This window comes from Tamandua tetradactyla, chromosome 21 (genome assembly GCF_023851605.1).
Source record: "Tamandua tetradactyla isolate mTamTet1 chromosome 21, mTamTet1.pri, whole genome shotgun sequence".
In the NCBI taxonomy this organism is placed as follows: Eukaryota; Metazoa; Chordata; class Mammalia; order Pilosa; family Myrmecophagidae; genus Tamandua; species Tamandua tetradactyla.
The window spans coordinates 31,531,702-31,603,790 of record NC_135347.1 but is presented as its reverse complement, the minus strand read 5'-3'; positions in this window follow the sequence as shown (position 1 = coordinate 31,603,790).

Here is a 72,089-nt window from a genome sequence, read left to right as displayed (position 1 = left end):
CCTTTCTATACTCTGAAGACTTGACAGATTTGTGAAGACTGTGCTTATCTGTCTTAGCTCCAGGGAGTTGACTTTCAGCTCAAACCACCTGATTGATGGTGGGGAGCCAGGTGATTAGTTTCATTTCTGCTGTTAGCCAGATTTTCCCTTTTCAGTTAACAGATACTTGGCTTTTGTGCCCAATCTGTAGATTTTATATTCCTCTTTTTTGTGTGTGTGGTTCTTTCCTTTTTAAGGAAAAAATTTCTTTTTAAGGAAAGAAATGAAATCATTTTGTGTTTTTATTTATAGTATCTCCTATGACATCCTCCACTCTCTTGAATATTTCTTTACTAGAGTCCATTGATATTCTGAATTAATAAGATACAGAGATTTTCACATTTACTTTTGGTATAACAACCAAAAAACCTAAAGATGCTACTTTTAAATTTTATTCTGTGACTTTCTATGTAACAAATTATTTACGATAAGGAATATATATATATATATATATATATTTACGATTTACATTCTCACTCTGTCATAAATTTAGTACCTTTTGTAAATTTTAGAAGTAAAATATCAAAATTATCTAATTTTTCTTGTCAAAAATTTAAATAATGAGACAGTTAGCTGAAAATTCATTTCTAAATGTATCAGTAACTTCATTTTTCTTCAGAGACAACTGATTTATGGAAAAATATGGAATGGAATTTCAGTATGTCTTGCTTTATTTCATGGAGATTTTCAATTAAATGACTGCTTTTGCTGTCAATTATCATGGGAAGATAAGCTAACTCTACTTAATTAAACAGTCACTTTTGAAATTTCTGGATCTAACTTTAACCCAGTTTAATGTTAATTTAGCCTCTTTTCAAAGGGAAGTCAATAATTTACCTAAGAATTTCTGTTCATTACTGTGAATTAGTGAACCCATTTGGCAATGTCAAAAGGAGATATGAGATATTTTGAAACGGGAAAGCAATATTCTGAATGGAGTATGATAATCACAAACTTATCTCTATTCACTTCTTACTGCCATGAAAAGATACAAATACTTTTGTCTAGCAGCCTTTTTTCAATTCTGTTTTTATACCTGCCAGTGCAGCAAATTATAAATTGACTATACAGAAGTACTAAATTCAGTTCTATCATATGGACTTACTGATTTTAATCATCACATTTCAAATACTTTCTGTGGTCTCCTCTCATTTATTCACTCCATCTAGAACTTTATTAAGTATCTGGTTTATATGCTAGGTATGCCAAAATGTTTTTAAAAGAACAATGGTCCTTGATATCAAGGACTAGGAGAATAAAGGATGAGACAAACATATAAAGTAGGAAATTATAATACAAACTAGAAAATCTTGAAAAAGAAATAGGAGTAAGTAATTGGGTCATCATAGAAGAGGTGTTGACAAACTGTGCTTCAATCATCTGGGAAGGCCATTTATTGTCTGGGACCTAAGGAGTACAGGTAGGAGTCTGTTATGGATTGTCTTATGTGTCGACTTGTCTAGGCTATCATACCCAGTTATTTAATCAAAGCCAGGTGGTCCTGTGAAGGTATTTTGTAGATGTGGTTAACATTTGTATCAGTTGACTTTGAGTAAAGTAGATTTTCCCCAAAATGTGAGTGGGCCTCAACCAGTGAATTGAAGGACTTATAAGCAAAACCTGAGGTTTGCTGGAGAAGAAATTCTGCCCCAAGACTACAGCATAAAATCCTGCCTGATTTCCAGTCTGCTGGACTGTCCTACAGATTTCTGATTTGCCAGCCACCGAAATCACTTGAAGCTAAATCTTTAAAAGAAATCTCTTTATAAATATATGGACATATGCTCACATAATTAATTTGTCTTCTCAGGAGGGTCCTGAATGATACAGACTTCTTTGGGCAAAAATGTGGGTTGTTGATGGATGGGTTGGGGATGGGGTAAAAATGACAAAAAGATGCAAATAGTATAGATATTTCCTTCAGGTTAAGAATAATGACAGGAATCAAATAGTCATCACTTTTGTATTTAATCTTTACAGCCATATTTAATATAAAGCTCTCTTTCTTTTTTATATTCTCCTACCCTCTTGTTTTTGACTCCTAATGATAGTTTATCATATACCTGATGACACACAAGTACAGTTTTAATGCCTTTTTAGTTATGCTACACAATTTCCAATTCTTTAAAACTATAGTAAATAAGGAATACATTAAGAAGTTAGTATTCTCATGATCATTTTGAGGTAAATTTGACAATAATGGCCCTTGCAAAGAGAGCCTGATTGTCTTCCAAGAGTTAGCAAGAGAATAGAAATATCTAGATGAAGGTGTTTCCAGGGATTTTTACTCCTCAAACATAACAGTATCCTCAAAGATTGGCCGAACTAATTGATTTGATTTTGAAGGGGGATGTATTACTTTAAAAGATAACTATTCAGGTGTCTTTGCCCATTCTGAACACAGTCTCACAAATATCTGAAGTCTTTGTGGGGTAATGGACTGAGGTGAGTTTCCTTATCTAGCATTAAGTCCATGAGGAGTTAGAGGATGGACTCTGGTACTGATTCTGGCACTTCCTAGCAACGTGGTTTGGGTAGTTTGTTTAACTTCTTGGAGGAACAGCTGTTTCCTTGCTTGTAAAATGGAGATTATGTCATCTAGAGATGTGAAAATGAAATAATGTATATGGAAAGGAGCTACATAAACTACAAGGTACTTTATCAACCCCCTCAACCTCACAAGGTCTTCCCTGTATGATGTGTAAGGCACCATTCCAGATGATACAAAGGAACCACATGACCCATGGTGTTAGTCAGCAATGCCAGGGCTGGACCATGGACCCTATCTGATCTCTCTGAATTAAAGATCATTTCTGCTATAGCATGTGGGTTTTTTTCCTTGTGCTGTAGAAATGAACTTTAATGTTGCTGTGCTAGCAATTTTGCCACTACAAATGACCATTAGTAAAAGTATATTTGTGGCCCACCTGCTTTCATAAAGTAGGAGCTGTAAATATAGAAGGAAATAAATGATTTCCCATTAATCTGTGCCTAAAATGCATTTCTTTTAAAATTCTTAGATATATCTGTCATTACATGCTTAATACTATGTTAATTCACGCTAATGACTTGAGGATTCTCAGGAGATAAATAAATTTTACAAATCGAGTAGTGTTGGACATTAAAAAATAACATTATAAAACCAGAAATGTGAATCCCAAGAATATACCTGCTTTATTTATTTTGACAAGGGCAGTTTACTTTCTGTACCTCATAATAAAGTACAACTGTGGAAATAGTAAATACTGTAGACTGGAAAATAGTAAAGTAGTTTTATTGAAGCAATAAAGCCTGAATGGGAGGCACCATCACCATTAAATTGTTACTAAATATTGAGTTAAAGATGCAGGGTTATTGTGTATTTTATTTTCTGTATCACAGCCGATTCAGAATTGTGGAATTCTAAGGGAACATAAAGGATGTGATAACTGCTCTTCTTTCCCCTAGTAATCTTTAGTAGGAAAACATTTTGCTGAATATCTAAACAATTCCAAGAGGACATATTTTTTCAGTTGGTTGGAATATTTAGTTAATAAAACCAAAGTTATGAATGAGTTCAGAAGAGAGCTCTGTAGTGAGAAGATAGAGGTGGTCTTCACTGACAACACTTTTGCAAATACAAGCTTTGGGCACAAGAAGCAGTGGTGTCAATGGGTAGATTCAGGGAGGCACGTATATACAAAGTGTATACACCACAGAGGTGGACCCCTTCCTTGTTGGTTTTGCCTGCTCATGAAATTCATGTCCACTCACTCAGCGCTACTGTGGTCATGAGATTCTCAAAGTCCAAGACCATAGCTTGTGCCTCCTCTGGGTTCTCTAAGGGGCCATGATAAGTAAAAACTCATAGTACCTGTTCTTAAGTATAAAAACTTGACCAATTTCATTTATTTTAGCAATGGAAGAGAAGAACCATATTTATTCTTTCATTGAACCTGTAAATTTTGGTATAAGATAAAGCTAGTGAGTGGATTATAGTGAGAAAGGGAGGAAAAATAACAATGCTAATGGTAAAAATATATGGGAATAACATTCTTGGTTATATTTTTAAGTAAGCACAATTAAGTTTAAAAGACTTAGTAAAACCCCTCACCATTTCTTGGAAAGCAAAATAATTCCTACTGACTATTGTATCCTTTATTTCTGATGATTGCTAACTTTTTTCACTAGTGTCATGGAACTTGGAGCCATATGCAAATACTTTCTATGCTCCGTTTATACATTTTAGCCTTGTTTAAATTCAAATTAAGCTGAAAACCGATTACCATTTTTCACTGCGTGAAAAACCAGTATGCATAAATAGGACTATTATTAATTATTCAAAATTTTCAGTAGGCCATGACCCATATGAAGCAAACAAAAGTAGCAAATGAAACTGTTTTTATTTAAGGAAAGCCTATGATATATTTTGAAGTCAAACTTTCTCCTTTTATTCAATTTTCTTTGTTGATATGGTGTACAATGAAATAGTGAAACAAAAGTACTGTCAATTTTAAATGCTAGTAGTTTTTAAAATATCAAATTGTATTTAACTTCTTTTAATTGAATAGAATGTGCTTATCAACTGCTAGTTTTAGTTTCAGTCTATAAATAAAGAACTTTCTAACATTATAAATATACTGAGAAAGCATGAAACAGTGAAATTACATATTTCCTTGGTTTCTTGCTTCCCCTTTATTCTTCTACTCTTATATCTGGGCTGCCCTAGCTCATTATGTGTAATGAATTCGAAAGAGGAGGTAAAGTGGTGGTCTGTGAACATTGACGAACTCAGAGGGGAAACTTGAACCTTGTTTATAGAGTCAGAAGTTATGTAATATGGTCAAAATTAGAAACACAAAAATCCATGTGAGAGCAGAGTTCCAAGGCCAACTCAGGGTAACGGTCTGGAGGTACATAGCATTCCTGTGGATAGTGGTGTTTAATATCCCACAGGTTCAGACACTTCTAGGAAGATGGCAGAGTGGAGTGGACTGACTTCATCCCTGCTCCATGGGACAAGATTGGGGCTGGGTAAAGAATAACTGGGGCTGCAGTCCCAGGGGTGAGTGATTGAAGAGGATCTTCAGTTTTTTGGGGGGAGGAGAGAGATGGTGGGATTGGGATGGGAAAGCAGGGTGTGTCTGATTGGCCATGACCCCAACATGGGCAGACAACAGCACATAGGAAAGTTGTAGCTCTGAGGGAAGTGACTGTCCCTCTGCTCCAGCCTGCCCCAGCTGCTGGGTGGGGAGACCTGCCCAAATGGCTCCACAGCCATCTGCACTGGCAGGGAGCCCAGAGGCAAGTCTGGCCATCCCCTATGAAGAGCCATAACAGCCAGCACTGGGGCCAGTGGCCTGACTGGGCACCAGGTGCTGCAGGTCAGCTGTTCTCCTGGACCCTGTGGTCAGCTACATCATCCTACTACCATATGCCAGGACCAACCTACCCCACCCTGCCAATGCCACACGTACCATCTTCTCAGCTGGCTGCTGCAGTTGCAGATGGACAGGCCTGAGGGGAGGAAGTGCCTCAGTAGTATCACCTGCTGGGAAAAAGTGGTAAATGCAGTCTGGCAAATTCCTTATCTGCCTAGGTTTTTAAAAGTATATTTTACCTATTTGTTATTATTATTATATTTTAATTTATATGATTTTATATGTCTCCTTTTTATTGATTTTTCATTTCTTATTTTTTATTTATTTGTTTTAAATTTTCTCTCCCTTCTGTAGGCACCAGTCTGAGTTCATTCGCAGTATATCTTGAGGTATCTCCTTCTGACTTTGGGACCTACAACTGTTGAGTTGGCATTTCCATATTTTTAAACTTTATTTTACTATTCTTATATATTTTGTGGGGGTAGATGGGCTGGGAATCAAGCCTCCCATGTGGCAGGCAAGCTGCTGGTCTGCCACTGAACTACTGATGCACCCATGTCTAATTTTTAAAAGACCCTCAAATAGAATTTTATCTCTGACATGAGATACAGGTTTTTATTTGGTGGGGAATTACTGACAAACCAAGTACAAAAGGTAAGCTTCAACAAAGAACCAAGTAAATAGAAAACTTTCGATGAGTGAAGGAAGCCAATTTGCAAAATAACCTTATTAAGATAATAAAATGCCTAAACACAACAGAAAATCACATAAGATGCGACAATCTGAGCAGAAAGGGCCCAGACAAGTGACAAAATCAAAACACTGAAAGGGACACAGAATATGCAAAACTACTCAAGGATAATTATAAAAAAAGAAAAGATATCAGGAAGATACTAGAAGAGTAGAAAAAAGAATTTGAAAGATTAAATAGAAGATGGTAGATCTTACAGAGATTAAAGATACAGTAGACCAAGTTAGAAATATACTAGAGACACATGATAGCACATTTGAGGAAGCTGAAGGAAAAAACAATGAGCTAGAAGGCAAAACAATTAAATTAGAATGCACAAAGAAACAAATGGCAAGAAAAAAAGAAAAATGGAACTGGATATTAGGGAAATGATGAACAATAAAAGGCAGATAATAGAAGAATCATTGCTGTTCCAGAGGGGGAAAAGAAGAATAAAGGACTGGGAAGGTTTATTAAAGTTAAAATCAGAGAAAACTTTCCAACCCTTATAAAAGACATAAATATGCCGACCGAAGAGGCCAAACAAATGCCAAATAGAATAAATCCAAATAGGCCTACTCCAAGACACCTGCTTCTCACACTCAGCCTTTGTCTTGTGGCAGTTCCTCTCTTTGCTTCTCCAGGGCTGGCTTTCATCTCTTGGCTTCCGTTGGCTCTCTCCAGTTCCTGGCTTGCTTTAACAACTCATGGTGGTGTCTCGGTGTCTACTGGGCTCCAAACATCTCCAAATATCCATATCTCTATTCTCCACATGTCTGCATCTGTGTCAGTTCTGCTGTGAAGTTTTTGTCAGCTCTGAGGCTCCTGTCATTTCTCTAGGCTCTGGCATTTCTCCAAAATGTTTCCATTTTTAAAGACTCTGATAATCTAATCAAGACCCACCTGAAATGGGTAGAGTCATTTTCATCTAATCAGAAGTTTATACCCACAACTGGGCACATCACATCCCTATGGAGGTAATGAAATCAAAAGATTGCACATTTTTATTAAATCAGGATTAAAAGAAATGGCTGCCTCCACAAGACTGAATCAGGATTAAAACATGATTTTTCTGGGGTATGTAATATTTTCAAACTGGCACAGCATTCAACAAAATTCAGCATCATTTCCTGCTAAAAACACTTCAAAAAGTAGAAATTAGAGGAAACTTCCTCAATATCATAAAGGGCATATATGAACAACTCATAGCCACCATCATATTTAACAGTGAGAGATTGGAAGTATTCCCCCTAAGATCAGGAATGAGACAAGGATGCCTATTGTCACCACTGTTATTCAGCACATTGTACTAGAAGTCCTAGCTGGAGTGATTAGACAGGAGAAATAAATAAAAGGCATCCTAATTGGAAAGGAAGAAGTAAAACTTTTGATATTTGCAGATGACATGATCCTATACTTAAAGAACCCTGAAAAACTACAATAAAGCTACTTCAGCTAGTAAACAAATTCAGCAAAGTGGCAGGATTCAAGATTAATGTACAAAAATTAGAAGTGTTTCTTTAGATAATTAATGACATATCTGAGGAGACAATTAAGGAAAAAATTCCATTCAAAATACCAACTTTTGGTATCCAGGTATAAGGCAACTTAAGGTATCTAAGAATAAGCCTAATAGGGATGTCAAGGACTTCTACACAGAAAACTACATAATATTGCTGAAGGAAATTTAAAAATGACCTAAATAGATAGAAAGATATTCCATGCTCACAGATAGGAAGGTTGAATGTCATTAGGATGTCAATTCTACTCCAATTGATCCACAGATTCAATGCATACCAATTAAAATCCCAACAACGTTAGGATTTGAAGACTTGGAAAAGCTAATTATCAAATTTATTTGGAAGGGAAAGAGACCTGAATAGCCAAAGATATCCTAAAAAAAAAAAAAAGAGTCGTGTTGGGGGGCTAACACTCCCTGACTTTGAAGCTTACTGTAAAGACACTGTGGTCAAAGCAACAAGGTTCTGGCACAATGGTAGCAGTATCAATCAACGGAGTCAAGTTGAAAGCGTGGAGATAGACCATCAATTATATAGAAATTGATCTTCAATAAGGCCCCGAAATTCACTGAACTGGGGCAGAATAGTCTTTTCAATAAATGAGCATGGGAGAATTGAATATCAATAGCCAAGTGAATGAAAGAGGACCCTAACTTACACGATATAAAAATTAACTCAAATGGATTAAAGGCCTAAATTTAAGTGCCAGTACAATAAAACTTCTTAAAGAAAATGAGGGAAACCTGTTCAAGATCTAGTAATAGGAGATAGCGTCTCAAACTTCACACCTAAAGCACAAGCAATGAAAGAAAAATAAATAAATGGGAATCCTTAAGATCAAGAGCTTCTGTTTCAATAGGACTTTGTCAAAAGGTGAAGATGCCACCAACTCAATGGGAGAAAATATTTGGAAACCACATATTGGATAAAGGCTTGGTATTATGCAGGTCATCAACAAAAGGACAAAAATCTCAATTATCTAATGGGCAGAAGATATGAATAGACACTTTTCAAAAGAGCAAATATAAATGGCTAAAACATACATGAAGAGATGCTCATTTTTATTAGCCATATAGGAGATGTAGATCAAGATGACATGAGATATCACCTAACACCTATAAAAATGTTTGCTATTAAACGAACAGAAAACTGCAGATGTTGGAGAGGATGTGGAGAAACCGAAACACTTATTCACTATTGGTGGATATGTGTAATGGTGCAGCTGCTGTGAAAAACAGTTTGTCAGTTCCTCAGAAAACTAAATATTGACTTGACCTAGGAACTAGAAATATCAATGCTCAGTATACACCCAGAAGAACTGAAAGCAGTAACACAAAAAGACATTTGCATACCAGTGTTCATAGTGGCACACTATTCACAATTGCCAAAAGATGGAAATAATCCAAGTGCCACCAACCTATGAGTGGATAAGCAAAATGTGGTATACACATGCAATGGAATATCAGTAAGATGAAATGAGGTCCCAAAGAATATGACAGCATGGATGAACCTTGAGGAGATAAGGCTGAGTGAAATAAGTCAGATAGAAAAGGACAGATACTGTATGACTTTGCTATTATGATTCTGATAAAGGTAATCTCAGAGGTTACACTGTAGAATACAGCAGACCTAGAGGTATCCAAAAGCTGGAGATGGGGAAATGCTACCCAAAATCAGGCTGAACTAAAATTCAAGGAAAAAGCTAGAGGTGATGGTAATTAATTGGTTGGGTTATACGTAGAATTGCCATACTGAAGATGAATGTGATTGAAAGGAGATGTATAGTGGCATGTATCCTACTGATTAAATCTACAATTATAAATAAGTCCTCACATGCACTATTTCAAACCTTTGATATTGGACAAAGAATAAATAGTTAAAGGTTATAGGGGGAAAATGCATGCTAAGGCCAATAGTTAACAGGAAGACATCAACAGTGCCACAGCACTACCAGGCATAACTAATTGGGGGGAAGGGCCAAGTCATAAGGGGTAATATTTTTTAAACTTTTAAATTGCATAATACAACATATGTACAAAGCAACAAAAGAAAAAAAGCAATAGCTTTCAAAGCAATATTCAACAAGTAGTTACAGGACAGATCCCAGTTTGTCTTGGGGTATGATACCATCATCTCAGAATTTTCCTTCTAGCTGCTCTAGAACATTGGAGGTTAAAAGGAATGAATATATTTTTTTATCATCACAATTGACTTTTTTTTCTTTTGTGAAAAATGACATATATACAAGACAATAAATTTCAAAGCACAGTGCAACAACTAGTTGTAGAACAGATTTCAGAGTTTGGTATGGGTTACAATGCCACAGTTTTAGGTTTTTACTTCTAGCTGCTCTAAGATACTGGAGACTAAAAGAAATATCACTATAATGATTCAGCAATCATACTCGCTTGCTAAATCCTACATTCTCTGTTTAGCTCCACCATCACTTTTGATCTTTCTCTTACTTTCAGGGGTACTTGGGCCATGCCCATTCTAACTTTTTCATGTTGGAGGGGGCTGTCAATAATATGGGGTAGGGAGATGGAACTAGCTGATGTTCTGGAGAAGCTGGAACCTTTAGGTTTCAGGACTTATCTGGTACAGGGACTCATCTGGAGGTTGTATGTTTCTGGAAAGTTACCCTAATGCATGGAACCTTTGTGGAATCAATGAGGGGTAATTTTGATTTGATATTTGGTGATGCTGCGCTTGTCAGTCCTTTGTCACTATGGACCAATGAAAATTGCCTGAAATTGAGAGTGCTGCTGATTATACAACCAAGTGAAGATACTGTAAGACATGGTTTATTTATTTTGGACTGCTCCATGATGCCCAATACATGGACGGAGCCAAAGTGTACAATGACTGAAAAACAGAGTGGCAAACTGTGATACATTTGTATGATAAATATGGTGCAGCTACAAAAAGTAAGGATGTCAAGAGGTACACAATGAGCTGAATAAATCCTGGGGACAATATGTTCTGCAAAATAAGCCAGAAGCAACAACAACAACAAAAACACAAATATGTTAAGGTCTCTTTCAGAAAAATACTCATAAGAAAATTGAAGCCTAGATTATAAGCCCTTATAACATCCACACTTAGTCTGAAGTTGTTAGTGACTTTCTAGGTAATGCTATATGTGTATTAGCTGGCATTTTCCTGGAACTTTTAGTAACTCTGTGATACCTAAGACGCAGAAATGGGGTGCTGAAACCCTGAAAGATATCATTGTTGTATATAATAATACTTAAAGTAATGGAAAAGGTGATCGGACCTCAATTAGAGATAAAAATGAAGCCAATATGGCTGGTGCAGGGTAAAAGATGATAGCATATGTACTGTAGACCTTCACCTACTGTATCAGACCAAAGGCTGTATTTATTATGTCTATAACCTAAATGTTCTGTAACACACAATCTAAATCAACCTCTCTGGAAAGCTCATTTAAACAACCCAAATTCCTACAGTCCAGAAAGTAAACGAGATCTTGTTTTACTATGTAACTTAGTGTAATACCTGGATACATCTCAGACTATGGTGGGCTGATAATTTAAAAAGTATCATTAGAGTTCCTTGGGGGTCCAATGAAAAAATATGGGACTATTAAACTTTCCCAACTGGGAAATCCTGGGTACGCTCTTTAAACTTTGGAGACTCCCAAGAAAACAGGCCAAGTCCTTGATTTTGTGGCTTGTCCTCATTGAACTTATTTCTGTAGTGGAGAAGCTCAGACTACCTATAATGAGACCCAAGAGTTGCTTCCAGGAAACCTCTTTTGTTGTTCAGATGTGGCCTCTCTCTCTTTCTAAGCCCAACTCTGCAAGGAAAATCATTATCCTCTCCCCTACTTGGGACACAGCATTCAGGGGTGAAAGTCTTCCTGACAATGTAGGGCATGACTTCTGGGATGAGTCTGGCCTTGGCACTGTGGAATTGACAACACCTTCCTGACCAAAAAGCAGAAAAGAAGTGTAGTGAAATAAGGTGTCAGTGGTTAAGATAGATCAGAAAGAGTCAGGAGGCTATTCTGGAGGCTACTCTTATGCAAGCTTCAGTTAGATAGCGTTAATTACCATGGTTTTCTAAACCCAAACAACATCACTCCTGTTAACTCTTAACACCTAGGCTTGAACTGAGACTCTATAAAATTTTCATGGACTACATTTGCTTTCCTGGGACTTTAAATTTCCAGAGGGTTCCTAGACCAGATAAATCCTGACACCCAGAGGGACCAGCCTCTCCAAAATTATCAGTGAATTACATTCCCCTATCCTTTAGTGTCAACACTCCTTCTCAACATAAAAAAGTCAGAATGAGCATTGCCTAAAGTTCTCTACAGATTGGGAGAAGGATCAAAGGAGAAGAAGGAGTTATAATGGAGAAAATAGGGTTTAACAAATGAGTTTGACTGCTGATAGTTCATCTAGATAGATAGTTCTTCTAGCTTCTAGTGTTTAGACCAGCTAGAAGGAAAACTATGAAATAGTGGAATGGTAACCCATAACAAACATGAAATCTGTTCTGGAACTACTTGTGGAGGTACACTTTGAAAATCACTGCTTTTTCTTTATTTTCTTTGTGTACCTATATATTTCACAATAAAAATGTTTAAAAATATCATTTGTATATAAAATACAAAATGAGGTACACAAAATTTCTTGGATGATTGGTTATTTATATCTTTCTTTTGATTATCTGTACTTTCCCATTTTTCTAAAATGAACATATTTTGCTTTTGTAATATACCAAGCTTTAAAAAAATATTCCACAGTTTCAGTTCTTTGTTTTATAAGGTTCACTCCGAGTCAGACTTTACACCCTGCCAATGTCCGATTTCAGATTATCCATCCTTTACTAGTGCAAAGTGGAATATCAGAGAGGCCTGGATTCAAATTTTAACTTCTCAATTTACTAGCTATGTACCATCTCATACACAAATTAATCTTTTTAAACTTTAGTTTCGACATTAGATGGATTTAATAATTGTACCTTCCTCTTGGAGATATGGTGAGATTAGACAATATAATCCAGGTAATGCTTTAAACTCAAATGCTGACATATTATAAGTGCTCAATGAAATTTTACATAACAGATGACTCTGTGTATTAATCTATTCCATCACTCACCCTGTCAGCCATCCTGGATGAGGCCTTATTGTTGTGTAGCCAGCTTGGATGTTAGGTATGAGGGATAGAAATCTGGGCAGAACCAATCATTTTGCTAGTACATAGTTAGTAGAGGAGACTGATGTGTAAACATCTAGTTATAATAATGATATGGGTGCAAGGAAATATACATGAAATGACAAAGTGGTCAGTGGAATAAAACAAATGAACAAACAATACAGAAAGCTTTGGAACACCAGTATTTAACCTGAGTCTAAAATGTAGATGAGGAGTAAATCAAATGACCAAGGGTTTGGGGTAGCCTGAACAATCCTGGCAAATAACACAATGTCAGAAGCCAGTGATGTCAAAACCAGCATGGAACTTGGAGAATACTAAGTCCTTTTCACATGGTCAAAAGAAGTCCAAAAATTGACAAATTTTGTTTAACAAAATTTAAGTAAATAAAGAAATCAGCTTTTGCTGATATGAAAATACTTGTTCATTCTGCTGTGATGGATTACACTAAAGAAGATACAATTGGTACAATTATTTTAGCTTCTTTTATGTACTAAAAAATATTAGAAGTGCTTTCCTGTGTGGGAAGTATGCCTTTAAGTAAATATTTGGTGAGTATCCTCTCTCTTACGCATAACAATAAAGAATGAATTGCTGCAAGTCATGGTTCTATCCCTAATTATAAAATTCATAAAATGAATTATTTTATTAACAATGTATTATGGAGTGTCACTCCGGAATGTACATAAATCATGATTATTTTGCTTTTAATTTTAGTCTAAATTCCACTCTGAGATGATGGGTTCATAAATCTATTCATCACCGTACAAAGTTGTACTTTATGTTTGCCTTTTCAAATCCCAAGGGGATACCTCCTAATTCTAATTTTACCAAGGTTGTAATTTAATAAACAGGAAACAAAAATTATTACTGCTGTGAATCTATAGGCTTAATTTTATCCTTTCATCTTTCATCCTTTTTTAACTTAATGGTCCCTAGTTACTTTATGTCATAATTAAGATAACTCCCTGGAGTTTCTGATAAGAGAAATAGTTTGGGCATTGGGAGGGTTATATTTTCTATTTTGTTCCAGAGATTTTCTAATGATACCTATGATTTGATGGTAATGATTGGCAAAGTAACATTTAATTTTAAAATAGTACCCTTGGGGTGAGGTTGGGGGAAATTTTTCTAAACACACTCTGATTTGAGATCTTGTGGGGTTAATTTCTGTATTTTCAAGGGCCATATATGTAGGAGGAGGTGAAGGGGCCAAAGAGGTCTTCTTCTATCACTTTTAAATAAAACCAGGCATACATACCTGTTTAAAGTTCGTGCAATTATTTTGCATGTTTATATAATTTAATCACATGTATTTTTATGAAATTTCATCCTTTGAGATGACTTTTATTTGAATGTTTCTCCAATAGCTTTGGAAATATGTTGATGATAAATGTTTAATAAATATTCATTTTAAAATATCTATTTTTTTGTTTTACTTCAATTTTGTGCCACCTTTCACTAATTTTTTATTTTACAAAATTAAAATGTCCCAAATGAATTCAAGGCATTTAAAGACTATTTAGCTATCTTCTTCCATTAAAAAGTATGTAGGAGATGAAGTATTTTCTTCACTAATCTCTTTTTATAATGAAGGCTTAAAATTGCTCTCTTTTAAAGTTATACAAGTTCATCTTAAAAGTATACAGCCAAAAGTCTACTCTAGTTTTTATACTTATTAAAATTTTAGAATTGGATAGTCTAGAATGCAATATTGATGGCCATTACCTAAAGTTTTAGTTACGTGCTATGCTGGTACTTATCCTTGAATAACAAAGTGCAAATTATTCAGCCTCTTGGTTTTCTGTTTATTTTTTGAAATGCATTCTAGCCTGTGTATTTCAAGGTATTTTATAAAGTAACCACCACATTGACTCTATTAGGGAAGATGTACTCTAAGCCATGTTCCAATTATGGTCTCTTGAACAGTAGCAGCAGTATCACCTGAGATTGTGTTTAAAAAGCAGAAATTTAGGTGCCAAACTACTTAATTAAATTCTGCTTTTTAATAAGATCCCTAGGTAAGTCATGTGTGCATTAAAGTTTGAGAAGCACTGTTCTAACTGCAATATTATTAATAAACAATACTGTAATAGTAAGTAGTTGAAATTCTTGTTGCAATACAAAGGTCTTTTGCCGGTTTCTTGCTGATACACCAAAAATTCTAAGAACGTTTAGATAAATCCTTTGGCATATGCAACAATTTATAAAATCTATGGAAGGAGAATATTTTGAAACATTAAACTATGTCTATTTTTCTGTTTTTTCGCATGGGCAGTCACCGGAAATCAAACCCGGGTCTCCGACATGGCAGGTGAGAACTCTGCATGCTGAGCCACCATGGCCCGCTCAAGCTATGTCTATTTTATCTCTTTTTTTCTTCATGTGTTTTCTCCTTTCTCATTACTCCACTTCAAATAATAAGTAGACATCATATTCATTGCCTGAAGGAATGTGATGTGGTACAAAGGACAGGTTGTATGACCAGTTATGGTGTTCCAAAGGCTAAACTCTTAGGTCAGAGTTCTTAAAATAAAGGTCTACAGACTAACTGCAGCCCACAGGTGTGTTGGAGAAAAGTGTTTGTTTATTTTATTTTTCAAATTCAGATATGTGAGGTCAAAGGGACTTTACATGCTTCCAGTGCTGTGGGAAGAGGATTGAGGACTCCTAAGAAGGCCAAGGATGAATTTCTACATAAAACTAATTGGATGGAAGTCAAAGTAAAGATTACATTAAAATATTTAAAAAAATCAAGAGCTAGCACTTAATATGCACTATGTATGATTCTAAGAACTTATGTGAAATCATTTAATCCCATCAAAACTTTATTATAGATATTATAACCATTACAAGAGGAGGAAACCAAGACACAGAAATGCTAAATTATTTGCCCAAAGTCACATAATGAACAAGTGGTAGACTTGAGTTTTCTGCTGTTGTTGCTGTTGTTTATTAAAGAATTTCTGAGTTTATAGAACAATCATGCATAAAATAAAGGGTTCCTATTTACCACCCTATGATTGACACCTTACATTAGTGTGATATATTTGTTACAATTGATGAAAGCACATTTTAATAATTATACTATTAAGTATAGTCATGGTTCACCTTAGGGTCCACTGTGTTGTATGATCCTGTGGATTTTTTTGTTTTAAATGTCATCTTAGTAATATTTATACAACCTAAAATTTTCCATTTTAAGCAATTTGAATGCACAATTCAATAGTTAATTGCATTCATAATGTGGTGTTATCATAACAACCATCCATTACCAACACTTTACCACCATACCAAATAGAAACTCTATATAATTTAATATACCTTAAAGTGGAAATGCCAGGTCATATGGTAATACTACACTTACCTTTCTGAAGAACTGTCACACTGTCTTTCACAGTGACAATGCCACTTTACTTTGTACCAAAAATATATGTTCCTATTTCTATACATTTTTTTCCATCACTTGCAATTTTCCATTTTTTTCTAACAGTAGCATCTAGTAGATATGAGATGGTACAATATCTTGTAGTTTTGATTTGCATTTAATAATGGCTAATGATATTGACCCCATTTTCATGTAAGTTTAGCCATCTGTTTGTCTTCTTGGGAGAAATATCCTTACAAGTCTTCTGTTCATTTCTAAATTGGTTTGTTTGGCTCTTTGCTGTTAAGTAGTAGAATTTCTCTCTATATTCTGGATATTAGTTCTTTATCAGATATGTGGTTTCCAAATATATTTTCCCACTGTGTAGTCTGTCATATTACTTTCATGATAGTCTGTTGTACAAATTTTGAAAGTTTGTTTCAGTTCTCATCTATTCACTTTTTCTTTCGCTGCTTGTGCTTTGCATGTAAAGTTTAAGAAACAAGTGCCTAACACAAGGTCTTGAGGATGCTTCCATACATTTTCTTCTAGGAGTTTTACAGTTCTGGTTCTTATATTTAGGTCTCTAATTCATTTTGAGTTGATTTGTGTATGTGGGTGAAGTAAGGATTCAGTTTCATCAATTTGCCTATGGAGATCCAATTTTCTCTGTACCATTTATTGAAGAGACTATTCTTTCCAAATGAGTGGTCATCACCCCTTTTCAAAAATTAGTTGGCCAAAAATGTGAGGGTCAATTTCTAAACTGATAATTTAATTTCACTGGTATATGCCTGCCCTTGTGCAAGTACCATGTTTTTTTATTGCTGTGGCTTTTGTAACAGGGTTCCTTTAAATGAAATTGTAGTGAGATATATTCACATACTATATAATCATACAGTCATTCAAAGTGTACATTCATTGGTTCACAATGTCATCATATAGTTATACATTCATCACCACAATCAATATTTGAACATTTTCATTACTCAAAAAATAATAATAAAAAGAATACTCCAAACATACCAAAACCTTATCTCCCCCGATTATTTATTTCATGTATTTATTTTTTCACTCATCTGTCAGAGAGTGTCAGTCACAAAGTTTTCACAGTCACACGGTCACACCGTGAAAGCTATGTAGTCATTTTCAAGAATCAAGGCTACTGGATTAAAGTTAAACTGTTTCAGGTATTTCCCTCTAGCTATTCTGGTACACTAAAAACTAAAAAGGGTTATCTAAATAATGCATAAGAATCCTCTTGACCCTATTTGAGATCTCTCAACCACTGAAATTTTATTTCATTTCTCTTCCCCCTTTTCATCTGGAAGTCTTCCTCAATTCCATGATGCCAGGTTCAGGCTCATTCGTGGGAGACATGTCTCACATTTCCAGGGAGATTTACAATCCTGCAAGTCCTGTCCTACATAGTATGTGTGTGTGTGTGTGGGGGGGGGGGGGGCAGGGCGCAGGCACAGAGGACAGTGAGTTTACCTGCAGAGTTAGCTTAGAGAGAGAGGCCACATCTGAGCAACAAAAGAGGTTCTCAGGGGGTGACTCTTAGGCATCATTATAAGTAGATTTAGGGAATACATTTCATAAGGACAAGCTCCAAGATTGAGGGCTTGGTCTATTAAATTGTTAGTGTCTGATGCTTGCAAGACTTTCAGGAATTTCTAAGGTGGAGAAGTTTAGTATTTCCACATTTTCCCCCAGCCTCTCAAGGGGGCTTTGCAAACACATTTTTATTTTCTGCCCAGATTACTCTGGAATGTATTGGGGCATTGCACTAACTTGTGCAATCAACAAGATCTCTCTCCCTATTCTGGGTTCCAAGTAATTATAATGTTCCAATAAACTGACCATACAAGTTAAATTAGATAGTGTGATATCAAAAATATAAATTTTCCCTCAAATAAACATCTCATCTTTTGGTCTCACAGATAAATTGAAGTTTTAAAATAAAGTCAATATGATCCTTTTCCTTTTAGTCTGTTCTACCTTAGTTCTATCTAGATCTGTTTCATTCGTATCTGAAATTGAAGTCTGATCTCTTTTTCAGCTTTTTTTAATAAAGTACTTTTATGGGGTAATGCTGACTTTCATAGTTGCAGAATTCTAGCTCTGAGTCCCAGGTGTCACACAGATACCCGAAATTCCAGGGGATGACCAGGTTATACACAAAGAGCTCAGTATCTCAGAATTTGAAACAGCCATTACAACTCAGGAATAGATGTGACTGCTGAAAGAGCTTACAATCTAGGAACCTTTACAATAAACCTTTCCCTGATAACCTATGCTCTTAAATTCAGCTCTCAGATATAGTTAGTCCATATTAATAAGGCATTATAATATTTTTCTTGTTAATTCTGGCTTATTTCACCCAACATAATGTCTTCAAGTTTCATTCATCCAGCTGCATGCCTCACAACTTCATTCCTTCTTGCAGCTGCTCAATATCCGATTGTATGTGTATACCACAGTTTGCTCTTCTGTTCATCAGGTGATGTACCCTTAGGCCACCTCTATTCATTGCAAATCATGAAAACTGTTGTCATAAAATACCAGTGTGAAAATGTCCATTCATGTCGCTGCTTTCAGCTCTTCCAAGTATATACTCAATAACAGGGTTGCAGGATCAAATGCAACCCTATACTAAGCTTCTCTTGGAAGCACCACACTGTCATCCAGAGGGACAGCACTTCCTACTTCCCCATCAACAATGAATAGACACCTCTCTCCCTATATTTTCTTCTTCCCTAACAACAGTGAATAGGTACATCTTTCTCTCTCCACATTTTCTCCAACACTTACATCTTTTTTTAAAATTTATTTTATACACATACCAATATGTGTATAAAATACACATATTTTACTTAGAATGGTCAATTCTAAGTAAACAATTAATGGTTCCTGGAATAATGATATAATTATACCCTCACCACCACAATCTATATGAGGACATTTCTATTTCTTCCCAGAAAGAAAAAGAGGAATAAAGGAAGAATAAAAAATAAAATAAAATAAAGAGGATAAACAACAAGAACACCCAGAATCCCATTTCCCTGCCTTATATCCTCCTCTTATTGATATTTAGCTTTGGTATATTGCCTTCATTATATTTAATGGAAGCATATTACAATGTTGCTGTTAACTATAGACCTAGATTGTATTGATTGTATTTTTTCATATACCATCCCATTTTCAGCACTTTGCAATGTTGAATTTTATTTGTTCTACCTTATGAAGAAACATTGTTATATTTATACATTTTATCACTATTATTGTCCAGTCTAGGTTTCACTAGGTTGTACATTCTCAGTCTTCTAGTTTGCTGATCCTTTCTTCTGCCTCTTCAAATTTGTTGTTGTAAGTCTCCATTGTGTTTTTCATCTCTTCTATTGTATCTTTTATTTCCAGAAGTTCTGAAATTTGTTTTTTTCAAGTTTTTGAGTTCTTCTTTATGATCGTCCAGTGTCTTCTTTTTCTCCTTCATCTCTTTGCTGTGTCTTCCCTTAACTTGATTTTTTAATATGTTTGTTTGAACATCTTTAATGAGCTGTTTCAACTCCAATATCTCATTTGAAGTGTTTGTTCCTTTGACTGAGCCATTTCTTCGTTTTTCCTCATATGATATACTTTTTTGATGGTGTCTATGCATCTGATTTCCTTTGTTAGTTTATTCTGGAGATCATTTTCACTCTTTTACCTACAGTTTTCTTGTTAGTTTGCTTTGTTCTCTATCTGTCCTTTGGTATTAATCTCTACTTATTCTAGATCTCTAGTATAGCTTTTGTTTAACTAATCAGAATTTTTCAGCTCTTGTTTTTCTGGTTTTTGCCCTGCCTATATAGGTCTCCCCAGATATGATGTACTGCAATCAGAATTTCTCAGACAAGGTGGGCACTGATCTCAGAAGGAGGACATAATCAGTATCAAGTTTTCCTGAGGATGACACCCAGAAGGTTGTCAGACTTTCTTGTGAAGCCTCTAAATTCTGTGTCTTTCCTCTTCTGTCCAGAAGATGGCACTTATCAGTTTACAACTCCCCACTGGCTTAAAGTGATGCAGTGTCTTTAATTCTCAGAAGACCTTGCCCCTGCTAGGGGCATGGTTGAAAGAGAGGCTGAGGTAGAAGGTGGGCTCAAGTTGTTTTTGTTTTCCAGTGCCTGGGGTCTGAATTCTCTGAAAGAGAGCCACCACTTGAGCTGGGCCTGCTCCCCCTTTTCTTGAAGGAAGATACACCCTTTAGGGAATGATTTCCTTCACTTGACTAGTTATTTTGTCTATCAGACCCATCTTAACTTTGCCCTTGCCTGGGTCAGTGCTGACAATTGAAAATGCCCGAGGCTTTCTCTAAGCTACTTTGAATAGTTTAAAGGAAAAAAAAAGAAATCCCTTTTCAGAGCCAGTCTCCAGCCCCCAAGATTCACGTGGCATTGATACCTTGCTTTACATGCCCCTTTTCTTGGGAAACAGCCCTTTTCCAGTACTCTAATCTCTGCTAACTCCAACAGCCTCTGTTTATTTTTCCTTTATCAGTCCTGACTCTTCTCTGACAAATGAGACCATAGGGTTCCTTTCCTGCTTGTTTTGGATTTATCAGCACTCAGCGCTTATATATAGCAGTCCAAATGTGTTAATTAAAACGGCAATTGGAGCTTGGTTGAACTATATTCCCCTTCTCCTAGGACAGATTGCTTCTTTTTCCTATGAGGAAGTGTATTCAAAACAGCTTGCTATGCCAGTGGGGAAGTGGTGTGATCTCTGTGCTGTGATCTCAGCTCTTCCACCCATTCCCTACTGGTGTATGATGATCGTCTGATCATGGATGTCCCCCAAACAATTGTTCCAGACAACCTGGCTTTTAGTGTCTCTAGAGGACAGACTAAATTTCATGTCTTTCTAAGCCAACATCTTGCCCTACTTCTGTCTGTAATAAGTTTTAACATCAGAACTGTGAGTACTCCAACTTCATTCTTATTTTTCTGATGATTTTGGCTATTCTGGACCTCATAACTTCCTGTGCAAATTTGATGGTTAGAAAAGAAAAGGTTGTTGGAATTTTGATTGGAATTGCCTTGAATCTGTAAATCATCTTGGGTATGTTTGATATGTTAAGAATATTTAGGCTTCCAATCCATGAGCACAGAATATCCTTCCATTAAGTCCTCTATGATTTATTTTAAGAACGTTTTCTAGTTTTCTGTGTATACATCTTTGGTAAGATTTATTCCTAGATATTTGTTTCTTTTAGTTCCTATTGTAAGTAGAGTTTTCTCCCCTTGATTTCTTCTTCCAACTGTTTATTACTAGTGTGAAGAAACACTACTGAGTTGGGTGTATTGATCTTGTACCGCACCCATTGCTGAATGCATTTATTAGCTCTAGGAGCTTTGCTGTGGATTTTGCAGGATTTTATTTACATGGGGTCATATCATCTGTAATTACAGAAAATTTTACTTTTTACTTTCCAATTTGGATATCATTTATTTCATTTTCTTGTGTAATTGTTCTGGCTAGAGCTTCCAGTACAATGTTGAATAATAATGGTGATTGTAGACATTCTTGTCATGTACTTTCAACGTTAAATATGATGTTTTCTTAAATGCCCTTTATCCTCTGCTGAAGAAGTTTCCATGTTACTAGTTTTATAAATGTTTTTATCAAGACAAGACGCTGGATTTTGTCAAATGCCCTTTCTACATCATTTGAAATGATCACGTTTTTCTCCCCATCGTTCTGTTAGTGTATATTACATTAAATGATTTTCTTATGCTGAGCCACCTTTGCATATATGGGATTAATCCCACTTGTCAATGGTATATAATTCTTTTAATATGCTATCAGATTTAGTTTGTTCATGTTTTGTTGAGGATTGCTACATTTATATTCATGAGATATTTTTCTGTAATTTCTTTTCTTGTGGTATCTTTTTCTGGCTTAGGTATGAGTGTGGTATTAGCCTAATAGAATGAATTAGTGGATGTTCCCTTCTCTCCAATTTTATAGGAGAGTTTGAGCCCTCGTCAAGTTCCCAGGCTTAGCCTGCCAACTTCCAGAAGACAGATTGGCACTGTCATACATGCACCCCAGTAGGCACACGGGATCCACTCTGCTTCCTCTGAAACAGCATCAGCGACCCACAATGAAAATGCTGTATTGTCTTAATTCAGTACTTACCTGGTTAGTGTGGTCTGTGCACTTTTTCTTGTAGTTTTGAGGAGTGTTTTCAACACTGGAAAGTGCTTAAGATTCATCTTGCTTTTGCCTGAGGGTGTAGGAACAATGGCCGCCAGTTCAATAGTTTTTTGGTAGAGTACTGATTCCTGGAGCTTCCTACTCCAACAACTTCCAACAATCCTTTATCTATATGTATTTGAATCTTGCCTCTAACTGTGTTTTCATTCTTCACTTGTGAATAGAAGCACATTTTTGTAAAACCAACATCTGGGATTGCAGAACACGAGAGGAGGAAATAGGTTCAAGAAAGTAATGAAAGTAGCAAGCTCACTAAATTTAAACCCAATTGATACTTAGAATATAATAAAAAGAAATAAAAATTATTTGCCATCCTCTACAAGGTTTGCCTAAAATTGCACTTTATCATCCTTTTCCCTGCTTGTTCGTTCTTTGAAAGAGCCAGTAATTTTTTTTTTTAATAGTCAGAGCTTGATCCAGACTCATGGTGTTGCACCTGATGTTTACTATACATTCAAGATTCTTCATTTATTAAAGAAATGATTTTTGAATACCTATAATATGTGTTCTGGGTTCTAGGCATTCATTGATGAGCAGAACAAAGATCCTTGCTCCAAGGAATTGACAATCTAGAGGAGGTGCTGGCACAAGAAATAGACAATGAACTAAAAAGCTACAAATAAGTACAAATAATACTAAAAGCATGCAAATAAGTAAATCATATTGTATATTGGAAGAAATGTACTTTAGGAAAAAAATCTTATCAGGGTAAGAAGATCTGAAGCATCGGGCTTTGGGAAGAGAGTTGATATATTTAAGTTATAGATCAGGGTAGGCCCTTTTGAGTTGGTGAAATTTGAAGAAAACAGGGGATTAACCATGCAGATATCTGGGAAAGAGTGTTCTAGATAGAGGGAACAGACTTACAGAGGTCCTAACATGACAGCATTGAAGACTATTGTAAGGGGTTTTAAAGGTTGTCTGTAGCTTTCGCTATGAGAGAAATGGGGCCATTTTAGGCTACCTCTCTTCCCAAAGCTTCACAGCATTTGCTCTTAGACAGAGAGAAGGAATGAAGGATAGAAGGAAGGAAGGAAGGAAGAAAGGGAAACATTTTTAAACATTTTCTTGTTTTATTGTATTCCGTTTCTCCGTTTTTGTTACATGGGCTGGGGCCGGGAATCGAACCGAGGTCCTCCGGCATAGCAGGCAAGCACTTTGCCCGCTGAGCCACCGCGGCCCGCCCAGATCATTCATTCTTAACCCTGATTTCACCTCTCCTAAAAGATCTCTCCTGATCACCCAATCTAATTGCGTTCACATCCTCATCGCTTTATTCACTTTCTTTGATTTGTTTTCCTTTTATTGCTAACTGAAATTATTTCATTTGCCTCTTTTGTTTTTTTATAGATTTTCTTCACTGTAATGCAAATTCCCTGGGAGGAGTCATGGATTTTGTTTTGTTCTTTACTGTATCTCCATGGGCTAGAGAATTTTTGACATTTATAGACACTTAGTAATTATTTGCTTAATGGATGATTGCATTTAAGTAGAAAATAATCAACCTGCATGCATGTTTTTTTCAGAGATATTCAACAGCTCAGAACCAGCCTTGAAGGAGTATGATGATAGGGTCTGACCAATTTTGGATTTTGTGCATGGGGAAAGTGAAGTGCATAAGAGCTGAGGATGTTTTAAAAAAAATGATTTTAATGATTAATATTGGGATTTAAATTAGCCATGATGATTAGTAAAGATAAGAGCAGAGTGGTAAATACTGAAATATATAAGATAGTCAATGGATTAGTATTGAGGAGGTTTTACACTGATGTAAAAGGACTATGAGACGAGCATAGAGATGATATTTAGAGAGTGAAATTTTTGAATTTGAGAAATCGTAAGTGGCCCAGTGTGCAGGTCTGAAGTTATTATAAATCCTAAAAAGCCAAGTTTTCTTTTCTAATCCATTTTGTGTGGGCAGACCTATTGTTTAATGTGGAAACTTTGGTTTGTTTCCATGGAGATGTGACATACCCAATTGTGGTTTGGACCTTTTGATTAGATGGAGATCTGACTCAGATGGGTCTTGATTAGTTTACTGAAATCCTTTAAAAGGGGAAACATTTTGGACAAACCTCAGATGTAGACACTTGGAGAACAGTTGCTTCAGAGTTGACAGAGATGCAGACATTTGTAAATGCTTAGAGAGAGCAGATGCTTAGACAAGGATGTTTGGAGATGTGAAACCTAGCAGGTGTCGCCATGTGCCTTTCCATGAGATGCTAAGCAGAGTTTTTCTCCGGAGAAGCTAAGAGAAGGTCCACAGATGTGGGGAAACCACTGGCATCAGAAGTTGGAAGCAATGGAACCGGAAACAAAGGCCAGCAGACACCAGTCACATGCATCAGCCTTTCTTGAGTCAAGATATCTTTCTCTTTATGTCCTAGTTTGAACATTTTTATGGCCTAAGGACTGTAAACTGGTAACTTAATAAATTTCCACTGTAAAATCTATTCCATTCCTGGAATATTGCATTCCAGCACTATTTAACAAACTAAAACAACCAGTAACAGGTACATGTAGTACTCAGGAATGGATAGCTGAAGCTGTCTTTTGCAAGAATTTGAAGGCTGAATGAGTCATTCCTCAGTGCTGAAGCAGTAGAAATGGAGAGGAAGACAGTGAATCAGTGCCTAAATTCTGCACAACCTGAGAGCCATTGACCACATCCAAGGCATTTTTTGCACTGCCTCGATTTATGACTTCAAAATTACTCCCTCATTAACTGTAATGACTCTATAAATGATCTCCCTGCCTTTAGTCTCTGTCTCCTTCCAATCTACCCATCATAGCCAGTGTTTTACTGTTCTAAAATGCAACTGTGATATAACATTAACCCATAATTGAAAAGTCTTTAGTAAGTCCTTATAGCTCTAAAACAATCTCGACTTCTTTGTCTTGTGAAGAAGGACTTTGCCTATTTTTTCAGCATTCTCTCTTACAATTGTAGATAACTTAGGTGCAGATAATGACTGTTAATGCTATGTAACATGACTTCGGACATGCAATTTCTTCTGTTTTGAATTCATTTTTCCCCATTTTTCTATTCAATAAATCCTGTTCATCCTTAAGAAATCAGTGCTTACAACCCCTTCTGTGTAGTGTTCCTTGATTTCTGCAAAGTTAACCTCTCTGTTCTTTTTTCTATATCTGTTCCTGAGTAATTTTTCTTTTATTTTATGTGTCACACATATTGCCATAATTTGCCTTTCTCCCTATGAGGCTATAATCTTGAGAGAATGGAAAGACTGAATTTCAATTCTAGTGTCGACACATCATATTCTCTCAATAAGTATTTCTTTATTGAATGAATGAGTGAATAAATGGATAACTAAGTTAACAAACTAGTTAAGAGAGTTAAGTCATTGCTAAAGATGATTTTTTTAAATTTTCAGTATAACCCAGAGATCGTAGATATGCAGCCTGCTATTTACAAGAAATTTATTGTTTCTTACTATTCAAGAATAATAGAATTTTGACCTTTCCTTGGAACATACTATAGTGGAATGCAAATAAATGGTATTACCACAAACTATCTTGTATTTCCCTGTTTTTGCTCATTTCTTTCAACCAAAGTTTCCAAAAACTTTACCACTAAAATGTTTGGTTGGAATATATCAGTTTCATAAAATAGAAGTAAAAAAATTTGATTAAGCACAAAGTATGATGCTAATAATAAACTATTTATAACTGTTTAATAATTGGTGCATTAGTTTCCTGGCTGCTGGAATGAGATGAAACAGAAATGGAACGGCTTTTATAAAGAGGAACTTAATAAGTTACAAGTTTACAGTTCTAAGGAAGTGAAGGTGTCCAAATTAAGGCACCAACAAGTGGTTACCTTCACTCAAGAAAGGCTGAATTATGACAGGAGGTTTCTTAAATGTGCCAGAAAAATACTGACTACTGGTAGATGAATACACAAGCAAAAAAACCTTTTTATAGCAAGAAAAATCCATATGCTTTAAACAATGTCAAAGTACTCAGGCAAATAGGCATGTTTTGAATATGATAGCTGATAGTATTATCTATAAAATAATAATATGGCATACTTAAGCCATATTACTGGAGAGAAATTCCATATTTTAAAAAATACGTGTAAAGGTAGTGGCATTCAGAACAATTAAAGTGAGATTTCTCAGGAGATGTCTGTTTTGCTTATCAAAAGCTAACCATACTGTCTCTGTCTTAAATTTTTCCCCCTATTTTACTCAGCTTGCTTTTCAGGCTTTCTGTCAGTTATTATGGACTGAGCAATCTAAAAAGAAAAAACACTTGGCTTTTTTTTAAATGTGTGTCTAGCTGAAAATAAAGCTGGTTTACTCTTTTCCCAGCTACAACTATTAGACTTTACTTTTTTCTAAAGAGAAAAAAGGTTGCTCTGCTCTCTTGGGAAAAATTGTTTTTGAAGTGCAATATTGAAAGCTGAGACTTTGTGCAAAAAGTGCTGTAACACTTTCTTCAAGCTTATCGCTCTGTGATTCAAGAACCAGAAAAACAGACATTCATAATTTCCTAAAAAGAATTTTGCTTAATATATATTTTTAAATTTTGAGAATGGTTAAAAATGATGAAAACAGATTCAACTACAAGTATAACATATTTCTTATTCATAAAAGATAGAGCATCTGGAAGGCTCAGTTTAGTCGGTTAGAGTCAATAAAAATTTAATTGGAAGAAAACAGGAGTTAAGGAAACATAGTATAAGAAGAATCCAGAAATAGAATTCCAAGACCATGAGTAAATGCTGATTATTTTTCAAGTGCGATGTCCTTGATAGGTAATAAAAATGATCATCTTTTGTTTTTTCCTTACTATGTGTATATTTTCACATAAAATGCCGTGTCTTAGTTTCCCAAGTCTGCCATAAATTTAAAAAACAAAAACAAAAAAAACAGGATTTTATTGTGTGATTCAAAGTCAAGAATTTCAAAATCTAGGTGTCAGTAGGTTCAAGTTTTCTCTGAAGCTTTCTGGTGTGGTTTATTGGCAGTCAGTCTCTACCTACCTCTGTCATGTGATCTGTCTGTGTCCTGTCCCCTTCTCTGGTTTCTGTTCCCTGACTGTATCTGACTGTCCTCTGTTTCTAAGGACTTCGATCACATTCGGTCAAAGACTCTCCTGATTCCATTTGGCCTCATCCAAGTAGCACCTTTGAAGATCTCATTTACACATGAGAGTGTACTCATAGGACCAGGTCAGGACTCAATCAATGTCGTTGTGGGGGATATGTTTCAATCTACCACATATAGTCTTTTCATGTAACAATTCATTACACTCTACCTTATAAAAATGTAAATAAAGAAAGAAATAATAATAATAATAATGTTGACAACTAATGCTATTGTGATGCTTGAAAGCAAGAGAGATCAGAGGGACCAGTGACAGCCTGTCTAATAATAATGTTGACAACTAATGCTATTGTGATGCTTGAAAGCAAGAGAGATCAGAGGGACCAGTGACAGCCTGTCAAAATTACCAAGGCCTGGCCTGGAAGGGAGCCCCAGGGCTGCTTGCTATGTTGCATTTTAGTACAGATATACCTTTGTTGATGGGGCTGAATAATTTATTTCACCTGATCCCTAGGAGGGCCAGAGAAAGATATTCTGTGTAATAGATGCTATGCCAATCTATCCATCTTCTATAGCTGATCATTTAAAATAAAATATTCACCTTGTTAAATATCATTTGTGAATATATTCTACAGAATTTATCAAGTTCATTTATAACTAATACTACAGTGTCACTAAAATGCTAGAATTAATATTTTTAAATGACAGTGCTACACATGGTAGTGTAATATTTGCATTTACTTTGAATTACTTAGAAATCCACTTTTGGCAAATGACTTTGCCTTTATGAATGTAGTTACATGTAGCAAATTGAGCAAGTGTGTGATAAATGTTGATTCATTTTTTATCTTTTAAAAATACTACTTTTGTTAGAAAGCGATGTGATAAACATTATTAGTGTTTGCTGCACCTGTATCTATTTCCTTTGGGGAGCCCTCTTTGTTTCCCACTCTTTAGTCTATTAATCACATCCTCCAAGGATATGATGGGCTTATAGCCTGAGATGCTCTCATCTAAAGGGAGCAATCTAAAGAGAGTCTATGAATTTCTGGTACTGTAATTTCCCTAGTTACTTCTTCCCATGGGTTGATGTTTCAGTTCTTTGGTGATTCTGTGCATTCTAAAGTCTTAAAAAATTCTATTTTCAACCAGAGCTGGTCAGAATTGGTTTATATTGCTTATTATTAAGAACTTTTATCTGACACAGACAGGGATCATATCTCACCCTTTTTGAAATTCCAAGTGTGTTAATACTCAATTAGGCAGATAGGATTTCAATGCATATTTTTAGGAGCAATGTTGTCAAATGTTAATTTACTTTCAAAAGCATTTTAATGTCTTCCATTGCCAAAATAATGTTCAATATTTCACACACTTCATGGTGTAATTATAGCAAATTAATTTATTAGAGGGGATCTCTGTTCCTATAAGACACTACTGCTCCCCCAAGATCCTTGCTTCTTCTTCTGGGGACTCTCCTGCACTGTAAGTACACCCTGCTGCCATCGTCAGCTGAGCACTGCCACCACTTCACTAACACACATGGAAATCCTCATGAAACCCAACTAGAATGATATATAGTGAATTAGCAATGAATACCTTTCTCTCTTCCTCTTTAAACAAACATTGTTGGGAATGTAATAAACCAGCATAGGCCTGCCAACTAGAGTGAGCATACAGTTACTCTATTTGAATGACTGCAGTATGATCAAAGCCAGGATACTTTTGAGAGAAAGGAGCAGTCAACATGTATTAACCAGACCGTCCTGAGCAAACTAGGACACATGGCCACCCTATAAGTATTCTAAAAGACTTATAGTGATAAACTCTTATTTATACTCACATCACCCTTTCTCTCTAAAGCCCTTACATAAATTTACAGTGCTAGGCTAGGAACAAATTTGAGAGACAAACACTAAGATATACTCAGAAATTACTCCTCCTCTTTATCAATTAAAGTTAAACTGATGGTGTCTAACTTCCTGTTTTAGGACAAGTCCTAAAAGAAGTTAGGACATCCTTGAATGCAAAAAACTGGAAAAAGTTTTTTAAAAAAAGAAAGGCTTCTGTGACCAAGTCCTATTAACCTTTCAGGTTTTTAAGTGTTTGTCCTTTTTCACCCTCAATTTCATGTGCAAATACATACAATTAAGCCTGCTCAACTAATTTACTTCATAAGCCCACAAATATCAAATTCTTAGCTTAGGCTTATGTAGTTCTTTCTCTTTCTATATATCTCATAAGAATAAACTCCATTGTCAGAACATTTAAATTCACTTTTTAAGCACTTAACATTAAATAAATAAGAGTTATTTCCAAGTTGATTTTACATGTATAGGTATTATTAAATTGAAAGCAAATGTAAGGTGTTTTGACTGAGTATTTAATAAACTGACATCCTTGCATGCAAAATACTGGAAAAAGTTTTTAAATAAAAGAAAGGCTTCTGTGACCAAGTCCCATTAACCTTTCAAGTTTTTATATGTTTGTCTGATTCTTGGTGCTCTTTTTATAAGAAGCTCAGACTATGCAAACCTCTTTTACCGTTCATTCTTTCAATGCTCCCAGTTTTTAAATATTCCTATAGTTAGAAAATTAATGAGGAACTGGATATCCAAAGGAGGCTACTGATGATGGAGGGGGAAGTCATGGCTTGGGGAAGGATGAGAAGTTGTCTAAGTCATAGAGTTGACAAAGAACTTTGTTGCAAGACTTCCACCAGCACTTGGTACCTGGGGTGACTGGTTCCCAATTTATAGGGCCATTGTCATATACTGGCTCATGTTCCCAGGAAGGTTACACACAGATATTTTATATCTTTACAACTAATTAGACTTTCTGTACTAAAACAAGAGACCTTTTATACTGAAGGGACATTTTTGCACAAATACCTACAGTTGGCCATCATGAATTTTATAGAAGTATAAATAATAAAAAAACCTACTTTAAGATATAAACTTTAAAATTTTCCAGATGTATCAAATATCCCTGCTAGCTTTACCTCCAATACGTTTTAAGTGAGGGTTTAGAAAATGAACATCTTGCAGATGAAAAGCAGGTTTTACGTCTCACGGCTCTACCATGGACACTGTTTTTCTCTCATATAAAAATCAGTTGAGTGTGAACTGTCTTCCTGAGGTGTTTGACTGCCAAGGCAGGAATTGTTTATGGGCCAGGTTGTATAATCTCAATATCGATCCCCACCTCTTAAGGTGTCTTCAGAGTCTTTGTCAAAACATGTGCACATGAATCAGAGGGGTCAGAAATTGCTTTCTGAGAGCAGATCTGTATTTTGAGTGGAGATAAAACAAACACAAAGGGACTGTGGCCTAACTTCCCTCCTTCTTTACTTTTACTAGTGCAATTTATTATAGCTTTTAGATGCCTTCCTGCCTTGGTGAACAGTCAGGTAAACATCTTTTTATACATTGACCCTAGGGCACTGAGAATAAATTGGAGAGAGAAGGGAAGCTACACAAACCTGCTGTCCAGGGTAGAATCTCTGGTTTGCTTGTTGTAGACATGACTTGATTCCGATCAGCTGAAGCACTGACAGCAAACTGCAGTAAAGCAGTTCCTGAGTCGGATTCTTAAATTCTGGCATCCTTTGGCCAAAGTAAATAAACTTTTATGGAAACATATTGCTTCCTTTCTCTTCTAATTTCTATTAGGCCTACCCATTAATTTGTTCAAACTCCTCTCCCAGAGAAGTGGGGATTTAAGGCATTGGAATCAGCAAAGCAGACATTTAAGAGCCAACTAAGGCACGGGAGTTATGAGACTGGCAATTGAGATTCAGGTCGGGCAGCCAAGGGAAGTTCAGAAGGCAGCATCTGAGAATTGAAAGTGCAGTGGATAATTCATTTGAAGTGTCGTTTTAAAAAGGCATGCCAGGGAAACTGAAAATAGATCTCAACATAAGGGAATGGAATTCAGAGACACAATAACTGAGAAAATTGGAGGTAGAGATTGGCCAGGTCCCCTCAATCGCTGGAAGTTCTCTCTCTCTCTCTCTCTCTTTCTCTCTCTCTGCAAATTTGCTTTTAGTTGTGGGTGGAGCTGATACCAGGGGTTTGGACAATCCTGCTTAGGGTGGATTAAGTCTCGGGTTTAAGGTTTAATTAGTAGATCATAATATATAAGGAGTATGCTATAGCTAGCAGTTAGATTACCATGACTGTTAATCCCTCCAAAACAAACCGTTCCTGGTAGATCACATACTGGATCTGACCCTAATAGTTCTGTGAATTCTGAACCTTTCTTAAACCATACTCCAGTTCCAACACAGAACATTAGGGCAGGGGTCTGGGGTCCAGAACAAAAGTCATTGGACTCAGCATAATAAAGAAAAATAAAAATGAACTCCCATGTGGATTCACATGAATGGTTCCGAATAGAGACAAAAATTTACCAAATATATTGATGAGTTGCACGAATATAAGGGCTTTAAATACTGTCTTCCAGTTTATAGGCTGGCAAGTCCAAAACCTAGAGCAGACCAGCAGGCTGGAAACATAGATAGTAGTTTATGTTGTAGTCTTGAGTCAGAATTTCTTCTCTAAGAAACTTTCGGTTTTTCTTTAAAGACCTTCAACTGATTAGATAAGGCCCACCAGCATTAACAGTGATAATATTAAGGTAATATCCATTACTCCAAATCAACTGCAGATGTTAAACATAGCTACAAAGTACATTCACAGCAATATCTAGACTAGAGTTTAACCAAACATTTGGAGCCATAGTCTGGCCAAAGCACCCTTTTATAGGCTCATTTCTCCTTGTTCTCCACATTGGGTAAAATGGGGAGGGCAGGGAGATAGTGAGTATGGGAACCACAGTTTCTCTGAAAGGCACTGAGAATAGAAACATGCAATATTGATTCTGTCATGGCATTGTCTGTAAAATAACCACACTATCAATCAAATATATATATTTGAGATATACATATGTATATACAGCCTGCCTATAAAGAGCTACCCCTTGAGAAAGCAGCCTTCTGAAAGAGGGACTATTTAACTCATATTCTGTCTTTGGGAAATATAAACTTGACTATATCTTTAGTTAAGGATATAAGTTCCACCAACTCTGGTATTTTTCCATGAATGCTTAGATGGATTCTTTTACTGCAGGATTGATAACAGGTATTTGGCTCATACTATAAGAAGTAGTAATAAGAGCTTATAGAAGGTTGATTTGGCCAGGTAAAAACGTAAGAGAGAATCTTCCCCCAGGAACCGATCTGATACACTGAGATATGAAAGACTATTAGGAAAAGGAGAATATTCCGCGCAGAGAGAAAAGAAAATGCAAAGGACACATGGAGGTTGGAAGGAGCAAAGTATCTGAGGGGAAATGAAAGGAGTCTGGGTGGTTGAAGTGGAGACCAAAGGGAGAACGCGGTGTGAAGTGAGGCAGGGAATGTCCATGACAGTGGGCAAAATCATTCTGGACCCTGTAGTCTGTGACAACGAATCGTGTCTTATTCTAAGAATTTTAAGTATCCATCAAAAGAGTTCAAAAGCAGGGAAAGGAAATGATCAGATGCTGTTTTGAAAAGATGGTTAGCTTCAGGACAGAGAACCGTTAGGGGGTGGAGGGGAAACTTTTAGTTTTTTTCTATTTGAAGAAATACGTTAGTTTTTAGATTAGCTTCTGCTCGAAGTTCACCTTCAGTACATTTTTTTTTTGCAGCGGATTGTTTTAAAAATGTTTCTCCTTCAGTGCTAGCTGCAAAATGTGATATCCTAACTATTCATTAGAAGGACGCATTCCCTGTTGTTCTGACACTGAGGTTTTCTAACCTGAGTGTTATTACCTACATCTGTGCTGCCTGCAGTCAGCATTTTGAGCTCATTGCCACGGCCAGAACAAAACGCAGCAGGGCTTTCTCCCTGCTGATTCCTGAGGGATTATAAAATAAGCATTGTGGCCAAAGGTATCCTGGACTATTCCACTGACATGTGGACAAATCTTCCTGGTTGTTTAAACCAGATACTACCAATTCCCTCTTTAAAAGCATGTTGTGTTTTGAACATTAATTTGTAAACCTGTTCCTTGAAGCCTGGAACCGATTTTCTGTTGGAAGCAAGCTTTTCAAACTGAAATCACGATGTGCATACCAACTTGGCTCACACAACTTAAAGAAAAGAAGGAAAATGCAGAAAAAATGTTCTTGAATACTCTGTGTCAGTGCCACTATCTAAGAGGCTGGTATTTTCTCATAGATGAAAAACTAATTTATTATTTCATAAATTAATCCTATGTGTAATTATTGTATAGAATAATATCTTTCATGTTTCATCTAAAAATCTGGGAGCACATCTTTCCTTCTTAGCTGTAACAATAAGGGAAGTTACTAAATTTTTATTTTTAAAAGAAGGGTTGGGGAGTTTCCTTACTGTTAGTTACTAGAGGTGTGATAACTAGGAAGCTGGACTTAGGCAGAATAGGCATAGATTGAGAGATAGGGAAATATTTTCAGATCAGATCCATTATCATCATCTCACAACTACCATCTCCACCATCACCTCCAATAACAATTAAAAACAACTTCTCAAGCTACCATTATAACTCTTTTTATCATTGCAATTACAACCCATAGTGATAACTAGTGATACCATTGTAGCTGTCTTTACAGCTGTCACAAAAACTGCCGTCACTGCCTCACTATTATCTAACCATTTTCCAATGTCATCACCACTTCTTCCACTATTTAATATCACCATCATCATCCTCATAACACTTCATATAGCTAAGCCAACTCATTGATTTTCTTTACAAATGTGTGGACTTAATTCACAAAGGAATTTGATCAGAGTTTTAAAGTTTACTGCTGTCCATCCCTAGAAGCTTAGATTAGAGAGAGAAACCAAAAGCAGATGAGAAATCATATCTGTTCTTTAGAAAAAATTACTTAACCATTAGAATAGATAAAGACGTACATGACTGTGGAGATTGCATGAATGGCAGGAGAACAGGCTACCTCAGAAGAGATTAAAGACCAAGTAAGTTAAGACCACTAATAAGAGATAAGTTTTAATTAGAGGGACTGGGAAATAAATTAATAGAGAGCTTGGAGTTAATTGAAGGAGGAGAAAAGATGTAGAATATCATTCTAGATTAAAAGCTTTTTACTGCCACTATAGATAAATCATTATTCACCAAAAATTGGAGAAAAAAAAACACCTAGAAAGATTTGCCATTTTGTTTTTACCTATTGGGAACACATGAAATAATCTAGATAATGATCATGGGCCAAAACAAAATGTAAAAATGAATGAGACTAGAAAGAAGAAAAACTTTGTCATGGATAATCATATCTGATACTTCCTTATTGCTGATTCATATCTATATTGATCAAATCCGTATTTGCCTGTTTATTGACCCTATCCTCTATCCTTAGCTGTTAGGGAGGAGAGAAAAGCTCTTGGGAAATTTTGAATAGACTCCTTGGCTTTGCCATTTCTATTTGAAATGAAGCTTCAGCAGCTTACCCTTGATTGGAAAACAAAGCAAAACCTGAGAGTCTCCAAGATAAGCCCCTATTAGGTAGAGTGCATTGTGGCCCAGTTCCTTTATCAAGTTATAGGGAAAAAACACACAAACCTTAGATCAAATCCACAATTTGTGATGGCTTAAACCCTAACCGCTAAGTCCATCAGGAAAAACATCATCTACATCTCACAAAATTAGGTCTTGGAACTGAAACTGAGAAGGAAATTATCAAATAGGGTACAGAGAAGTTAGCAAAGGAATAAAGGTGTATCTATCCAAAACATGCTTGGACAAACAAAAGTCAGGACAGAGCTTCTCTGCCCCAAATGAGTAAGATGAAAAGAAACTGCATGGTAATTTTACAAAAATACCTCAGCAGAAATGTAAGCAACCAAACAAAAGCAATCAAAGCCACAATACAAATAAAGTCAGGAATAGACATAAAGCCAAGACTTAAAGTCCCAACTATAAATGTGAATGGGCCAAACTCCATTTGAAATTAAAGCCTTGTAGGTACAGAAAAAGCATCTAGTCATACACTATTTACAAGTGATACACAAAAACCATATAACACAAAAAAGTTGAAAATAAACGAATGGACAAAAGTATGTAGGGATATCCAAATAAAGGAGGAAAGAAAATTTTATATCACAGAAAAAGATAATTTAATTTGAAAAGTATTAATAAAAACAGAAATTATGATTCAAGTTGAAACCCTTCAAAAAGATAGCTTAGGAGCATTGACACTTAACATAGCAAGCAAGTAAGTAAATTCATATACAAAGAGACCTCTGAGGAAAAATGAAAATGCCTGATTCAGTTTAATTCTTTCTCTTATAGGCACTGGAGGATGAAGTCTGAGATCTTATGAGCATGAATCCTGGAGATGTCAGGGAAACAGCCTGTTCCTGCCCTGAAGCACTAATGTCAAGGAAATCCTTAGATCAGGTTATGTTGGCCTGGGGACGCAAAATACACCAGACGGAACACTCGTTAGCTTTTTTTAAACTTTGTTCTGTTTTGGCATTTAATATTTTTTATGCTAATTGCAGATATTGTTGTTTCACAACATCATAAAATGCCTTTTATGACTCTGAGATTAATGAGATTTCCTTGGAAACAAGTCTGGGATATAGATATAGCCAAGGCTACAAGTAAAATATCCCAGTATTGCCTGTGGGAGACGCTTATCTATCAGTGTTCTCACATGGCACTTCGATCTCATGCCTGCAAATGTGTACTTGCTGGTAGGGAAAAAAATTCAGCATTTCTTGGATCCATGGCTTTATCTCTTCTGTCACTTTTGGAAAAGCAATAACCATTATCTATTTAAATATTATACTTCTCCATTCTCTCTTCTCACTCATTCTGGTACGCCACTTACATATATGTTAAATCTTTTCATCATGTCTTGTTTACCTCTTAAAGTCTTTTATGTAAAAATTTCCATCCCTACCCTGTGTCCTTCCATGCTTCAATCTGGATGTTTTCTTTCCAACTAATTTTCAGGATCACTAATTCATTCTTTAGCGGCATCTCATCTGCTCTTAAATCCGTTTGTTAAATTCTTAAATTCATCTCAATTTCCATTCGATTATTTTTAGAATATAGATTTTAGTCCTCGGCCTAACATTCTCCATCTTATTTGTATTTCTGTATATGTTAGTTATAATTATTTTAAATCTATATCTGAAAATTATTTTATCTATCCTCAAATGAATGTGTTTTTATTATCTTTTTTCTTTTGTCTTTGGGTAATTCTTGTCCTTTTTCACGCCTGGTTAATTGTTACTGAACGATGGACACTGTGGATAAAAAACTATAGAGTTAATTGAAGGCTTATGAAGATATTATTCTCTGGAAATAATTTACTTTGGCTTCTGTCGAGTTCTTAGGGATACTTCCCACCTCAAAAAAATAAAGCAACATGAGAAACCTGCCATTGTCCTCTACCCAAGTGGTAGGTTCCAGAATGTAATTTTTGTCTCCCCAACCCCACAATATTTTCAAGAGTTCTCAATTTCTCAGACTCCTAGGCATCCTTAGATTAATTTAGTCAGAGGTGTCAGTCCCTAATGGTTCCAATTATTTTTACCTGTGATTCAGTAACCTCTTCTCACTTCTCTTTAACAAATTAAATTCAATCATTTTCTTGGAACTTTGGAGTTTCATCAGAAAGTTTTAGGCATGTGTCTTAAACAAAAAACTAGTTTTATCCTATGAGAAACGTTACTGTAAGCACAGTTCTTTCCATAGAAAAGACCACCTTCTAGAAGGCCCATAGGGCATTCTTGATGTTATTCTGTGACCTTATTTCTCTAAGCAGAACTGAAAAGTCTGGTTAATGCCCTGAGAACTAAATGCAAAGAGGAGATTGCTGAGCTCAGCTAGGGTAAGCATAATCTCCAGCTTTCAATCACCGCCTCATTGTATTTTTATTCTTTTTATTCTTAAAATGATGTACTTTGTGAGCATTTTTATAGAAGGAAAATGGACAAATGTCTCATTCCTTTGCACTCACTTCTGGCTGATCATGGGCAAAAAAACTTTCATGTCATTTTGGAAGGTGCTTTAGACATAAACTTAAAAGATAATATAGGCCTCAACAAGGCAAACATATGGCAAGCAAAATGAAGGCAGTATTTAAAAGGATTGTTTTTCATTTTATAAGCAATTTCATTAATTACCTAGGAAATGAGTTTTCTGCTTAGATTTTTAACATGGTCAATGTTAATTTGCATATGATCTAAGATAGAGGAGATATTATATTTATAGGTACAGTGCTTAATACTAATTAGTGCACAAGTTTCTCTTTGAACTGCAGTAGATGTTAGACTTATTATACTATACATGCTTGTCCCACCACAGGAGACAACCTTAGTACCAATTGCATTTTTTTTAAGGTTCTAACCATATCACTCTGACAATAACAGCTCTGGAAGGTATGGTTTTACACACTTGTTGCAGCACAGCATCATTGGTCCTCTGGAAAATAGGACAGTGGGCTCCAAGGCTCTATTGGCCAGTGTCATAGTACTCTCTGGCACTATGCAACAGAGCTAATCTGGAAGCAGTGACCACTGCAGAACTAAAGCACTGAGTTTTTTCCAGTAGGCAGAGCTACAGGTGTCTATAGTATCAGGAATTTTCAGTAACAATGGGTTCTCATCTACTTCTGGAGCATATCCAAGTGATGTGTCTGATGCTTATGTAGTTTTAGGGACCACAGAAATGTGTCTAGCCAGCTGTTCAAATGGGAAGATGATACGCACAGTACTAGGAGCCTGATTTAAACATACAAGCACTTTAGTTAAAACAGAGGTTCAAATTTTTTTGACATTTTTACTAGGAAACATAAAACTATGACTAGCAGCATTATATTGTTGTCTAATATTATGCAGATTCGAAATTAACAGAAAGTTAGAAAATCTTTTTAAATTTTTGTAACATTTCCCAAATATTTCTTATGCAACTTATAACATATCAAATGAACTTAATCATTTTTAGCATTTCATTTCTACGAGGTAAAAAACAAATTTTTGCAACTTTTTGGAATTAAATAATATCCTTCAAGGTTTGACTTTGAGAAAGCAAAATGCTAAAAATTGTCAGGTTTGAGACAATATTTGGTTCCTCATTTAATGAAAGGTGAGGAAAAGACTTCACTTTTAAAAAGTGAGACTTGTTTTTCATAACCAAGGACATAATAAAATCAACAGAAAGTACAAGAAGCTATTCTGTTAAAAAACAGACTTTCTGTTTTTTTAACACTGATTTCTTAAAATAAAAAGAAAACTCTTTCAAAACTTTTTACGAAAAACAAACCAATACTCCAAGAAAACTTAGTCACTTTAACAGATAGAAAATCAAATTTTAGTTTTGCATCAGTATATTATTTGCTAATAAAGTGTATTGGTTTGTTAAAGCTGCCAGAATGCAAAATGCCAGAAACAGAATGACCTTTTAAAAAGGAATTTATTAAGTTGCAAGTTTACAGTTCTAAGGCTGTAAAAATGTCCAAACTGAGGCATCCAGATAAAGATATCTTGGCTTAAAGAAGGCTGATGTGGGAAGGCATGTAGCTGGCATCTGCTGGTCCTTGTTCCCAGTTCATTGCTTCAGCTTCTGATGACAGCGGTTTTCTCTTCAAGCATCAGTGCGTCTTTATTCAGCTCTCCGGGGCACAACTCTGTGTTCTGGCTTGCTTAGCATCTCCTTGGAAGGTCCATGGTGGCATCTTCTGGGCTCTGTCTGTGTCTAGGCAACTGCTCTCTCTCTGTCAGCACTCCAGGTATCCACCAACATCCATGTTTCTGTCAACTCTGAAGCAATTGTTCTCCAAGCATATGCATCTGAGGCATCTCCAAAATGTTTCCCCTTTTAAAGGACTCTAGTAAACTAATCAAGACCCACCTTGAATGGGTGGAGTCACTTCTCCATCTAATCAAAAGGCCAAGCCCACAATTGAGTGTGCCACATTTCCATGGAAGCAATCTAATCAAAAGTTTCTGCCCTACAATATTGAATCAGGATTAAAAGAAAAGGCTGCCCCCACAAGATTGGATCAGGATTAAAACATGAGATACATAATAGTTTTAAACTGGCACATTCCACTCTCTGGAACCCCAAAAAGACATATTCCTTTCATATACAAAATACATTAATTCCATTGCAGTATCTCAAAGTCTTAAACAATTTCAGTAAAAATACAAATACAATATGAAGTCAAAAACAGTACAAAAGTTCATCAAGGTCAGTTACAGGCATGGTTTGTTCTAAGGCAAAAAATTCTACTCTGTCTGTGGACCTGTAAAACTCAGCACAAGTTATCTGCTGCCAATATACAAAGGAGAAACAGTCACAAGGTATACATTTCCATTGCCAGGGGGAAAAATCGAAAGACAAGCAAGGATCACCAGACCCAAACAGTTCTGAAAACCTGCAGGACAAACTCCATTGAATTTTAAAGTCTGAGCGTCATTTATCCTTGGGGCTTTAGACAGCAGCAGCCCGGTACTTTCCAAGGGCCTACACAGAGGTCTTGCTCTCTCTGCAAATGCTGGGATGAGTTACAACACTGGGGTACATTGAGTGGAACATCCTTCTCTCAGCTCCACTCTTTCTAAGCCTCAGGCAGCATCTGGCATCTCTGCCATCTCTGGGACACATGCTCAATCTTTCCAAAACCATAGGTGACTGCCAGGCTCCCCCCACAATTTCTGGTTTATTCACTTCACGCTTTCTGAGACCTGAGGCAGCAAAACTGTTCTTGGGTGAGGCAGAAGGCCTGTCCACTACCTTCAGGCAAACTCACCCTGTCTAAGTGCATGGGTGGGTCAGCTCTCCTGGCCCAAGGTTTCTTGTCTTCCAACCTCCGCTTCCATGGTTCTGCCTCTGAAGTTTTTATTCCTTCAATTTATCTCTTTTCTGTCTCTTTTAGTCCAGACTGGCAGTGGTTCCATTTATACAGATTCTGTAGCACTCTTGTTGGTTTTCTATCTAATATGCAGGGATCATGCCCATCAGACAAAAGGACTCTGAGTATTTGTGGGCCCTCCATGCATCTCTAAACATCCATGTCCCTGTCAGCTGTAGCACCTGTTCTCCAAGTGTCTGCATTTGCATTTCCAAAAGTCTGTTTCTGCATCTGCATCTGAGGTTTCTCCGAAGTGTTTCCCCTTTTAAAGGGCACTTATAAACTAATTAAGATGCACCTTGAATGGGTGGCATCACATCTCCACCTAAGCAAAAGGCCATATCCACAACTGAGTGTGTTACTTCTTCATGAAAGTAATCTAATAAAAAATCTCTGCTCTACGATATTGAATCCTGATCCAATCTCCAACTAGATTGGGTCAGGATTAAAACATGATTTTTGTGTGGCACATAATAGTTTCAAACTGGCACATAAAGCTTTTAAAAATTTTATAGTTAGACCCATCAAATCTTTCCTAATTTAACCATAATTTCCTTTTTCATGAACTTTCTGGGTCTATTATATCCATTTCAAGTTTTGTTCTACTTTGTCCTCATTATGTAACAACCATTTACTTTATCTCAGGACAAAACTACCCTCTTTTTCCTTTTATTAAAAACACATCCTTTTTTTCCTTCATATTTAAGGTACCAAAATGATTTTTGAAACTGTCTTCAAGCAAATATCTTACAACATACAATTGCCATTAAAATCAAACTTGTCAGAACAATGTCTAATACTCAATATTCTCTAATCAATATATTTTTGAAACAGTAAGTTACAATGTTTTAACAAGAATTTTCTCTTTTTTCAAAGTTTCATGATCATTATATAATGTTTAAAAAAATCTTATATCTCAACTCATTTGTGATTTCGTGTACAAAACAAATCTAATTGCAAGAGGGTATTAACATTTAAAGTCTCATTCTTAGGCTACTTTTCACTACTGTCCAATATCTACCATGGCCAAGCAGCATTACAAGAGAAAAATCAATTTTTAAGGGGGTCCCTCCAAATTTAGACCCATTATTCAAAATACACCCGAAGGACGCCAGCAGGTCCTGAGAGCTTCCTATGGACAGGCTACCCTAACAAAAATAATAAAGACAAAATATCAAGACAGGAGTTTTTCCGAAGTCAACAGATTTTCCAACTTAAAAGCAAACAAAACCCACAAACAACGACAAGCAAACAAGGAGTTCCTTAAAGTTAACAATTTCTCCAACCTAAAAATAAAGAAAACCTGTGAAGACAAAACACACAAACAGGGAGCTCCCCAATACCAAATGGATTCCCTAATCCAAAAACACAAAATACAAAACCTATAGGGAGCCACAAATGTGGAGTCATAGGTAGTGAGGCTCAAACCCACTGGACCCACATTTATAAAACTAGATCAATTCAATAGACTCTTCCCAGGAGCAGACTGGCAAAATGAAAATAAACACAACGCAAACAGACTGATAAGGTGAAAGTCAACAAGATGTGAAGAGAAAATATCATACACCCACCTAGCACAGGGAAAGTCTTAACTTTAAAATCACTACCACACAAATGCGCCTAGTGTCTGCTCAGGACAGAAGCCTTGCCCAGAACCTCCAGCCTCAGTTCTCTAGGGAGATTCCTGGGTAGCCGCTAGACATGGAGCTGGTGGATCCAGGGAGTCCCATGGCTGGTGGGCACAGATCAGGCCTGCATATCAGAGGAGCATCAGAGTCCTGGTGGATTCACCAAACTGTTACCACAACCATGGGTCTTTCCAGAGAAGGGCCCACCTGACCTGATGCTACAGAGGAGAAACATGTATCTCAGCAGGAAGGAGATTTATTGCAAGTACACCTTGCAAGGAACTAGAGGAACCTTCCTCAAATCAGCTCAAAGTGGGAATGTGAGTGAGGGTTTTTATAGGTAAAGGGGAGAGGGTAAGAGTAAAAATCTAAGTAATGTCCACATAATTCATTCTCGTTAGATCCGCTTTGATGTTGGATCTTTTGTGAGGAGAACACAAGCAATTTCTTAATCCTGTGCTGTCTCAACTATATTTTATTGTTCCAACTTCAGTGATTAACTTTAGATATTGATGTGCAAGCTATTGCATAGAGAGTCTTCATGAATCTCTTCAAACTTTTGTCTTTTGAGAAGGAAGTCACTGACTCACTGGCCACAGGGTGTTCTTGATGCTATTCTGTTATTCCTAAAGCAGAACCAATATGATTGTTCCTTTCTAAAAATGGCCTAATTGGAATACAAATTTGAATTTTAAAATTTTCTTTTACTATTTCTATTATCTCTATTTCTTTTGAATTCATCATAGTCCCTTTTCTATTGTGCTGTTAGATCTTTACCCACAAATATTTGATAGCTCTTGGTTATTTGCCTGTGTTTCAAATAAGGACTGGAATGATGAGTGTCCTCCACATGTCTGTGTCTCAGCATCTGCTTTCTCTGTTGGCACTCCAAGCACCATCAAATATCTGTATCTCGTCAGCTCTGAAGGAATTGTTTTCTCCAAAATGTCTCCCCTTTTAAAGGACCCCAGCAAACTAATCAAGATCCATCTTGAATGGGTGGAGTCACATCTCCATCTAATCAAAAGGTCATACCTACAATTGAGCAGGTCAATCTCCATGGAAACAATCTAATCAAAGGTTTCCACCCTACAATATTGAATCAGGATTAAAGGGCAGAACTTTTATGGGGTAGTCAACACTTTCAAACCGACACATGGTCTACAGAAAAGTCATGCAGAAAGTACAAAGATACCTCATCAGTCCCCTTTCCTCCACCCCACATGGCTTTTCCTATTATTAACATTTTTCATTAGGGTGGTATCTTTGCTACATTGATGAAAAAATATTATTAAAATTATGCTACTATATTTAGTCCATAGTTTGCACTTGGGTTCACTCTTTGCATTATGAAGTTCTATGGCATTTAAAAAAATATTTTAGGTTCTAAAATGCAATTACTAGAGATATTGGCAATGGATTTTAAAAAGAATCTTCTCATTTATAGCACATTATTAGATCTTTACTTTTAAATTTATATATATATATATCTCCACACATAAGAAATAGGATTCATCTACATTTCAGGAAAATACATTTTTATCTTTTTATGGGACCGCTAATATGGTCACAATACACTACCCATTTTCTTTTCCAATAAAAAACCAAGCATTTCATTACAGTTCTTATTGAAATCTGTATGAAGCCCACTGTGTTTCTCAAGTCTGTGTTTTCTCCTTTCATGTTTTGAATCAATCAATTTATTTTCCAGACAACTCTTTCTCACAATTTCTGTCAATTTACACATCTATAAAAGAGGATATGTCAGTTTCCATCTAGCAAACTTTATCTTCATTTTGAGCAGTTTTGAGAAAAGGAAAACTATGTATGTACTACCAATTAAAAATTTACTCTTTTCTGAAATTTGGATAAATTTTAATTAAATTTTGCTGGAGGGTAAAATGGGATGATAAAAGGAGAGGAAATGACATTTTCCACATTTTTTGAAATTATTTTAGGCACATAAACCCTTCACACCTCTCCCTAAAGTGCTTCTGAAGAAATTAACATCTAAATAGTGACAATTCATGCTTCATCATATAGAAGTGTTAATGTTGATTATGTCACAAACATAAGTTTATTTCCTGCTTATGATATAACAGAATTGTCTTCTTCTTAGGTTGAGGATTTGTAAAAGTATTCGTAACTTAAAATCATATATTATTCACAGCTTAACCATAGACTCTCAGCTTAATCATTGTAGGAATAACCACATCATTCTTCTTTGCTATTTCCTATTTATTTGTGTCAAATTTGAAGGTGATGGATACATTGAAGTTCACATACCCGTATACATGTAGGAATGAACTGGCTATTCCAGAAGTATATTTTAAAATATTTCTCCAACAATAATCTCAGTGTGTCCTATAGAATATTAGAATAACAAAATTATCATTTAAAAATTGGCTCTATTGTCAAACAAATATGGAAAATATACTACATCTCCCTCTTATAGATTTAAAATGTTCAAAAAAAGTAAGTTCTGTGCTAAAACAAATAAGAAAACCTTTAGAATTTTATTATCTGATCATAACCCCTTTTTTTGTTTGTTTGTTTTCTTTGCATGGGCAGGCACCAGGAATTGAACCTGGGTCTCCAGCATGGTAGGTGAGAACTCTGCTTGCTGAGCCACCATGGCTCGCCCAACCATCTTTTAGCAAGTAATTATTAACATCTTATTTTTCTAATGTTCTGTGGAATGTTGTTTTCATATATGCTGTTTAGATCATTTTTGCCCCATTCAAGATACTTATCATGACATGGTACTCATAATTTGGAGCAAAGGAATGGTTTTCTAGAAGTGTCTAGTAATGCAGGAATCTACTCTGACCATAATTTCCTATCTGAATTTTGGGTATATATATATTATCTGTCAACAGTATCAGATTACATGATTTGCATTCTTTGATAATAAACAAACACAAACAAAACAGCATTTGGGGCAAGAAATAAAGGAACTTAAGAGTTTAATCTTATTTGGAAACATACGAATTCCAAAATAATCTTTCAAATTAAATTCACTGAATTTCTCTCGTATTTATAGTAAACTCATATAAGACCTTCTGATTTTTTTTTGTGGGAAGCAGCATGATTATTCAAAGTTCAAAGACTATTTTTACATAGATTGATTAAAATAAAAAAAATTATAACCTCGATTACAAGCAGACTGATACTCTGAGAATTTTGTTTATTCTTTGTAAAAAAAGTAACCCCAAATGCAGAATATTATTTGATGAAAAAGCTCTTAAAATCTTATTGTAAAAATCTTATAATTAAATCCTGTAACATTGACCACATAAAATAAAATTCTTTTTCTGCAAGCTTCCTATAAGTTTCTATATCCATTCAAGTTTGTCCTGTGTTTGGTTCTTTTTCATTTTGCAACAACTATCCTTTTACTTTAGGATGAAACTACTGTCTTTTTTTCCCTAGTAAGAAACACTGTTTATATAGCTTACATTATATAAATGTAAGAAACGCTTTACATTACATTATATAAATGTAAGAAATATGAGAAACACTTAACATTTATGTTATATAAATGTAAGAAATATAAGAAACACTGTCTATATAGCTTACATTAAGTTACCAAGAGGTTCTTAAAACTGCCTCAAGCAAATATCCTGTAAAACATCATCATTGTCAAAACAAACTTTATCAAAATAATGATTCAACTGAATTAATGCAAATTTTACAATCCATTTTGGTTAGCTTTTTTTCTTGAGGTATTAGCTAAAATTTTTATTGGAGAAGCTGAGGGTTTACAGAAAAATCATGCCTAACATGCAGGGTTCTCACCTATTACCCCCCCTTTTTTTTATTAGAGAAGTTGTGGGTTTACAGAACAATCATGCATAAAATGCAGGATTCCCATACGCCGTCTCACCAACAAGAACTTGCATTGGTGTGGAATGTTTGTTGCAATTGATGATAGCACATTTTTATAATTGTACTATTAATTAAGTCCAAGATTTAATTTAGCATTCACAGTTTGTATAATGTAGTTCCACAGATTTTTTTTTAAAAAATTATTCTATTACTGTATATACAATCTTACATTTCCCCTTTTAATCGTATTCATACATATATTTCAGAGCTGTTAATTGCATTCACAGTGTGGTGCCACCGTCACCACCATCTATTACTTAAACATTTGCATCATTCCAAATAAGAACCAGGTACATTTTAAGCTTTGGCTTCCTATTTCCCATCCCTACCCCATCACTGAGATTCTAGAGTCTAATGAGTTTTATTATTCTAATTGTTTCAAATCATTGATATCGTAATATATTTGTTCTTTTGTGTTTGGCTTATTTCGCTCAACATGATGTCTTCAAGGCTCATCATTGCTGTCACATATAACAGGACCTTATTCCTTTTTACAGCTGAATGATTTTCCATTATCTGTATATACCACATTTTATTTATCCAGTAATTGGTTAATGGAAACTTGTGTTGCTTCCATCTTTCAGCAATTTTAAGTAATACTATTATGAACATTGGTGTGGAAATACCTGTTAAAGTCCTTGTTTCAGTTCTTTTGGTTATATACCAAATAGTGAGACTGTGAGGTCATGCCATAATTATTTATTTAGCTTTCTGAGGAACTGACGAACTGTTTTCTACGGTGCCTGCAACATTTTACATTAAACCAGCAATGAATGAGTGTTCTTATTTTCTTTGAATCCTCTCTAACATGTTATTTTCTGTTTTTTTTTTTTTTAAATAGCAGCCATTCTACTGGATGTGAAATGGTATCTCATTGTGGTTTCAATTTGCATTGCCTTGATGGCTAACAATGTTGAGCATCCTTTCATGCGCTTTCTAGTCCTTTGTATATCTTCTCTAAAAAGATGCCTGTTTAAATCTTTTGTTAAAAATTGGATTGTTTTTCTTTTTGTTGTTGAGTTGCAAGATTTCTATATATATTCAAGATATTAAACCTTTATCAGATATGTGGTTACAAATATTTTCTCCCATTGTGTAGAGTTGTGTCATTTTATGTACATGATAAAGTCCTTGGATATACAAAATTTTTTACCTTGATGAGGTCCCATTTGTCAATTTTTTTCTTTTGTTGTTTGTGCTTTGGGTGTAAAATCTTAGAAACTGTTACCTATCACAAGGTCCTGAAGATGCTTCCCTACATTTTCTTCTAGGAATTTGATAGTTATTGCTTTTAAAGTCTTTGTCCATTTTGAGTGGATTTTTGCATATCGTGTGAGGTGAGGGTCCTTCTCTTTTTTGCTTTTACAAATGGAGATCCAGTTTTCCAATCATCGTTTATTGAAGGGCAATTGAGTGTTCTTTGCCACTTTGCTAAATGTCAGAGGGCCATGAATGAAAGGGCTGGCTTCTCACTGTCAATTCTTTCCCACAGCTGATGTGTCTTTTCTTGTGTCAGGACCATGTAGTTTTGAATACTGCGGCTTATTTGTGTCTTCTCTTTTTTTTCTTTGACAGTTTAGCTAAGGGTTTTTGTTTTAATGATAATTTTAAAGAACCAACCATTGGTTTTGTTGATGCTTTATGTAATATATATATATATATATATATATATATATATATATATATATTTCACCCCCACTTCTTTTTAATGTAAGCATCTAGGGTTATAGATTTCACTCTCAAGACTTCCTTCATTGCATTACATAAATTTTGATAGGCTATGTTCTCATTTTCATTCGTTGTAAGATATTTATTGATTTCCTTTGTGATCTCCTTTGACCCATTGACGGTTTAAGAGTGTGCTATTTGACTTCCATATATTTGTGGATTTCCTAGCTCTCTGCCCATTATTTATTTCCAGTTTCATTCTATTGTGGTCAGAGAAGATGCTCTGCATAATTTCAATCTTTTAAAATATATTGAGACATTTTGTGATCCAACTTGTGGTCTATCCTAGGGAACAATCCGTGTGCAATTGAGAAGAATGTGTACCTACTGCTTTGGGGTGCAATGTTCTGTCTATGTGTGTTAGGTCTTTCATTTATCATATTATTCAAGTTCTCTGCTTCCTTATTGATCTTCTATCTACATGTCTGATCTATTAATAACAGTGGTAGCTTGAAATCTCTAACTATTATTATAGAGGTGCCTGTCTCTCCTTTCAGTTTTGCCAGTGTTTACCTCATGTATTTGGGGGTATGGTAGTTAGATGCATAAATATTTATGATGATAATTTCTTCTGGGTGGATTGAAAAATTTATTTATATTTAGTATCCTTCTTGTCTCTTTTAACAAGTTTAAAGCTTAATTTATAGTTTTTCTGATGTTAGTATAGCTACAGCAGCATAACTTTGTTGACCTTTACATGGTGTGCCGGTTTGAATCTGTGGTGGACCCCAGAAAAGCCATGCCCTTTAATCCTCATTCAATATTGCTGGGTGGGAACATTTTGATTGCTTCCATGGAGATGTGACCCACCCAGTTGTGGTGGTAACTTTTGATTAGATGATTTCCATGGAGATGTGTCTCCACCCATTGAAAGCTGAGTTGCTTACTGGAATCCTTTAAAGGAGGAAATATTTTGGAGAGAGTTCCTTTTTTTAGAGCCATGAGAAAACCAGCAGACACCACCATGTTCATCATATACCTTTCCAGCTGAGAGAAAAATGTTGAACATCATCAGCCTTCTTGAATCAAGGTATCATTCCCTGGATGCCTTAGATTGGTCATTTCTATAAATTTGTTTTAATTGGGGCATTTTCTTGACCTTAGAACTATAAACTAACAACTTATTGAATTCCCTTTTTAAAAATCCATTTGGTTTCTGGCATATTGCATTCAGCAGCTAGCAATTAGAACACATGGATTATCTTTTTACATCATTTCACTTTCAACCTATTCGTATCTAAAGTGAGTTTCTTGTGAGCAACATATAGTTGGATCATGTTTTTTTAATCCATTTTTCCAATCTATGTGTTTTGATTGGGGAATTTAATCCATTAACATTCAGGGTTATAACTCTATTGGCAATAATTTCTTCAGCCATTTTGTTCTTTTGTTGTTGTTTTAGTTTCCTAATTTTGCTGGAATTCAATATATCAGAAATGAAATGACTTTTATAAAGGAGATTTACGCTACAAATTTACAGTTCTATGGCCACAAAATGTCCAAACTAAGGCATCCAGAGAAAGATACCTTGACTCTGAAGAAAGACTGATGCCTGTCACATGGGAAGTCATATGGCTGGCATCTGCATCCTCTCCTGGTTTCTGTTTGCAGATGGCTCTCTCAGTGCCTGTGGATTTTTCTGGCTTCTGGGTTGCTTAGCCCTCATGGGAAGGCACAGGACAATGTCTTCTAGGCTCTGCATCTCCAAATATCTGTGTCTAGGCATCTTATCTCTGTGTTGGCACTCCAAGCATCTCCTTCAGCACCCCAAGCATCTCCAAAGTCTGCATCTATGTTGTTTCTGGTGCCTGTCAAGCTTCTATTGGCTTTCTCAGCTCTTGGCATCTTCTGGGGCTTCTGCATTTTCAAAAATCTGTAACTATGTCTCTTCAGGTCTGTTTCTTTTTTCATGAGCTCTCTTAAGGACTCCAGTAAAGTCATTAAGACCTCCCTTGAATGGGTGGAGTCACCTCTCCATCTAATAAAAAGGTCCAAACCACAATTGGGTGTTTCACATCTCCATGGAAACAATCTAATCAAAGTTTCTGCCGTACAATCTTTGAGCAGGATCAAGAGAATATGGGTTTTCAGTGGTACATGATAACTTCAAACCAGCACAGTTGTCATAATTCTTAAATACCTTTTGTGCCTCTTTTCCTTTATAGTACCCTGCTTTTCTGTTTAGTTGATCTTTTGTGCTATATCTGCCTGAATCTTTCTCATTTCCATTTCTGAATATTTTAAAAATTCCTTTTTTGTGTGTGGTTATCCTGGGGTTAGTATTACACAGCCTCTGCCTATAACTTGCTAATTTGAAAAGATATCAATTTAATTTCAGTGCATGTTCTTTTTTTCCATATACATTCATTTCTCATCTTTATTTTGTTTTTGTCACATACTGACTACTTTTATTTTGTATGCCCTTTATCAGGAAATAAGATTATTTCTTATTCAATTGTATTCCAATTCTTATAGAAATTGAGGAGTAGAGTTGTAGATGAAGAATATGGTAGTTTTGGGTGTTGCATTTACCCATTAAGATGAGTAAACACTCCATAAGGGTGTGGTTCAAAACACTTTTATTACCACTTATGGAATATTTTTTAGTATTCACTCCTATTTACATACTTCTTATTTCTTTTATAACAAGGGTATGGAAGCCTGCATATTGCATTTTCTTAACTGTTTTGCAGTGTATGCTGGGTAAGTTTTGCAAACGGGAAAGCATGGACAGAGGTAAGAAGGCTAGAGGGAGGAAGAGTTCATTCTATCTCTGACTACAGTATTAGCCACCTGTAGCGATGGTATTCACTGTAGGCGATTGTAGGCTCCCAGGCAGCAGCATATGTGATTCTAGCAGTGAATGTAGGGAAGCTTCTACCTTAGTAGTGCTGGGTCACAAATGCAGCTTGCGCAGTGGCAAATCCCTGATCTTCGGGTAAAGCCATCTTCTCCCTTTGGTTATTCTATTACCTTGGCAAAAATTTCCTTCCATTAAAGCCCTCATTGCTTTATATAGATTTGTTTCTGATTTCCTAACTGAATCCTGACCAATAAACCTATATTGTAGTGTGTATTATGAATGAATGAATCTGCTTTCCACATAATAATATGCCATAAATACAGTTTATTTGATTAAATTGTACATTAACATCATTTTCCAAATCTACTTAAATTACCACCTCCTAGCTAGGCTATAAAATAGAAAAAGATAATTTTAAAGTTTTCTCTATCCTAGTTGAAGCTATGTTTCATTTTTAACTTTCTACTACTCTAGTGTGCCAGGCTTCGGCCTCATATAACAAGGAGTTCTAATTAGGACTTGAAATTCTATGAATTTGTAGTGCATGCATGTAGTTATATTTAAATTCAATCCAGACATACAAAAACACATTCTTTCATTCTTATTAATGAAAAATATCCTTCAAAAAGTACTTTAATGTATTATATATAGATGAAAAGGTCATTAGAAAATAAAGTGGTCATAAATAATAGCTATATTTATTTAGTATTCTAGTTGACTGACTCTCTCTTGCTTGATGATAATACCAGGAAAAAAAATCTTCTAGAGGATTATATAATCATAAAGACATTCCTAAAGCCTCAAGAGAATAGAAGAAAAGTTTCAGACATGGAGGATAGTCACCATATTCTTGAACAGATTCTAGTTCATTCTAACTTTGAATGATACTGGAAAAAGAATAATATATCCTTTGAGAGGAGACAATAATGAATTAAAAATGTCACTCTCCCTTTAAATTTGAAAATAGTTCTAACTTAAGGGAAATCATGAATCAATCTCTTTCTACCAAAATATCCTTGTTTTATTATACAAGTGTCTCCATCTACACATAAAACAAAAATGACAGGGTTTGAACTAAACAAAGAACTGGTTAATATTCTGTTGATTAATCAAAATGAAATGAAGTTTCCACAGAAGATTCATTTTAACTTTGTTCTGATCTCTTATAAAAGTGACAGATTTTTCTGTTATGTGTTCCTGCTGTACAATATAAAGAGTTCTGGACTCTATGCTTGTTAAATATTTTTATGGCAGAGCTTATTTTACACATCTAAATTTTAAACTTTATATTTAAGGGATGTCCAAGGATTTTTAACTTGTTTTAAATAATTGTGAAACGTTGAAACATGGCTTGAGAAAGAGATAATGATAGATTATAAGGTAACTACCTGAAGTCTCAAAAATTATTTCCTTGCCACTCTGGATTTTTAATTTTTAAATGTTGTAACAGATTTGATTAGTTTATATTTTGTGAGATATATATTAAAACTTTCTATCTCAAATCGAGAAACATTTACAGCACCTTTCATATAAAAAAAAAAACTTCAGAAAAGTTCTAAGCCTAAACACTGAGTATCTTAGTTTATACATTATTTTAAACAACTGGCCCGTGACTTAAGTGAAAGAAAAAGGTCTCATTTTTGTAATCATGAAATTTTGGAACAAATTCTCTTTAAATGTTGACATTTTTGGTAAGGTGCATATAAAGTAACCCCATCTGATTCTTCTCTCCAAGATTATATGGCAGAAAGAGAAGAGAAATGATGAAAATAACTAAAACATGTCTTCTGCAAAGCTGTCTTCCTAGTGGGCAAGTCAGAGAGGAAAAATTTTAGGGACCAGAAACTATACAGTAAAAATTAAATGAAGATTTCCATAAGGTAAATAGGGCCCTTTAATTGCTGAATGGGGACAATAAACACAAACATACAGAGTTAAACATTGGCAATTTTTAAGAAATTTCAATTTTTAAATTATTATAGATTCATAGGCAATGCAAAAATAGTGCAGATAGGTCCTGTGTAGCCTTAATCCAGTTTTCCCCAATTGTTACATCATATATAATAACTATAGCACAGTATCAAAACAAGGCAACTGACATAGATATGATGTCATTTTTCCACTAAGCTATTATGGGATTCTCACTGGTAAAACTTTTCTTCAAAGTCTATGAAAAGTTTATTTTAATATTTAGATAAATAAATATATATATTAATATTTAAAAAATAAATATATATATATAACTTATTGATGAAAGGAATAAGAATCCCTAGTATTTATATAGATGGATAGCATGAGTTCTGAGCTAAAGAAACATTTTAGAATTTTTTTTGAATTAGGGTGTGTTCTAGTTTGCTAGCTGCCGGAATGCAACACACCAGAGATGGATTGGCTTTTAATAAAAGGGAATTTATTTTGTTGGTTCTTCAGAGGAAAGGCAGCTAACTTTCCACTGAGGTTCTTTCTTACGTGGAAGGCACAGGATGGTCTCTGCTGGTCTTCTCTCCAGGCCCCAGGCCCCTGGGTTCCAACAACTTTCCCCGGGGTGACTTCTTTCTCCATCTCCAAGGGCCCGGGCTGAGCTGCAAGTGCTGAGATGAGAAATGCTGAGCTGCTAGGCTGTGCTATGTTGCGATCTCTCCTTTAAGCACCAGCCAATTAAGTCAAACATCACTCATTGCAGCAGACACGCCTCCTAGCCGACTGCAGATGTAATTGGCAACAGATGAGGTTCACGTACAGTTGGCTCATGTCCGCAGCAACAAGATTAGGTATGCTCACCTGGCCAAGTTGACAACTGAATCTAACTAACACATGTCCACCCCTTGTCAACTTGGCAACTTCAAGCATCACCTTAAACAGATGCAAAAAATTCTGTTCTTGCTGTGGACCTGTGAATCTCAAAACAAGTTGTCTAGTGCCAAGATGCAAAGGAGGATATTCACAGGATATAGATTGTCATTTCCATAGGGAGAAATTGGAAGGAAGATCTGCAGGCAAACACCATTGGATTTCCAAGTCTGAAAGTCATTTATCCTTCGGCTGTAGAAAGTGGCAGTCCCACCCCTTCCAAGGGCCTATGCAGTGGCCGGCCTCTTTCCAAATCAACCTCGGGGAACATCGAGGAGACCACCTCTGGGCTCCACTCTCTCCAGGCATCAGGGCCACCCCTGGGCTCTCTGCCATTTCTGGGGCACATGCTCAACCCCTCCACATGGTGGCAGCCAGGCTCTCCCAGTCCCCCAAGGAGCATGCTACGCCTTTTCCAAGGCCCGAGGCTGCACAACTATTCCACTGCAATGAGAGGGGAGACTCATCCTCGCCCTTCAGGGTAAACTCACCCTCTCCACACATACAGGTGGGTCCACTCTCCTGGCCGAGATTTCTTGGCTTCAGACCCAAACTTCCACGGTTCTCACTCTGCAAACTCCAATCTCTCCCTTTTGTGTCCTCCTTTGTCAAGATTGGCGGTGGTTTCATTTACACCAACAGTCTCTTCAAGCCCTCCAGGACTTCTCCATCAATCTCTTCACAGTTCCTCCAAAGTCTTCCCCTTAGGCATCCAAAACACCGTTCAAACATATCTGGCATTTGCAAACCGCAGCAGCACCCCACTCTCCGGTACCAAATCTGTTCTAGTTTGCTAGCTGCCGGAATGCAACACACCAGAGACGGATTGGCTTTTAATAAAAGGGAATTTATTTTGTTGGTTCTTCAGAGGAAAGGCAGCTAACTTTCCACTGAGGTTCTTTCTTACGTGGAAGGCACAGGATGGTCTCTGCTGGTCTTCTCTCCAGGCCCCAGGCCCCTGGGTTCCAACAACTTTCCCCGGGGTGATTTCTTTCTCCATCTCCAAGGGCCCAGGCTGAGCTGCAAGTGCTGAGATGAGGAATGCTGAGCTGCTAGGCTGTGCTACCTTGCGATCTCTCCTTTAAGCACCAGCCAATTAAGTCAAACGTCACTCATTTGCAGCAGACACGCCTCCTAGCCGACTACAGATGTAATTGGCAACAGATGAGGTTCACGTACAGTTGGCTTATGTCCGCAGCAACAAGATTAGGTATGCTCACTTGGCCAAGTTGACAACTGAATCTAACTAACACAGGGTGAAAGTCAAATAACAAAATTATAAACTTTAATATGTACAATTCCATGGGATTTAGTACATTCACAATTTTGTGCAACCATCTATCTATCAATTTATCTAGATAGATAATTGTCTGTCTAGTATCTAACCTCTATCTACCACCAAAATATTTTAAATGTTTTTTTAGGCCATTTGATCATGCTTACGAAAAGCCCCTCTATAGAGCCTTCTGCTGACACCATAATGGTATCTACACACTCAAAAAGTCTCTTTCCACATCAGTGCCTGAACCATATAGCTCTCAAAATAATTCAAAGAAACCCTTATCTCCAACTACTTGTGAAATCCTATGGGTCTAATTTCTTGCTAAGGCTCTTTAAACGGGGAACAGACCAGGATGGATTCCTCTTGGTGAAGTTATGCTGATTTACTTTTGCCACACTAAGTCCACTTTCCTATATCATCATTTGGGGAAGAGTACAGGAGATGCTTAAGTTATGCATGGGTATCTACCTATGCTACATATTTTATATTCACAGGAAAAACGGCAAGGCATTAAACATGTACACACGCCCGCTCATCTGTTCCATCTACTCTGTAAATACTAACGATGTTCTTCCTTCGTTCATAAGTATAGTTGAAAAACAACAACAAAATATTTACCCACAGTTCCTTTCACACTTGTGTTTTCCATTGCCAGAGTAGCTGTGGTTGTCAAGGAAGTCCCTCCATCCTTTGCTGTCATTACTTTCTGTTATTGTTAACTAAATTTCACCCTAATATTGGGAAATCCAGTGCTTGTGGTGGAGAAGTGTTGGTTTTATGTTTAAAATGATATTTAGGAGGCATGATTATATTAAAATAACAGGACAGGCACTGTGGGAGTTACAAGAATGCCTAACAGATTTTCCCTGACATAAAATTAGAGTCCATTTATAGTGTGCCTTATATATCTCATTTTGACTGAGATGTGTAGGAGAGGACAAATTATTGGTATTTTAAGCATCTTCCCTATTTTCCTTAAACATAAAATAAAATAAATTCATTTATAACTTTCCTGGTTATAAATTCAATGCAAGCTATTTCAGAACACGTGGAAAATACTGAAAAATGAATTCAGTACATTAAACATCATTGATGATTTAAATAATTTCCTTGTATAATATATACACATATGCATATACATACATTGTGTGTATGTATGTAAATATGTAAATTGATAGAATGAGGGAAAGGCAAGCAGATAGAAGCTTGAGAGAGAAAGCACTAAAGAGGGTGAGATGATCCAGATCATAATAGATCCTGTTTTATATCTCACTATATTTTAAGAATTTGTCTATGAACCTATGAATTTAACAGACTTCAAAATTTTCAATTTTAATGACTGCATTTCATTTTATTTTGCAGCTTTAGAATAAAATGTAACAAAGTTTCTTGTGGGCAATGGAAGAATGAAACAGAAGCTTATACTATGGAAAGAAGGGCCAAAGGCTTTTGCTCAGGAACAGAAGATAGAAATAAGGGAGATGGTTTAAACTGAGGTATGTACCTGGAAAGAAAAGTAGACATATTTCAAAGGGAAAACTGCCTCTGAGTCTTATTTATTTCATTTAAATTTTTTCCTCTATTCATTTTCTATGGGATAGCTAAGCTAGGCCAAACTTTTCCTTCTAGAAAATGGCAAATAGGTATGCAATTTGTTGTTCTGATGAATATTTATCAGGGCAAACTCAAGTCCTCTTCATTTTGGCAAAAAAGTTTTCTTAGATACTCAGTGCTAAGGTGCTCAGTTTAACAGTAAAAAGAATTTTTTAAGTCAGTGACCCTGGAGTATTCTTCCCTTCATTTCATCAGTATTTAATCTACCTCTTCACAGGACCATTTGTCTTACGGGAAAATTGTACCTATTCTCACAAATTGCTAGAGTATAATTTTTAGAAACTTTGGAACTCACTACACCTGTTGCCAATCTATTCTCCCACCCCATTACCTTGCAGTGTTTTCTTTCTCTTAATGGACAGATTTAATAAATGAATCATGAAACTAGGTCTCTCTAAAGAACAGTTAGGTCATGTCAATATGTTTATTTGCTTTGTTGCTAGGCAACCTGCCAACCCCTCTGTTTCTGGTAAGCACTTCACAAATTTACTGTCACCATCCGACATAAAATGTAGCAAAATTGATTCTTCTACTTTTAACACCAAGGTTATCTATTTGAAGGGGTATGTAAAGATTAAGTGGCAGCAGGGGTAAGGTCCTTTTCTTTTTCATCTTGGTCTATTCCTCTACTGGCATTTTTTTGACAGTCTCATTATTTTGCAACATTAATTGACTTATTTGAAAAGTATGCTTTATAAACAAGGGTCCTAGATGAACTTTATTTCTAATTCCATTGCTGTTTGAACAGCAATATACAGCCACACCTTTATTATGAGAAAAAAGAATGACATGGCAAAGTGAAATTATGAGCAGAGTATATAGGGAAGAGCTGGAAACAAGGAAAGCAGAAATAAATCAACTTTTGTAACTAGTTAGAGAATCTTGGGTAAATCATTTAACCTGATTTGGTCTCATGATTTTTATTTATAAGAGAAAGGAATTTGCTTTAGATGATCTCTGCCCCTTTCTGGGTGGAAATTAGTTTTTTTGTTTACTGTCATTTATTTCCAAGCCTCTTTAATCAATTCTTTCTTTGATAAAGGAATCAAAAAAGTGATATATATATAGTTTTAGTTCTTTTTATTGGAGGGAGACTGTGCCCTAGGTGCTCTTTTATAATGGTGTAAATAAACAATTTAATTCCCAACAAATGAATAACAGGAGGAACAGAGAAGTATGGAATTAAACACTTGAAATCATAATATGAATTTATTTATATTCAATATGAATAAGAAATTCTTCTGTTTCTAGCTTTAGTTGCTTACTTCATTCTAAAACAGTGCCAAATTTATAATATCTATGTGAAAGAAAATGTATTATTTTTATGATTAGAAGATCATTTCTAAGATTCTGTCATTTCTGAAATTCATATATTTGCAAATGGGAAAATAATCACAGAAAGAAATACATTGATTTTGTCTCAGAGCTATGCAATAGATTATTCACCTCTTCCAAACTGAGTAGCATGCTTGCTATTTGAATGCTTTTTTTTTTCTTTTTCTTTTGCATGGGCAGACACTAGAAATTTTCTGAATTCATTTATTAGCTTTAGTAGCTTTGTTGTCTATTTTTCAGTACTTTCTATATATAGGAACATGTCATCTGCAAATAGTGAAAGTTTTACTTCTTCCTGTCCAATTTGGATTGTGCTGGTTTGAAAGGATTACGCATCCAAGAAAAGCCATGTTTTAATCCTGATTCCATCTCATGATGGCAGCTGTTTCTTTCGATCCCTGTTCAGTGCTATAGGTTGAAAACTTGATTAGATTATCTCCATGGAGATGTGACCCACATGTAGGTATTGACCTTTGATTGGAGGGGTATGTGACCGTGTTAGTTAGATTCAGTTGTCAACTTGGCCAGGTGAGCATACCTAGTTTTGTTGCTGCGGACATAAGCCAATGGTACGTGAACCTCATCTTTTGCTAATTACATCTGCAGTCAGCTAGGAGGCGTGTCTGCTGCAATGAGTGAAGTTTGACTTAATTGGCTGGTGCTTAAATGAGAGAGCGCCAAGTAGCACAGCCTAAGCAGCTTGGCATTCCTCATCTCAGCACTCACAGCTCAGGCCAGGCCTTTGGAGATGCAGAAAGAAGTCTCCCCGGGGAAAGTTGTTGGAACCCAGGGGCCTGGAGAGAAGGCCAGCAGAGACCATCCTGTGCCTTCCACATAAGAAAGAACCTCAGTGGAAAGTTAGCTGCCTTTCCTCTGAAGAACTAACAAAATAAATCCCCTTTTATTAAAAGCCAATGCATCTCTGCTGTGTTGCATTCCAGCAGCTAGCAAACTAGAACACTGACTCTACCCACTCCATGTGGTTATTGATTACTTTAGGAATCCTTTAGAAGAGGAAACATTTTGGAGAGCCGTGAGAGTCACGAGAACATGAAAACCCATGCAGCCAGAGACCTTTGGAAATGAAAGAAAATGCCCCTGGGGTGGGTGGGGGGAGGGGGATTCATGAAAGAAGAAACCTGGAGAGAAAGCTAGCAGACATTGCCATGTTCACCACGTGCCTTTCCAGTTGAGAAACTCTGAACTCCATCAGCCTTTCTTGAGCGAAGGTAATCTCTTGAGGGTGCTTTAATTGGACACTGTTATAGACTAGCTTTAATTTGGAGATTTTCACAGCTTTAGAACTCTAAACTTGCTACTTAATAAATTCCCTTTTTAAAAAAGCCATCTGTTTCTGATATATTGTATTCCAGCAGCTAGTAAACTAAAACTTGGGTGTATTTTATTTCTTCTTCTTGCCTTGCTGCTCTGGGTAGAACTTCCCGGAATATATTAAACAACGGTGGTGGAATTAGACATCCTTGTCTTATTTCTAACCTTAGAGGGAAAGCTTTATTTCAGTCTTTCATCAATGAGTATGACATTGTCTGTGTGTTTTGCATGTATGCCCCTTATCATGTTGAGGGAAGTCCATTCCATTCCTGTTTTTCTAAGTGTTTTTATCAAGAAGGGATGCTGGATTTTGTCAAATGCCTTTTCTGCCTCAACTGGAATGATCATGTGTTTTTTCCCTTTTACTTTGCTAATGTACTATGTTAAACTAATTTATTTTCTTATATTGAACCACCCTACCATATCTTGGATAAATGCCATTGGATCAGGGTGTATAATTCTTTTAATTTACTATTGGATTTGATTTGTTGATGATCTGTGCGTCTATATTCATAAGAGAAATTTGTCTGTAATTTTCTTTTCTTGTAACATCTTTATCTGGCTTTGCTATTAGGGTGATATTGGCCTCATAGAATTAGTTTGGCTATGTTCATTCCTGTTCAATTTTTTGGCAGAGTTTGAGAAGGGTTGGTATTAATTCTTCTTGGAATGTTTGGTAGAATTCACCTGTGAAGACATCTGGTCCTGAACTTTTCTTTGTTGGGGAGTTTTTGATGACTGATTCAACCACTTTACTTGTAATTGGTCTGTTGGGATCTTCTATTTCTTCTAGAGATGGTAGGTTGTTCATATGTTCCTAGGAATTTGTCCATTTCATTTAGGTTGTGTAATTTTTGGGCATACAGTTTTTCATTGTATCCTCTTATGATCCCTTTTATTTCTGTGAGGTTTCTGATAGTGTCCTATTCTAGTTTGCTAGCTGCTGGAACGCAATATACCAGAAACAGAATGGCTTTTAAAAAGGGAATTTAATAAGTTGCTAGTTTAAAATTCTAAGGCCAAGAAAATGTCCAAATTAAAACAAGTCTATAGAAATGTCCAATCAAAGGTATCCAGGGAAAGATACCTAGGTTCAAGAAGGTCAGTGAAGTCCAAGGTTTCTCTCTCATCCAAGAAGGCACATAGCGAACACAGTCACGGTTTATCTCTCATCTGGAAAGGCTCATGGCGAGCACAGCGTCATCTGCAAACTTTCTCTCCTGGGTTCCTGTTTCATGAAACTACCCAGGAGGTGTTTTCCTTCTTCATCTCCAAAGTGCTGGCTGATGGACTCTCTGCTTCATGGTGCTGCAGCATTCTCTACTCTCTCTGAATCTCTCATTCTCCAAAACGTTTCCTCTTTTATAGGACTCCAGTAAACCAATCAAGACCCACCCAAATGGGTGGAGACATGTCGTCCCCTAATCCAGTTTAACAACCACTCTTGATTGGGTTACATCTCCAAGGAGATGATCTAATAACAGATTCAAACATACAGTATTGAATATGGATTATTCTGCCTTTACAAAATGGGATTTTGATTAACACACGGCTTTTCAAGGGTACATACATCCTTTCAAACCAGCACATCTCCCTTCCTTCATTTCTGATTATTTTTATTTGTTATCTTTTTCTTTTTTTTCCTTTGTCACTCTAGCTAAGGGTTTTTCAAATTATTGATCTTTTCAGAGAACCAAACTTTGATTTCATTAATGCTCTCTATTGTTTTCTCACTATTTATTTTGGTTCTAATCTTTGTTATTTCTTTGCTTTTGCTTGCTTTGGGTTTAGTTTACTGTTCTTTTTCTAGTTCCTCCCAGTGTACAGTTAGGTCATTGATTTTAGTTCTTTCTTCTTTTATCCGTTGTAATTTCCTCTTTGACCCACTGCTTATTTAAGATTGTGTTGTTTAATTTCCATATATTTATAGATTTTTCAGTTCTTTTCCTGTTATTGATTTCCATCTTCATTTCATTATGGTCAGAGAACATGCTTTGTATACTTTCCATCTTTTATAATGTGTTGTTACTTGTTTCGTGACCCAACATGTGATCTATCCTGGAGAATGATCCATGTGCATTTGAGAAGAGTATAAATATATTCCTGTTTTGGGTTCTATGTTCTGTTAGGTCTAGTTCATTTATCATATTATTCAAGTACTCTGTTCCCTCATTGGCCTTCTGTTTAGATGTTCTATCTATTGATGAGAACAGTGTATTGAACTCTCCAACTATTATAGTAGAGGTATCTGTTTCTCCCTTCAGGTTTACCAGTGTCTGCCTCATGTGTTTTGGGGCTTTGTGGTTAGGTGCACGAATATTTATAATTATTATTCCTCCTTAGTGGATTGACCCTTTTATAGTGTCCTCCTTGTCTCTTGTAACAGCTTTTGACTGAGAGACTATTTTGTCTTATATTAGTATAGCTTCCTGACTCTTTTTTTGGTTACTATTTGCATGGAATATCTTTTCTATCCTTTCACTTTGGCTCTAAAGTGAAAAACACTCTAAAGGGCAGTTTCTTATAAACAACATATAATTGGATCATGCTATTTTTATTAATCTCCCATTTTGTGTCTTTTGACTGAGGAGTTAATTAACATTCAATGTTGATTCTGTAAGGGCAGAACTTACATCAGCCATTTTGTTCTATGGTTTTAACCTGATATCTTTTTTTTTTTTTGCCACTCTTTTCCTTTCTTGAAGCAGCCTTTTCTGAATAGTTAATGTTTTGTCCTGTACTTGACTGATCTCTTTCTAATTTCTATTTCTGTGTATTTTTAAAATCCTTACTTTGTGGTAATCCTGTGGGTTGTATTGCACAATCTACATCTATAACAATAATTTGAAAGGATGCTAGTTTAGCTTCGGTAGTTACACATCGTCAACTCCTATGTCCCTCTATATCCCTTCTTTATGTTATTTTTTGTCTGAAATTACCTCTTTATATTTTAATTGATCATTATCAGGAAATATCCTTTTACTAGTTAATTTGTATTATGAATCTTATAAGTATTAAAGAGTAAAGTTGCTACCTTTACTGATGATCTTTTGTTCAAACTACTCCAAGGCATTCTCTCTTGTCTTTGCCTTTCAATCTGCAGAAGTCCCTTTAATAATTAATTCTTTTAGTAAGGAAGTTCTTTGGTTGATGAACTCTCTCAGTTTCTATTTATCTGTGAGTATTGTAAATTCCCCCTCATTTTTGAAGGGTAGTTTTGACTGATAAAGAATTTTGGGCTGGCAATTTTTCTTTTTCAGTACTTTAAATATATCATTCACTGCCTTCTTGTCTCACGGTTTCTGATGAGAACTTAGCACATAGTCCTATTGAAGATTCCTTGTTTATGACAAATTGCTTTTCTCTTGCTGCTCTAAGAATCCTCTCTTCATCTTCTGAATTTGACATTCTGATTAATATGTGGTTCAGAGTATGTCTATTGGAGTTTATTCTGTTTGAAGTATGTTGTGCTTCTTGGACATGTATATTTATCTTCTTCATAAGAGTTGGGAATTTTTTTGGCCATTTTTTCCTCAAATAATCCCTCCGCTTCTTTCCCTTCTCTTCTTCTCAGACACCCATGATACATATGTTCGTATGCTTCAGACTTACTCAGATCCCTAAAATGGTGCTCATTTTTTTTCTATTCTTTTCTTTATTTGTTCTTCTGACTGTGATTTTAATTGTCCTGACTTTTAGTTCACAGATTCTTTCTTATGCCTGCTCAAATCTGCTTTTGTATGCTTCTACTGTGTTGTTACTCTCCATTATTGCATCTTTCATTCTCATAATTTATGTTTCTTTTTCATATTGTCAAATTCTTTATGCTCACAAATTGTCTTCTTAATATTCTTTAACTCTATATCCATGTTTTCCTTTAGCTCCTTGAATTGATTTGGGAGACCTGTTTGAACTTCTTTGATTAGTTGTTCCAAATCCTGCATTTTAATTTATTCCTTTGAATTATATCTTCCCGTTTGTTAGTATGGCTTGTAATTTTTTGCTGATGTCTGGGCATCTGATTACTTTGACTTGTTAACTCTAAAGCTCAGTTTTTGCTTTCTGTCTAGGTTTATATTTTTAATTGGCCTGTGTTAAGCTCTTCTTTTATGCATGGTCCAAGTTATTCTGGACCTTTTGTATAGTCTGTTTAATGGTTCAGATTTTCTTAGTGCTGCTTTATCTGATTCTTTCCTTATATGTTCAGTAAAATATTTAATATTGCAATTTTTGTGCAATTGTTTCACCTTCAGGAAAAAAAAAATCCTTTCTTCTGTTCTTTCTCTGAGAATTTTGAACTGTTCTGTTTGTTTTTATGTAGATTTTTGCCCTAGATCCTATGATTAGGTTAAATTTTCTCTTGCACTCAGTACCCCCTTTTCTTTACACTTTTCAGTTCTGGGTCCCATCCTGTCTTACAGAAGTTCAGTCACGTAACCTCCCCCTGCTCCACTCCCCAGCCCCAAACACACACACATACTTCTTTTTTTTTCTAGAGGTCTTTTCTGCATTCACTTTCTTCCTCACTGTGGTATCCTTCCCCAGGAACCCAGATGGGCTCAATCCAGGATGCTGGGTTAATCCAGAAGGGTATATTTTGCACTTGGGTGGTCCAGCTAACAGAGATTGGATTGAGTGTTTTTCCTCTTGCCAACAGTTCTTTTTTGATCTCACCTTTTTCCCTTTGGGAGCCATTTTTTATGTAGTACACCTCAACTTCTTATGTTCTGCCCTGGGTCTCTGTGAGTTCCTGTGCATGGGGTTCTAATTACTGCAGGGAGTGGCTCCATAGTATGTAGCCACAGCAGGAGGGACCCCTGCTATGCTGCCTCTGCATGACTCCCAATCTGTGCAGAACTGAGTGTGGGAGAGGAGTCTAGACTGGTGGGTCCAGGATGGAAATTTTCTACTTAGTCTTTGAGATTCTTTTCTTTTTCTTTCATCATTTGTGCAGTCCTTCTCTAGTCTATCATCTCCAGAGTTCCAAAGAAGTGGAATTTGTCCTGTTATTAGTTGAGTCTGAGGGGAGACTTTTCCAAGGATTATCTTATGTTGCCATGTTGATGATGTCACAAGCTTACCAGATTTTTATACATTACTCATTTAAGGGAAGGAATTTCCAAATCATCTCTTTTTCATATCAATCAACAAACTTTAAAAGACTAATTTTACTAATAATAAACCATTTCTAACATATTTAATGCGAATTAATAAAATTCTGATAACTTAGTAAGGCATTTGTTAGTTACCTGTGGAGTAATTAAATTCTAATACACTGCATTTGGCTACTAATTGTCCCAAGGATATGGATTGAGGATGTGTACACACACACACACATACACACATATACTCACATACATACTCACATACTCACACTCAGGTAGAAGAATTTTAGAGTAAGTTATTGATATCATAATATTCTTTTTTCTCTCCTATCTCTTAAATGCATCTCTTTTATACATTAATTTTCCATGCAGCTTCCTGTACAGTACTATCTATTTCTCTAGGCACATTTTTGGTTTGTTTGTTTGTTCTATTAAGTATGGTTACTTTTGATTCCCAGAAAGAACTTTGCTTTGGAGACTTTTCTTACTCTGTTTTGCCATCCCTTCTCATCCAAATGCTGACTTTACCCAAATTAACCACTTTACTGTCATTAACTATAAGAAAACAAGGTGTCCTTGCTTCAGTTTCCTATAATTACTTATTTGCCAACTAGATTTTGCTTTTACATTCAAGTTATACCCAGAGAAGCAGTTTTCTTTATTTTCTTTTTACTTCTGTTAGGCATAATTTTCAGCTTATTAACTTATTCAGATGTTTAATATTTATCCAAATGAGACATTCTTGTATGTATCCTTTCATAAAAATTTTGAAAGACATCTGGCAAGCACAAATAAGAGATATTCCCTGATATCAAAGAGATTGCTGCTTAATTAATGTGCCAGTAAAGAAAGAAAATAAATAGATAGTAATTATAATGTGTGACAAACTTTAGGTTAAAAATGTGCACAGGTGTTCATGGAAACCCAGAAAAAGTACTTCTAAACCAGCCCTGCAGGGAGAAATCTTCCTGGAGAAGGTGTCATCAGAAATGAGTCCTTAAAACAGAGGATAATGGATAATCCAAAATTTAATAATGAATATCCAAAATAAAAATAATGGATAGAGTTTCAGAAAAGCAGGATTGCAGGTTGATCTGAAGTTCAATATTGAAAGAGGTCCATTTATGTTTAGGGGATGCAATGGGTTCAGTGAAGATGAAGTTTGGCTATAATTGAGGAGTAATAGAGATTAAATTGCAAAGATAAGCAGATAGCATATCATGGTGAGTCCTCATATCCCATTATAAAGCTTGAAGGGATTTTACGTAATCAGGTTTTGTGTATTATAAAGATTATTCTAAAAATAATAGAAAGATGAGATTGGAAGTGGTATAATCAGAAAAAACACAGCTGCTACTGCTCAGATTTACTTGAAAAGTGTAGAGTAATGAATTAAGACAATGGAAATATGAACAGGGAAATCAATCCCCACTGCCAATCATAGTGTCTGTCAGAGTTAGCACCCCATAAACATTTTTAATGAATGAAGCCAATAAATTAAATTAATAAATGTATACTAGGAATTTGGATGGCATCTCAGTTTGAAGCTATTATGAACCCTAGAAAAGCCATGTCCTTTAATCCTCCTTCAATATTGCTGGGTGGGATCCTGTTTATTATTTCCATGGAGATGTGACCCACCCAATTGTGGGTGGTAATTTTGATTAGATGGTTTCCATGGAGATGTGTTTCCACCTATTCAAGGTGAGGATGCTGACTGGAGCCCTTTAAGAGGGAACCCTTTTGGAAAGAACCAACAGAGCTCACACAGCCAGAGACCTTTAGAGTTGCATAAAGAAAATGTACCTGGGGAAGACATTGAAGAAGCCTGAAGAGAAAGTTAGCAGACTTCACCATGTACCTTTCCAGCTGAGAGAGAAACCCTGAATATCATCAGCTTTCTTAAACCAAGGTATCTTTACCTGTATGCCTTAATTTGGACGTTTTTATATGTTTGCCTTAATTTGGATATTTTCAGAGCTTTAGAACTGTAAACTTGCAACTTAATAAATTCCCCTTGTTAAAAACCATTTCATTTCTGGTATTTTGCATTCTGGCAGCATTTAAGAAACTAATACAGATTTTGGTACTGTAGAAATGGAGTGCTGCTTCAGTTTGCAAATATTAAGCATGTTGGAATGGCTTTTTTAAATGGATAAGGGAAAAATTCTGGAAGAGTGCAAGGAGCTTAATAGAGAAGGCCCAGAGGGCTTTGAAGAGACTGTTGGTAGAAATGTGAACTCTAAAGACACCTCTGATAATGCCTTAGACAGAAATGATGCACATTTTATTGTAAACTGGGAAGAAGGCGACCCTTGCATTAAAGTGGTAAAGAATCTTAGTTCTGGTTTTAGATGGGAGGCAGATTTTAAAAGACATGAACTTGGATATTTAGCAGAAGAGATTTCCAAATTAAATGAAAGTGCAGCCTGGTTTCTCCTTGCAGATTATAGTGAAAGCCATATAGTGTCAGGAAAGAGATAAATTGAAAGCAACTTTTGGGTACAAAGAAATCAAAAATTATTATTCTGAAAAATTCTGGGCTTCTAGAAAGAGAGACCCCAGAAAATAGTGCCCCATGAAGATTGAACCAAACATTGAATCAGTCAGTCATTTCAGAAAAAGCCAGGATTGGGGATGGAGTTATCCAGGAAGAATTTGTGGAAAGTCCTTTTGTCTAATGGGCGTGGTCAAAGCATATTGAATAGAAAACCAACAGGAGTGTTGTGGAATTTGTATAAATGGAAACACTGCCAGTCTGGACTAAAAGGGACAAAAGGCACAAATTGGAGAAAAAGTGACTCCAGAGGCAGAACCATGGAAGCTAAAGTCTGAAGCCAGGAAACCTTAGGCCAGGAGAGCAGAACCAACCAAGCCCTTGGAAAGGGTGAGTTTGCCCTGAAGCAGAGAGTGGGCCCTCCACCTCCTTGAGTTGTGCCATCTCAAGCCTTCAAGAGGGTGGAGCACATTTCTTGGGGATTAAGGAGAATCTAGCTGCCACAACATTGTTTTGTAGGGATTGTGCACGTGCCCCAGAGATAGCAGAGAGCCCAGATGTGGCCCCAATGCTTGAAGAGGGTGGAGCTGAGAAAAAGGTGGGCTCCTCAGTGTCCCCCAAGGTTGCATTTTGAAAGAGCTGGGCCACTGTGTAGGCCTTTAGAAAGGGTGGGACTGCCACTTTCTAAAGCTCTGAGGATAAGTGACTGTCAGACTTTAAAATCTAATGAAGTTTGCCCTGCAGGTTTTCATATCTGTTTGGGTCTGTTGAGTCTTGTGTTCCTTCCAATTTTTCCCTGTGGAAATGGACACAGGTAGTCTATGACACTCCTTTTTATGTTGATAGGACATAACTTGTTCTGAGTTCTATAGGTCCAGAGCCAGAATTTTGCCATAGGACAGACCATGCCTATGTTGACTTTCATGAGATTTTGCATTGTATTTATATTGTTACTGACATGGCTTAAGGTGTTCTGATATTGTTGTGGAATGAATGCATTTCATGTTTGGAAAGAACATGTCTTTATGGGGTCCAAAGGGTGGAATGTGCTCATTTGAAACTATTATGTACCCCAGAAAAACCATGTCCTTTAATCCTCATTCAATATTGTTTAGTGGGATCTTTTTGATTATTTCAATGGAGATGTGACCCATCCAATTTTGATTAGATGGTTTCCAGGAGATATGTCTCTACTCATTCAAGGTAAGGTTGCTTACTGGAGCCCTTTAAGGGGGAAGCATCCTGGAAAGAACCAATAGAGTCCACATAGCCAGAGACCTTTTAAGATGCATAAAGAAAACTGCCCCAGGGAAGCCATTGAGGAAGCCCGGAGAGAAAGCAAGCAGGCTTTACCATGTGCCTTTTCCAGCTGTGAGAGAAACTTCAGACATCATCAGCCTTCTTGAGCCAAGTAACTTTTACCTGGATTCCTTAATTTGAACATTTTTATAACTTTGCCTTAATTTGGACATTTTCACAGTCTTAGAACAGTAAATTTGCAACTTAATAAATTCATCTTATTAAAAGCCATTCCATTTCTGGTATATTGCATTCTGGAAGTTTTTACAAACTAAAACACATGGGTTTTCCATCTTGGGCAATAAATGGCCAAGTACAATGGTAAGAGTTGCAATGAAGAAAAGTTTGCTCTAGGAGAGGTACAGATATTAAATCCAGACATAAACTTAGAGGAGCAGATTTCAAATGAAAAAAATACCTTATCACTATTATAGTTTACTGTTTACAGAAACAATTTTTTAAGGTACAAACCTTACATTTCTGAAATCTGATTGAGCAATTTATAATATGCTGCCAAAACAGTATGAATTTTGTGTTCCATTTGTTATCTTTTCCAAAATGTTTATATCTTCTGGTTTGTGAATTTCTAGATAATGTATCATACTTAGTATACAGTACTCTTCTGTTTTCAGCCTAGTATCTCTCTATCTCTTATACATTTACCAAATGTTCTTCTCTTCTATCCTAGAATTATGGTTGATAGATCTTCCAACATGTCTAGACAACCAGAGAAGGAGAACCAGATAATTTGTTCAAGTCTGTCCTAGATTTTCTGAGCTGTCAAGCCAGTTACAGATGGGCCAATTGAAAAACTCTCACAGAGAAAAACTCAAAGAAACCTAGCCCTACTGTGGCTACCAGGAGGATCCAATGTGGATTTGTTAGAACTCAAAAGCAGAAGAAACATTCCAAAGGAACACTATGAAATTATGTCCTTATATTTATTCTAATCTTTATGTACTTTCAATTTCTACAAAAAGTCCCTCTGATTTTCTGGTATTTTATCTGGTCTACTGTTATATTTTTTTATTGATTTGGTTCACATCAAAATTGCTTTACTGTTTTGGAGCTGGTTTTCTCTACCTTCTGAGTTATTATGTGCCCAGTCCCATTTCTGATATCTCTGGCTTCATCTCATATTCTCTATGGCTTAGTTTTAATTCTCTTAGGATACCTGCTTTCCAGCAATTACCTTGAGGGGGACTGCATAGGACAAAAGCATCATCAAAGTGTTGGTGGGGGAGATATTACTTATAAGAACTGTCTGTAGATGTATTCCATCCAGATGCCAGTCATTGTCTGAAGAAAGAGAAAAGTTGGTGAAATAAAAATACTTTTTTAGAATATGTATTAGGTCAATCCTATCTGATTTGAATGAGCTAAAGTTGAATAATCTATTTGATATTAATATTAGCTGACTCACAGATTAATCTGTAAAACATTTCAACCATATGTTTATTGTCTCATTGACCTGAAAATTTTATATTTTATAAATATTCATATATGAGGAAGTGATTTATGTGGTAATATACAACTTGCTTAAGAGAATTTGATATTTATATGGTTGTTTTCCTCCAAAATTAGAACTCTACCAACATGATGCAAAGTTTTCAATTTACATGCCACATTTCATCATGATACTTTGAACTGAATATATAATTGGAAATGCAATCTGTAATGTTGAATGTCCAATGCATTTTGAGATACAATAAATTATTTTCTTTGTTTAAAATGGATGGTACATTTTTTACAAGTGAATTCATGTGTTAATAAGTTTAAAATCTGTTTCAAATTTCTAAAACCATGAATGAATTGTAAGGCAACAAAGAATAATATTCAAGAACTAAGTATGGAATCCAGTAGTTTGGTTTATATACTGGGATTGCCACCTCCTAGTTGTGTGACTATGTGCAAGCTATCCAAACTCTCTCTGCCTGATTTTCCTCATCTGTAAATTAGATATAACAGTAGTAACTTACTTATTTGTAATATCAAGAAATTGGCTCAGTGAAACTACAATATGTGTTTGTTAAACAAGTTTTTAAAGCTCTGCTAATAAAATGTTGTGTACAACTAGTAATTAAAGTGTTCTATTAATGAAAATGCAATTTTCTTTAACTTGGAATACTAACTTAAGTTTCTAAAATTCTGGGAGGTGAGAAAACAAGGCAGTTTTAAGAAACCAGAATTCCAATCTCATTTTCTTCTAAAGATGTCAATTTTATGTTTTAGATTATTATGCATCTTTCTAATATTTTTATTTGTTAAAATAATTTAAAATATTGTGGATTGTTCAAAATAAATAAAATAGAAGCAGGACAAGATGGCAGCATAGTGAAATGTGGAATTTAGTTCATCCTCCACAGCAGCTAGTAAATAGCCAAGAAAGGTACAGAACAACTTCTGGGGGAACATCAGAGAATGTACACACATCATACACCAGACTGGACCTGGTGGAACAGCTGAGATTCAACACAGAACTGTAAGTTCTCCAAGCCATGGAAGTTGGTTCCCCTCCCCCATGGACACAACATGATAGTTCCCTAAGGGGAAAGGAAACAAACTTTACTAGTAGCAAGGGCTTAATTTAACTAAATTCCAATTGTGGAATTAATTAAATTCTGACTACTAAAATCAGGTTCCCAGCACAGATTAAACCTGGAATAAACACCAAAGGAAGTAGGAGTTTTTGTCCCAGGAAAGAGGGGTTGAGGCTGATGGAAAAATAAAATAGAGATTGTTTGAGTAAGATAGCACAAAATACTGGAAAAGGGCTGGACTTCAAGTAAAGGGGGCACATAGACCCTGGAAATACATAGAGCCATACACCAACTCCAGCTCATGATTGGAAAACCAGAAGAATGGGAGTCTGGCTCTGAAAGCCTTTTTGCTTTCCTTTTTAACCTCTTAAACAGCTCATTAGATAGAACTGCAAGCACTCTCAAGCTCAAGTACTGCCCCAGGCAAGGACAGAATTAAAGCATATCTGAGAGACAAAGTAGCTAGTCAGGTGACATGGGTTAAATTCCAAAAAGAGTATCTTCCCCAAGAAAAGGGGGTGGGGCCCAGTTCAAGTGGAAACGATCCTTCAAGGAATTCAAGCCCCAGGGACTGAAAATCAGAAGAAATCAAAACCTTACCACATCACCTCATTCTTAACCACACCCCTGACAGCAAGAGTCTGCTGAAATTGAAGACACCTCATCACTTTAAGATGTTGGAAATCTATAAGCAGACAAGCACCACAAGCTGTGCAGGACAGGGAAAGAGCAGTTTAGAGGCTTCATAGGAACGTTTGAAAACCTACTGGATCTCATCCTCGGGGAAAACTGATGCTGCTTCCTGTATCCTCTTGAGTCCTGGACCTGTCTGGACTGGAAATATATGACTAGGGTCTATAATATCTGAGGAGACTCTCCTGAAAAAAAAAATGCTCCTTATAGGCAGGTCAATAAACAGAAAAACAAAAACTGAACAATTCTTATCAATTAAACAAAACTTATGCTAGAGATCTAGAATAAGTTGAACTGAATGTCAAAGAACAGATAAAGAACAAATTCATCCAGCAAGAAAAGCCTAGGTAAAAGAGAGAAAAAACTTCCAGAACAAGCTAAATAAGGAAATCAAATGGCTAGATGTCAGAAAAAATAATGAGTTATGCTGGGAAAATTGAAAATATGGTCCAGTCAAAGGAGCAAACCAACACTTCAAATGAGATACAGGAGAAAAACAACTAATTATCGATGTTTGAACAGACATGCAAGTTCTCATCAAAAATCAAATTAACAAGTTGAGGGAAGATATAAAGAAGACATTGGGGGAACATGAAGAATTTGAAAGTTTGAAAAAACAAATTGCAGAGCTTACGGGATTGAAGACACAATAGAAGAGAGCAAAAAGCAATGGAAACCTACAACAATAGATTTGAAGAGAAAGAAGAAAGGATTAGTGACATAGAGGACTGAGCATCTGAAATCTGACACACAAAATATAAGGAAAATAATGGAAAATTATGAGCAGACTCTCTTGGAATTGAATGACAACCTGAAGCACACAAATATATGTGTTCTGGGTGTCCCAGAAGGAGAAGGGAAGGGAAAAGGAGGAGAAAGACTAATAGAGGAAATAATGATAGAAAATTTCCATTCTCTTATGAAAGACATAAAATTACAGATCCAAGAAACTCAGCATACCCCAAACAGAATAGTTCAAATAAACATACTCCAAGACACTTACTAACCAGATGGTCAAATGTCAAAGACAAAGAGAATTTTGAAAGAAGC